The sequence below is a fragment of the Argentina anserina genome, chromosome 5 (assembly GCF_933775445.1).
Source record: "Argentina anserina chromosome 5, drPotAnse1.1, whole genome shotgun sequence".
NCBI classification, from domain to species: domain Eukaryota; kingdom Viridiplantae; phylum Streptophyta; class Magnoliopsida; order Rosales; family Rosaceae; genus Argentina; species Argentina anserina.
Genome location: NC_065876.1, coordinates 9,182,581 through 9,243,528, shown reverse-complemented (window position 1 = coordinate 9,243,528; position 60,948 = coordinate 9,182,581). Strand labels below are relative to the sequence as shown.

The following is a 60,948-nucleotide window of genomic DNA, read 5'->3' as shown; positions in this document are numbered from 1 at the left end:
CATACTACAATCTTCATAGACAAAGTATTGTAAAAAATCAAAAACTAACAAACCCATGGAGATGAGTTGCGAGAATCACACGTTGTAGGAACCTTGGAGGTGTGTCTTCAATGGTGATTTCGGTGGAGATGAAATTGGTATATGGTGTCTCATTCTTTATATATTTTCCTCATTTTCTTGACTTTTCCTCTATTTTTTTTTCCTTCATTGTAAAATTTGAAAATAATAAAAGACAAGATAATTCATATAAAAAGATCAAGTAAGTTACTAGAATATGAGAGTAAGATTAGGAAAGTTATGAAATAAAAGTTTAAGTTCAAGTAAGATTTTTCCAAATGGTACGTTTTCTTGTCTAAAAAAGATTCATAATGCAATGAAGACTCTCAAAATATCGCCAAAGCGACCAAAACGTAAAAAGATGAAGACTTATAATCCAACTAGGTTTCCTAGTCCTATAAGGATTCCTACTCAAACTAGGAATCTAGACTAATTATGCGTTTTTAACTCATGTAAGCACAAAAATATCTAATACCGCTCAAGATAAAGTACTCCTATCACTACTATCTCTTTCTCAAGTCTCGATCAAATGTTTGAATAACAACACGTACAGCAGTTACTTCGATCTATACTGGCCTCTACAAGGGTGATCGAAGGGTTTCGATCCACAGCTTATAAATGCAGGAAGAACAATACATACCAAATTATATTACAATTTCAGTGTTGCAACCAAAAGCCTCAGTGTTTGTTTTTGGCGGGGTGTTACAGTCGAAAAGTTATTGAGATCGATAAAAAAGATCTAACTACATGGAGATAGGGTTTCTTATCCCGTGCCATCCAGGCATCCAATTAGTTTGTTCATTCTGGTATGCTGCGATAATCTTCCCGTATATATATTGGTAATAATGCGATGTGATAAACACTCATACCTAGCTAGCACCAACGCAAGCCGATAGTGCAGCACGTCGATCTCCATCTGCATATCCAGTAAAATTAACTTTGAAATATCCCCAAAGACAGAGATAGTATGAAAAGCGATCCCTTTCACTTGAATGATCATTTGCTGGGCCAAAGGTTCTCATTTCGGTGATTATTATTATTCCTCAGTGGATGGCACCAGTGTAAGATCAGTACCACTGTCCTATGGAGGTGGTGACGAAGATGTGATGTGTTCAAATGATTCAGTGCGCGGACTCTTAGCATGGGAAAGTAGTACGTCGGCCTCTTTTTTTTTTCTGCTATAAAAAGTCGACCTGTTTTTCTAATGCTCTGTCAAGCTAACTAGCTAGCATGCATATATTCCTCAAATGAAAACCCTAAAGCTAACTCTTTTGCAAACTCTTAGGAAACCGATAATATACACCTTTGAGTATGGGCACCGACCATTAAAATATTCGGATCGACCATTCGCATAACTCTAACGTGTCAGTCAAATATGGGCAATGAGTCAACGTTAATGTTGTTAAAGATGCTACTTCCGACAAACAAAACCAGAGCATTTGCCCCAAATCCTCATCCATATCTTCTCTCTTCATATTGAGCGTTAGGAATCGAAAAAGTTTAGAGAGGGAAGAGAGTTTGAAGACAAAGAAGATAAACATAACCAGAAATGGAAAGAAAGAGGTTGCATCACCTACATGCTTCTGGTAACTTGAGCTTGTTTTTTGGTAAACCTCCTCGTATGATAATCAAATTGTTTGTTTGATGATGTGAGAAGAAGAGGAATTCAAAGGTTGTAATTTGTAAAAAAAAAGTCGGTGAACTTCTCTTGTTCTCCTCGCCCAGATTTGTAGAAGTTACAACTAACGTCTGTGTTTTAAACTAACGATGCACGTGACCACATGCTGCTGGTGCTGTGCTCGATGGTGTGCTGAATAGGCTCTCAAACTCTTAATATTATTCATGAATTCGGCTTCTTCTCAAAAGAGGGAAGCTGCTTAATTAAGTCCATTAATCAGTCATTCATTCTAGTAATTAATTAATTTTGATGGAACAACGTACCATTCTATATCATCATCATGTTCCCCTTCCGAATCATTATAGTGATGATTTGAACTCAAATGACCTTGTGCTTCTTGATTTTACTAGAAACGAGCGTGATAACCGTGATTCATGAGTGACACTTGGTCAATATTTGGATGCTTTATAACTTTTTTAGAAATGACTAACGTAATATATATATATATATATAGTCTCTATCTAGAGTGAAGCTTCACTATGAAATTACTGAGTGAAGTTCCAATTTTAGCACACTTTTCGGTCAAATTTTTTCACCTTAAGCAATTCAATATTGAGGTATGTTATTCAAGATTATCTCTATAAAGTTTCATCCAATTTGACAATGATTTGAGCTTTCAAAATTGAGATTTACACGAACGGTTCACGTTGAACAGTTTTAATTCATTCATTGATTTAATCCAATTTCAATACCTTAACGATGTCCGAATTAGATGAAATTTTGTATAGATGATCTTGAATAGCATATCTAAATATTGAATCACTTATGGTGAAAAAATTTGACCGAAAAGTGTGCCAAAATTGGAACTTCACTCTGAAACTTCAGAGTGAACATTCACTCTGGATAGAGACTATATATATATATATATATATATATATATATATATATATATATTCCGAACAACTCGAATCTCATACATGCATGATCGATATCATCGGTTCAATGTAGACATGTAGTGACTGATTAGTTTTAAGCAATAATAAACTTCTAGCATGCAAATCAGTTTTTCACTGCATGCATGGAGATGATCTACGTGGTACATACTGTTGATATTGTATATCTGCATGAAAGTGTAATATCTGTATATTTTTACATTTTGTGTTTACAGAACGATCGAGTAAGAATATTCTTGGCGACTGAAAGTGATACAAATCAATTAGTCAGATAATGTTCAAGCTATTATACATAGTTTTGACATGTGCAATGGGTCAAAATGCAGGCCTTCAGGCCTTAGAGAATTAAGGTGTTGTCGCCAACAAAATACAAAAATTCGAACCTCTTACAATTTGAGAACTCTTACCGTAGCTCTATTGACAACATTTCTGTTGCAACTTACAAGAGCCTTATTCATCATCTTTGTTTCAAACAGTAGAATAAAGCCATAAACAACAAACTTAGAAAAATATCATCACCTCTGAAGATCACAAATAGAGTAGCACATTATTGCTCCAAATTAGTATAAGCTAATAAAGGTGTAAACAATTATTATTAGGAAGTGAAAACTCACCTTATCAAAAGGGATTGATGAGTTTGGGGCCCCAAATTTTAAGATGAATGGATTGCTTGTTCACCCCTCAGTCCTCCACCAAAATCATTGTGATTGATTAAGGCAATATGGTAGATTGAGAGAGAAGAAGAAGAAGCGAAGGACGAAGAGCCGAAGAGCCAAAGAAGGGAAGAACGCAAAGCCAAATTAAGAAGTAGTGATAATGAATTAATGATTCAATGAATATCAAGATCCCTAGATTGAGATTCTATTTAACTTTTTTAGATATTTGATTATATATAAATATAAATAGATTTATATATAGAGAAAAACTCACCGACAAGCCCTGAAATTTTGTGGCATGATCAGTTTGATTTATGATCTTTAAAATTGATTAAAATGATCCATTAACTCTTGTTTTGCTATTAACTAGATCCATCTAACTAAATTTCATTACCGTTATATTAATTTCATAACGTGGATCATACGGGGACTCCATAAAAAAGGTAAATGAGACATTTTACTGAAAATAAAGGTTTTAACTCATTTCCACTCAAATATTCCTCATAATCCGGGTTCTCATTTTCTTAATTATAAACTCGTTTGGTCAACGCGGGAAGTTGATTTTGATTGAATATTTCAAAGAGTATGAATAGAGATTTTAGGTGTGTTAATAACAATCCCCTATATATATTAGACACTTAGACGGTCCTCAAGATTGATGGCCATGTGCGAGTGCCCACATTGCACACATCAAGAACCGGCCTGGCAAGATTGAGTGAAGTTAGTGGAGCTGAGAATAAGCTAGAAAACATGCTCGGGCTGGGGTTTAAGGAGTTCCTTCTTCACTTGCACAATAGAATGCCCAGTTCGGACAGACAATGCTGCTCCGAATTGTCTCTACCATTTGAGAGTATAAGTGGCAGCTGGTTTGAATATTAGAATCCTTACATATCACTGATATGACTGATATCAGATCATAAGGTGAAATCACTCATCTGGCAAGCCTAACGTTCACGAACTGTGTCGCAGATAAATTGGCGAGCTGGGCAATTCACTTGATTTTGGGCCGGGTTCTTCAGAGAGGGGTATATACCGAAGTCAGGCCCTTTTAGTGCTTCCTTAAAAGAGGGGTTTAATTTAATCAGTGCTTTGCCCCTTCGGTTTTCTAAAGCGTTGTAAACATGGATCGTGTCTTTGAATACTGGAGAAGCAGTCAGTCAACGTTTAATTTTAGCCTCAATGCTATTGGTGAATTTGGTCTGAATGGTGAATTTGTCTATTTCTGTGAATAATGTTTTGGTGCACATGTATGTAACCATATACACTTAACCTTAGATAAATGAATGTTTGATAAATTAATAACCTTAATTAAATAATAATTTTATCTGGTTCTGACTCATGACTATGTATATTACTAGAAATCTCGCTAAATACACAACATAATAATTTTTTTGAACTCTCTTAAAGTAATAATTAGTTTAATAAAATTTTTAAAAATTTGTTAAAATTATTAATAATTAATCAAATATTTAAAAAACTAGTGAATAAATTTCATAATACAAATTAATGAAAGTAATTATTTAAATTTATCATTAAAAATTACTTTTAGACATAAAATCATACCAAATTTAGAAAGTAAATAAATATATACTTCTAGTTAAAATAGATATAATAGTCAAACTAAACGATTATCAATAATTCAATTAGAATAACAACAAAACTCTCTATATAATAATAATTTATTATTTTATCAATAAATAAATAATATAATAATTTATCAATAATATAATAATTTCGCTAAATTAATAATTTATTCAAGTCCCGACATTATTCATTTATAGAAGTTTACCTGTACAACTTTAGAACATAATGCTAAGATATTAGCTGAATAAAATGACTCATTCTAATTAATTATAGCAGATGAGTTTGGTACCTTACAACATTGTAGCAGATGGGTTTGGTACTAACAATATGAAATTGGATACATTGCATCAACCGATCGCTCTAGAACTAACTTGTTAGCTTTATAATACAAAGATTAACAAGCCTTTAAACCATTTTTGCACAGCCATATTTCAACATCGTCACTGCACAAATTTTTAGTAAGATCGCTTATGAAATTCTTCAATCAAACAAATACCGAACTGGATCAAATTATCGGACGAAGTAAGGTTTTGTCCAACTTAAATGTGTCCCTAATAATTCAATAATGTCCTTACGTCCAACAACATTTTGTACCAATATCTTGCTGATTCAAGTCTCGTCATTAATATTTATCTTATAACGGAAATTAAATAAATTTACTTGTTTTACAGAAAGGAAATGATATAAATCGGAAGATCGTCGTCCCTTAACATCCATTCCTCCAATAAATACGAGCTCACTTGCGAGGAGACACCATCAGCATCCAAATCGTTTCATGTTTTTTTTTAACTCACCAGAATAGTAGAGGCACATCCCACATGGCCGCCCTTACGCGGCGAATCACAAAACCGACCACGATTAAAGTAGTGACGGTGACTTCGAAAGGCCAAAACAAAGAGTAAGAGGAAACAAAAGAAGAAGAGAAAAACAAACCAGAGAGAAGTAGCCAAGAAGGCATGATAGCACGAAGTTTCCTCTTACGCAAACGAACCACCAACTTCCCTTGTCTTCCACACAACCCAACACTCAAAATCAACCAATCTCCGAAAACCCGACCACACATCTCCTAAACTTGTACTTTTACATGTCAGAGAGGAGTCTCCGGCGACGATCTCAGGCGACGAGTGGTGGACGGAGGACCCGCCTCTCGAGCCCTTCACCGTCCCCGCACCGGAAAACTCCACAAACTAAGCGATCGCCCGTTAAGCGACGTTCCAAGCCTATAAAGATTCTCAAGCGATGCTCCTCCGAGCCGCTGCTCCGGAGTCCTGTAAGCGATTTCGGGGAGGAGGTGGTGGCGCCGCATGTTGGCCGGGAACTGAGGTCGGAGCCGGAGGGAGTTCTCTTCCGGCCTCAAACTTGTGTCGACGTGTTTGCTTCGTCTCCGACGTTGATGATGCCGTTCTCTCCCAATAATCACGAGGTTCGATCAGAGTTTGGAATTTTTTGTTTGTAAATTTTCAATCTTGGATGGTGTTGACTGTTTGGTGAATCGAACTAATTAGCTGAAGTGTGTTCTTTTATTTTGTTGTTGATATTTCAGATCAAGTGGGTAACTGGGTTTTTTTAGTTTATTTCTTTGCAGTTTTTCTGTTACCATTCGTTTTTGTCTGGTTTTGTTTCGTCTTCTAGTTATATTAATCAGAATCTAACCTTGAAACAAATAATATAAGGTGGTAACTGGTAACAGAAACTGATCGAGAATGTAAAATGTGACATCTCTGTTATATCGTTGCTCATCCGAGACGAATACGTGACAAGAATGCAAAAGAACTATCGTTGTAACTTCATATATTGGACAAGTTTTTCCTTCAAGCACTTGAGGTTTATAATCCACATTACGTGTGGTTAATGCATAACCAATGCATTGGCCCTTTGATGATTTTCATGTACTGTGGCGTATTGTGATATTGTACTCAGTCAAAGCATAATCAATTCAGTTTCTTATTCAATTGATTTTGGCATGACTATATTCAAAGTTCCAATAGATATATATATATATATATACGTTAAGGAGCTGATATGATTTGATAGTGTTTGAAATGCAGGCATACAAGAAAGATGCAAAGGTGGTGTTGAATGTTTCTGTTGAAGGAAGTCCAGGACCAGTAAGGGCCATGGTGAAGTTGGGATCTACAGTGGAAGAGACGATCAAGCTTGTTATAGACAAATATAGTAAAGAAGGGAGGACTCCGAAGCTTCTCAAGGATGACGCATCGTCCTTTGAGTTACACCACTCCTACTTCAGCCTTCAAAGTAAGTCAAAATTGTATAGTTTTCCAACTTCTATTAACACCTAGTTTTCCAGGTTCTGCTAGAGTGTAGAATTTGTAGGTTGTCATCACAGTTTCGCAAGTATATAATAATTTTAGAGAATTTCAAATGGTGAACAATTGATTCGGGATGGTGTGGATCAAACACTTCTGAGATCAAATAAGTGGATGTGAATGTAAGGATATGTTAAGAAGGATATTTTCTAACTAGCACCAATACATTTGAGATAAATCAATGCAAACTTATAAAGAACGACAAACTTATGCAGTTCTAAGAAGTTGTGAGCTCTAAAACTACTAGAAGACGAAGAATTAGAAATTGTGCACTGAACAACGCTTGATTTTCTTGGTTTCCAAGTAGAATTAGTTCTAAGTATAGAACTCTTGATTGAACAGGTTTGGATAAATCAGACTTGATAGGGGATGTTGGTAGCAGAAGCTTCTATCTTCGAAAAAGCAGCATTAAAAATGATGGAGGATCAACTGCTTCTTTGGAAGTCAATCTTGTGAGAGCGAACTCTCCTCCACCTCCTGCGTGTCCTGGATTACTACTTCCCAATTTTATTGCTCGTAGACTTAGTAAATGTGTTAGAAGAACTCATAGACTCTGGAAGGTAATTCTCTGTATGTGGTGAAGAGAAGATTATGTACAAAGAAAGGACCATAGATACAGACTTCAGAGTGACACAAAATGTTATTCCTGTTACTCTACAACAAGCCTCTCTATTGTGGATGTCCAACGGACCGCGATTGTGATTATCAACTTCCTCTTCTACCTTTAGAAAGAATTTGATTTATGCAAATTCTGTAAATATAACCTTATTGGAAGATCATTTGTATCGTTACCAAAATTAAAATAGAAATCACAATTTTTCTTACGTATTCTCTCAGTGATATAGAAGCATCAAATACTATTTGTGTGGCCTCATCCAAGAGGGTATTATTCCTAGAAGACTCACAATATTTATTATTGGAATGGCTCCTTATTATGTGATCCTTTGACTAATCCTGAGGCTTCAGAAACTAGTACCGATGCTGCTCGGTATAGGAGCTAAACCGACTTGTGGTCTTTTTTGGCAATCAATTCTGAATCCTTATGCAGATTTTGTATATCCTTATTGGATGATCATTTGTATCGTAACCGAAACTAAATTAGAAATCACAATTGTTCATACGTATTCTCTTACTGATATACAAGCAACATATACTATTTGTGTGGCCTCATCCAAGAGGGTATTATGCCGGGAAGACATGTAATTAGACTTCATATTTTAAGTCAATGAATTCTACTAATTGTTTGATGCAGCTGTTATGGACAACGAAGACTTGTGTTTTTTGATAGTTCCATTTATTGCTCAAGTGATGTCTTATGAACTCGGCATTTACATGTTATATTTGGTGTGTGAACAGCTGTCTTTGTTTTTCGTAATGAATGATGGCTAAGTTAATGTATTTATATTTACAATTGAGGATATAGTTAAGATAGGTGAAGATGAAAATTTGTGAGCTTGTCTACACCAGAAAGTGCAACAGACAACAGTTTAGTAAAAACGAATGAAAAATCTTCGTTGTGTCTTGATGAAAAGACATTCCACAACGAATATTACTATTTATTTGTTCTACAAAATTGTATAGGTGGTTAATTTTTATCTAGAAAATTATTGCACAATGATAAAAAATGACTTTTTGTCTGACGGGAAAAAAACTGCATTTCTCATTCCCTCAAGCTACTCAAATTTGGATACAACTAAAAAAATGATGATGTGCATGCTTTGTACTATATCACACAAATGTTTACTTATAATATGTATATATATCGTAAGTTTACATATTTCTTACATTCAGACAATGGTTTTAGTGATTATTGTCTAGCTAATCTATGTATGTTAATTCCCCATATACCTCAAACTGGCACTCATTATCCCCTAGTGAGTTACATTTGACCCAAAGTTTTATCATTTTGTGCATACTTTTGTAATACATTATACAACGAACACTTGTTTCTATTGTAAAATTAGAAAGCTTTCAAATTGGTTATGTGAAGTAACCATCACACAATAATGCTTCTTCATACAACCATTGTGCAAAGCTTCATTACACTATGGTGTTTTTTCCTCACTTGTTGTGCAATTAAAAATGACACAAGATTATTCTCCTGATTGTTATGCAAGGCTAAATCATACAATGGTGATTCTCAATGCGCTCGTTGTATAATTGAAAATCACACAATGGTAATTCCTTACACATGAGTTGTGTGAAGTGATTCAATTCTCAACCACACAATGGCAATTCCTCAAACAATAGTTGTGCAAAACTATGCAATTCCACATCATACAATGCTCATATAACTCACTCATTGTGCAGTTCAAAATCACACAATGCTCATATTACTCACATTCGTTATGCAATTCAAAATCACACAATGCTAATATTACTCAAACCCGTTGTGCAATTCAAAATCACACAATGATGATTCCTTGAACATTGGTTGTGCATAGCTCATACAATTCTCAATTAGACAATAGTGATTTCCCAAACATTCGTTGGGCGAAGCTATGCAGGTCTCAATTACACAATGACAATTGCATGCTCGTTGTGCCAATAGTAATCACACAATGATTATTCCTCAAACAATGATTGTGTATAGCTATAAAATTCTCAGTCAAACAATGGTGTTTCCCCAATCAAATATTAGTTGTGTGAAGCTATCCAAATCTTAGTTACACAAGGTAGTTTCTTACCTACTCGTTGTGCAAATTGTGCAAATTCTATGATGATTCTATAACTTCGTTGTGTCAATGTTGCGCATGACGCATGGCATGCCATGCATGTGCTGCGCATAGGCATGGTTTGACATCTGCTGAATTTTTTACAATGTTGTTTTCAAAACGTTAATTGTCTATCTAGTCACACAATAGTTTTTTCACCGTTATCTGATTATTTTCATCAGATAATGGTTTGATACACACCGGTAACTATTCATATCAGATAATTGTTTTGGACCTGTTGCATTTTCTGATGTAGTAATGAGTTGAGATTTCAAGTTCAAATCAATATCCTTGTATTTACTCAATTAGTTGAATATAAAATTATCTCAATCTGGCAATCTGCTTATATATGCTAATCAGCTATATTGAAATGTGTGGTTAATTGGGCTCTTGATGCTCGAAGAAAGAAGCAGCCTTCGTATTTTTCATGCAATCATGTACGTGCTCGTTAGTGACGTTTTATCGATCTCAATGAGATATTGCAGGCCTAGATTGACTTGACTCTCCTTAATGGACTTTCAGTTCCATAGAAGTAGACTGTTTTGCTAGCTTGTTTCTCTTTTGTAATCTATCCAATTCGGGGGCTCCCAAACAGCCCTTAGCTTCTGCGAAGCTTCGTGCTCGCTCATCTTCAATACATACTATGCAATATAGAACCTTGGACGTACGTTTCTAACTCTCTGAAACCCTCCACACTACTCGAAATTTCATCTCACAAAGCATCGAAACCTAATACAAACATCTCCACAAACACTTCGCATATGCACACATGGTTCTTAGTTCTTACTAGCCAGCTATATATGATCCATCCCCGGTCACAGTTTTAAGGGCGAAACATGTGTCCTCCGGCCGTTCCCGATAGGACACTTCAGACTTTCCCACCCGAGAGGCACACTAACCTCGTACGCCGACGGGGAGGCCTCATCTCCGTCCCCGGGAGGCTCTGGAAGGCTCCGGAGACCCGCCCGGGGTACTCACAGCACCGTTTGACGAAGCTGCTTCTGAATGTGACGATAGAGAGGAGCCTGGGGCCCGTGCAAGTGGTGATGTCGCCGGAGAACACGGTCAATGATTTGATAAAGTCAGCGGTAGATATTTACGTCGAGGAGAAGAGAAGGCCTTTGGTGAAGGACACGGATCCGCACAGATTCGAGCTTCACTACTCACAGTTCAGTCTGGAGAGTAAGTTATCATGTCACAAGAAATTAAGATTCATCGATCCTTCGTGAACATGAAAATTAGTTTTTAGCGATATTTCTTGAAAATTCTCATACGCATTTTGTTATTTGCTTTGAAAGTTTGGCCTTAATTTGATTTGTAGTGACAATTTTTAACGAGAGATGGATTTGGGTTACTACAGGCTTAAAGGCAGATGAGAAGTTGATAAAGTTGGGATCTAGAAATTTTTTCTTGTGCTCAAATTCATCAGGTTCAGCTGCCGTTTCATCCAACAGTGGCAGAACTCCTTCGAATTGCTCAGAGGATGCAAGGGAGAAACTCAATTCTCCACTTCCATTGATAATGTTAATGGATTTCTTGCTGTAATTTCTCTTTTGTACGTTAAGTTCATACATTTGATATATGTAGGTGCGCATGTGTATATGCATGTAAGTTTAAACCTCTTTGTTGTTGTGTTTCTGCCAAAGAAATGTAAGATCCAGTTGTCAAATGTTGATCGGGGTTAACTAACAAACAGAAACCCGATCCCAGCTAGGTAGTTCTTAAGGAGTGTCTTTAATTTCACCACCCTCTAATTTGTTATTTCCGTTTAATTATGTACTTCATCCATTGTTATTCAAGTAATTAAGTCATTATAGATAGAATCACTCAAAACCATCCCAACGTTGTACGCACCATGCTTACCCTCGCTAGCTAAGACATCTACACAAACAACTGAAACAAGCTCGATCTAAATGTGGCTTTCCTTGCTCGCATGGACATTCAAGCTTTAGTGGAATGATTTGTATCCGATACAATTGAACATTGATAAGTTGAGATGTATGATCAACTGATACCTAAGCAAGCCAAACTTCTTACCAAATTCAAATCCATCTCATGGTTTTCAACTTCCACGAACACAATGCGTCGACCTCACGTACGTAGCTGTTTACATTTAAAACTCGACTTGTTTTCTTCAACCGTTTGTTCGAGTTTGATGTATATCTTTGTATACATTATCGAGTTGACACACATGTAGTCTGCGTTGTACGAGCTTCATTTTATTTTCGATTAGGGGCGGGCTTGAGTTTACATCCCTAATTAATTAGGTTTTTGTTGGATGATTCGGTTGTTTGCTTCTTCATTGAGCAAGGCATCCATTCATAGTTTTTTATGGGCCTTTATTTCGTTTCGTATATATAATTTAGATCTTTTGCGCTTTGTTAATCCTCGGGCCACCGCGTTGGCTTGACTCTGCCGTCTTCGAGTCTCCTCCGACCTTCCCAAATCAAAAACAGGAACACTCTTCTCCGATCCCCTGCCACACGTAGCGGCGCGTGAACCTCTGTCTTCCCATCTCATTCGTTCTGCCATAAATTGGAACACAGACTGGGAAAGATTAGAGAAAACAGAAAGAGGGATATACATGGGGGATCTTTATGTTTGGCTCATCTCCTTCTTCCTCCTTATTGCCCTTCTCGCTCTTGTTGTTTTCCAGGTGGGTCAATCCCCTTTAACTCCTCATTCAAATCTCTGTCTCAATTTATTACCAGTTCATTGTTAATCACAGTTTGTATTCTATTCTTGAAGCTTAATCAGAAAAAGGAAATAGTTTCTTGCTTACTAGAACTAGTTTCAGTATAGAGAGGTGTGTATGTGCTAAAGTTTGATTTTTTTATTTATTTTTTGGTGATCAGAATTAACAAGTAGGTGTTAAGAATTACGTATTGTTTTATTTCAATGAGCTTGCTGTCATAAACATCATATGTGATATGTCATTCTTTGAAAGCTTCTGAGTTTGTTGTGTATGAGTGCTTGCGATCTCGCAATCAGTAATGGCAGATGTTTTCTTGGATATATAGATTGAAATTGATTACCAACTAGCACATTAGGTTGGAGCTGAAACCAATTACCACGGAGAAGGGAGGAGCTATTGAAAGAAGTTCCTAGAATCTAACAAAGCAGTAGCATTGTGAAAATAAAGTACTTTAGGTCAAAATAAGATGAAGGTGTCTTTGATACCAATTTGGCAGTTTGATTAGACTTAAATAGGCAAATTCCATGCTGTCAACTTGTAACATGCATGTTGAGGTGCTTAACACCATTTCAGCTTGTATTAGGTGATGGTAGTGGCAATGATAGAAATTGATTTATTGCTGCTGTGAAGATAATCTGATTATGTTAGGAATAGTGTAACTATAACGGCCATGGTTTGATTGAGTATATAGTATCTGTTTCTGCGTTTTGTTTGTGCCACTCTGGTACATGCCTTATATCAAAACTGAATCTTATACTTCTAAAATTGTTGCAGCTGATGTGCTTAGCAGATCTAGAGTTTGATTATATCAACCCTTATGACTCTTCAACACGGATTAACAGAGTGATTTTACCCGAGTACATCACAGAAGGAGTATTAGGTGCCATCTATCTTGTAACAGGGCATTGGATCATGGCATTATTTACTGGTCCATACCTCTATTATAACGTGACACTGTAAGTCTAGTTGCATTACATATGAATTGATGCTTTCTTATTTTGATTACTGTAAAGTTGTTAGAAAAACAGTAGGAAAAGATGAAGAAGAGTATTATAAAGAGTCCCCAAACCAACCAAGGTTTATCAGCACCAAGAATATGCAACAATAGTAGTAGACTAGAAATCATTGAAGGGGTAAATTAAATAAGAAGCAAATAATACTTAAATGCTAAAGGTAAGTGGTGAGCGAGTGAAGAATTATCATAGAGATGTCTAATAAATTTTAAACTATTTAAATTAATTCCTTTCTGCTTCCATTTTTGTGTTGGAATTGTCTTATTTTGGTGCCGTTGGTACTGACAACAGACTACAATTTAAACCTACATATGCAAGGACTGGCAGCAATTACAAAATAACTTGCTATATTTCTTTTAGGGGGCTGGGGCCTAGGTCTTGTTACAGTCTTACAGATGATTTACAATATGTGTCCATCTTACAACGCTGCTCCAAGCATGCTTACACTATCACTTGTTTTGTTGATGCACATCTGACACAAGCTGGTAGATAATTTTTTGACCCAAGTGGCATGGATAATACCTGATATTTCCATGAATCTTAGACTAGATGATGGTTTTGTAGTTTATCATGTCTTGGTGCTGTGAATTACTGAATGTGCTCTCATGACCTAAGGTTTGTTTTATCTCGAGTTTAGAATCTTACTAAATTTCTCCTCTTTCTGAGTAGGTATATGAGTAACAGGCACCTCGTTGATGTTACTGAGATATTCAATATGCTCCCCAAAGAGAAGAAGCAACGACTCTTCAAACTCTTCTATCTTGTTTTCCTTCTCTTTCTCTCGATATTCTGGTACTGTGGCTAAGAACGTCTTCCTTGAATTATTCATTGGATGTATGCTTAATACAGCTTACCCATATTTTTTTACCCACCCTTGCAGGATGATTCTAACTGCATTGGAAGACCACGAGTAACACGGACAATTGCTGCATCAACTGACTGGTTACAGGAACTCTTCAGTTTGTTGCCACTAAAGTTGCTCTTTACAACTTCTATTCCCATCACCACTGATGTAATTTATGCGACTTCCATTGATGTTGTATAATTATTGGATGGCAGTTTTCCTTAGTACAGCTCCGTGACATTCTTTTCAACCCCTTGTAGCTGTAGTTCAAGAATTCATGATTATGTAATCTTAGTATTCTTAGGTTGTCAGGTTGAAGCAATCTAGATTTGTTGAATAAATCTATTTATGCAGACGGTTCTTTTCTGTTTTCATTTTTGTATGTGTGATGAACAACTCTTTACTGCATGCATTTTAAGCTGATGCATACTCATGAAGTTTGTATGACATACAAGATTAACATGGTGATTAAGAATGATACGCATTTTCGCAGAACTAAAAGCTCTGACAGAAACAAAAAATCACCAGACCTTAAATCCACCAATCAATCATGGAAAATTTCAATTAATTGAAAAGATGCACAACCTCAGGTAAGTTAAAGAATCCGAAGATCACCTATTACAATTTACAAATTGTTACCCAAATGATGTGCCGATTTTAACAATGATTTTTTAACGGAAGTTACTGCACCTTACACCTTGATCAGAAAGAAGTCACAAAAGCCACCATCATATGATTCATATCAGGCTAAAGACCAATGGTGTATGCATCCATCTTTCATTTTTTGCTCAAATTATATGGATACCTTTGGTCCATAAGTGTGAAATTACCACGAAACGGAATCGTGGCCAAGGTAGAAAAGAAGCTAATGACAAACTACAGGAGCAAAAATGAAATTTACTCAAAGGTAAAAACTACAAGCTAAAAAGAAAAGGTACCGGTGAAATTTGCGCAAGGGTGTTTAATAGAAATTCACTGATTCGTAAGTACGCATAGTGTCACGTCCCGTTTTCGGGAGTGTCTACTGTGGGCATCGCTTGTTAAATGTGCTTCATGCATACGTGGGATTGCTCCAAGGCCAGAAGGTGTGGGAGATATATGGCTGCTCCTTCCGAGGAGTTCAGACAGACCGACCCGGTTCAATTTGGAGAGCTTGTCGCTAGTCGGGGACTTAACGTCGAAGAAGGGAGTTGGGCACCCTACACACTGGTCGGGGTCTGGAGCCGATCCCCTGATGAGCCCAAGGCAGGACAAAACCAGTGCATTGCCTCGTTGGATAAGGCTGGCTCCATGGGGATGGAGCGTTGCATGGGGATGGAGCACTGCATGGGGATGGAGCGCTGCATGGACCAAGTGTGGCAGCCGAATGGTTAGATCCGTGACAAGTGGTATCAGAGCTGCCTCAACATCGTTTTCGTTGTGTTCGCCAAGCGCTCACACGTGTTGCCGTGTCCCCAAGATATGGGGGGCTCCGCGGGGGAGTCGAGTAGGCAGGGTCGCCTCCAGGGGAGGACCGGACGAGAGGATCCGTGGCAAAGTCCAGGACAAGAGATCTGACGCGAAGTCATTGTTGGGCGATCTTTGGGAACTCGTTTTCATCGCTCTAGGCATCGCAGGCGTACAAGGGATACGTGGGCCGTAAGTGGGGATGCCGTGTACGAGAACATACACCAAGTTTGGTGGGGGAGGATGTCATGTCCCGTTTTCGGGAGTGTCTACTGTGGGTATCGCTGGTTAAATGTGCTTCATGCATACATGGGATTGCTTTAAGGCCAGAAGGTGTGGGAGATATATGGCTGCTCCTTCCGAGGGGTTTAGGCAGACCGACCCGGTTCAATTCGGAGAGCTTGTCGCTAGTCGGGGATTTAACGTCGTAGAAGGGAGTTGGCCGCCCTACACACTGGTCAGGGTCTGGAGCCGATCCCCTGATGAGCCAAAGGCAGGGCGAAACCAATGCATTGTCCCATTGGATAATGCTGGCTCCATGGGGATGGAGCGACGCATGAACCAAGTGTGGCAGCCGAATGGCTAGGTCCGTGACACATAGCATAGAGTTTTTTGTCACGGAAACTCCGGACGGCTCTACAACCGAGAGTCAGAGGTAGGTATTTCAACTTCAAGATTCAATCTTGTTTGGATCTCAAGTAATTTGTCTTCGACTTTATGGCTTTTGGGGACTTGGGTTTACCTGAAGAGCTGTTTGGTTGTGTAATTGAGTTTGATTATTGTGTGAAATGAGTTTGTTCTTCTGGGATGGAATTGGTTTAATAATATGCCCATGTTTTGTGTTGTATTTCTTAGCATCTGTAGAGATAAGAGACTGGTATTGATTATCTTTGCACTGAAGTCGTTGTGTTTGTCTCATTTTCTCAAAATTTTGGTTCTTAATTGTTCAATTCAGGTTCTTCATGTGTGGTGTAAAACTCTTTTTTATGGGTTATATTAAAATGGCTTTAGTTCTTCATGATTACTGGTCGAATGTGAACATGGGAGGAGAATCGGGTGCATTGTTGATGATGTCCTAATCTTATTCAGTAAATAACTACTATCCGTAGATTACAGGATGCTGTTTTGTGTTCTTCGGACCCATTCTCTTGTTGGAGTTGGTAACAACAAAGTATGCTGTTTTAGTAAGCAAAGTATGTTGTTCTCATCCATTGTTTTTGCTTTGCAGTTGAAGAATTTCAAGGTTGATGATCCATAATGGTGAATGCCACTAAGGGATTGTTTATCTCCCGGTAAGATGCATGTACCAATTTTGGGCTATTTATCTGTTGATCTATAATGGTCAATGACACGAAAAGTTTGATTGAACTCACGTAAATGAGAAATACAAGAAAATGCAATTATTAGGTCTTCAACTGATTGTCACTGTATGTCCTGAATCTTTTCTGGTCTGATATGATGGTTCTAAGGCAGAGTTGCCATTGTTCGAATTTCCCTGTTCAGGACTAGGATATCTTTCCCTTGATGTAACATAGGGTTTCAGCCTTTCAGGACCTATATGTGAGCCTTAAGAGTCTTGTTTCCTTGGCTACCTAGGGTGAAAAGGTAAGACTGATGCATAAGTCCACCAAAAAAACTATTTATCTCTTGTTAAGACACCATTTGTGTGTTCTGTGATTTTTCAAAACCAAAATTGCTATGAGGACATCAGGTTTTGATTGCTCCTGCTTCATATTGTGTGTGCATTTTTTTGTATTGCCTAAGAACTCATTGGGGCCGATAGTGATTTTGAGTTCAGCGTCTTTTATATTACCTAAAAACTATTTCTGTCACCAGAGTAGTGTTTTTGAGTTCAAAGTGAGGGTTTACTTTTGAACCGTCTGGAAATCACATTCCGATCCCATCTGGTTGCTGTTATATATCACATTAACATTTTAAGCCTCACATTAGGTTCGTTTTATCTCTATGCTACGGAAGCAATCGAGACTAGGTTATTTTTAGTGATATGTATTGTTTAAGCCTCACATTTAAGTTCATATAAACAGAGAATTCAAGCAGTAGAGTTATTTATAAAAGAGTAATTTGAGATGCCTAGTTTTCTTGGGCAAGCTATCTTCTGTCCCTGAAAGCATCTGAATTTCCCTTGTGGTAGTGACATACCAATGGCGCAATTCATCATCAATTTACAACAATTCACTGCCTACTTCACAAAAGTTCATATCCACATCTTGGATGGCACTCACCTGTTTGTGCAGCCCCATGCAGCAGAAATGATAAGAAGCGCCATTTCAGAGTTTAGAGACCAGAATTCATACGAGAAGCCTGCTTGATTATCTTACATAGACCAGATGTTTACCTTGTACCTTGATTCTGTTCATCCTTGTATTATGGATCTAGTTAATTGTGAGGCCTGCTCATTCTGCACTTGTATAATTATATTGGATTGCATGAAGGGAACATTGCTCTGGTCTTCTAATTCCAAGGTTTCCCATTCTATGGATTAGCGGTCTAGCAATTTCAATTACTGGTGGTGTTATCTTGCAACCTCGGATCAATTCGGCACCTATCTTTCCTGCGAGACTTTTAAGATGCGCTCTTTTCCGGGCATCTTCCAATCACATCTTTGTTGAAAGAATTATTTTTTGGCAGGCAATGACAGACATGAGAATGAAGTGAAGAAAGACTAGATGGACTTTGCCGAGGCTAAGAATGGACCAACTATCAAATCTTGGATGGAAATTTCTTTTACCGATCGTTCTCGGTAATCTATTATTAACAACTTCCCAACTCCACCGAGAAAGGTTCATTCCGAATCACAAGCAAATCTACGAACTCTCGAAAGAGCATGGGTCTTCAAGTTTCACAACTGAAACTCCGACTCAAATAAATACTTATATTCAAGTAGAGTTACAACTTACACTTTTTTTTTAACATAATATGATATCTTATTGAAGGGTGAATGACCCGTATCAGCTCTATGATATTGCTAATCAATGGTCTGATGGATCTTCAGTACACAACTGATATAATCAATCGTACTAGACCAACATAACACAATCATCCAGAATTGTTCAACTATTGAAAAAAGACCATTACAAGAACCATTTTGATAATCACTAACCCTATTTCCCTTAATTGTTCAAATCAATCTTCTGCACCTTGGTTTCTCAATCTGCAGTTGTTGGGCAGTCTAGCGCAGAATCAAGCCGTCTCAATGTTCTCTTCAAACAATCACATGCCTGAATAAAAGCTTCCAAATTTCCTTCAAGACACTGTAACTCAGCTCTCATATCATCTGTAAGGCTGGACATTTTTTCCAATATTGTCTTGATAGTGGAAACCTCTTGTGGGGGATAGAGACAAGCTCCAAGCTCGTCTATCTGTTCTCCTATTCCTTGACACATCTTTAACAATCTCTCTAGGGAATCCACAAAATTCTTGTCAATTGGACTTTCTCGTTTAAGCAAACTTGTGATGGTCCGAATTAGTTCCTTTATCACGCCAAGAGTCTCAGACACAGCATCAGTTGCTAGCTCAGCAGCTTTCATCTCTTCAGCTGACAGGTCGTTTCCCAGATCACTGTCGCTCGAAGTTTCATCATAATGAGGCTGAATCTCTGCTTCCATCTCATCTCCTGTTGAGTCGGTAGCTGGCTTAAGCTCCTTCATCTCACGAAGAACATCCTTCATGGTGACCGCAACCTGTGTCATTGCTCGCCCGATTGCCGTGACATTTGTGGAAGGAACTTTCTTAAGCGCAGAACAGGCTTCCCATACTGCACCAGCCAACTGTGGAATTGACATTTTCCAGTCTTTATTCACTGCTCCATACAAGGAGACAGATTCCTTCATCAGCTTAAAACTGGAGTCAACAACTTGCTTTACAGATGCGTGGACACAAGAAGAAAGAGTAGGCCCTGCACCAACCAAACTCCCATGTGAAAGAAGAAGGAAATTTTGTAGCATATTGAAGTAGGCGGTCATGTTTTCTTCAATCACTCTAGCTTCTACTCTATCTCCACTCCAAATCATTCCAACAATGGTAGCCTGTTTGGAGACTTGGTTACCCATCTGGACGACATCTTCCCAGCTCACCTTCTCAACTGTGGAAACTGGGTTTTGATCTATCACCTCTAAGATCTCGTGGACGGTGTTGAGGTGCTGGTTCAGAGTTCGGTTCAGTTTCTCTTTCTCGGCTCTACCCATTTCTGCGGAGGAAGCTCTCTCAGGGTTTGGGGTTTTACTAAGCCTACAACTTACACGACCCCTTAACTCTTTTTATCCAAAAAATCAAAATCAAATTAGAGATAAGCCCGATAATAAAGATATTCTTTAAAATTAGATCCACACTTATAATTTTTTTTAATCTATACTCAATATGAACCATAGATTGACTATGATGAGTATACAAATCTTCCTTGATTATAGTTGTTGATTGTAATTCAAATTCATCTTCATTCCCATAATTGATTACTCTATTAAATTCAAGTGATTACTCTATATATGTCAAAATATTCTCATTGAGTCATTTCAATAGTATCCATTTTTTATATAAAATCCAATTATGACTTCAAAATTTGGAGAGAAGATGTTTGTTTAGGCAAACACGCATACCATACTTCTTACTTGTGCTTATGAAAAACATTTGAGTTTTGAAAGAAAAGAATAGGGTATGTGATTACATCAAGAAATTCGCAAATTGTTTTTAATAATTTTGTTTTCACTTCTATACTCACATTTGATGTTTGTTTACTTATGCTAAAAATGTCTACTTATAAGGTATGTATTTTGTTTTTTGATTTCTTTCTTCTACCACATTCGTAGTTTTACCTACAAATATAGCTACGCAATTGAGGTTCGAGTGTAACATAAATGAAAGGTGTTATCTTCTTCAATTATAGGTATAACATAGTAAGTAACCTAACAAAGAGGAAAAAAAATCTATTATTCAGGTATCTTACAAAAAAAAGTCTGATAATCAGGTACCTTAACGAATAGTCATTGTATAAAGACTTTCAAGCTAATGTACTTAGTTAACTCGCATCATGTATATATATATACTTAAAAAATAGGTTGACGAGAAAAATAATCTTAATACATAGGTAAAGAAAAAGTAAAAATCAAATTAACTTTTACTTGGGAAAATAAGATAAAACATTCCCTCTAAAATAGAAAAGTTTAGATTATCCAAAAATAAAATTTATTAAAATATTTCAATTAAAAAAACTACATTAGTATGACCATCATGATAAATTTAATAAAAATTGTAAATAAAAAGGGACCAATTAAAAGATGGAAAAAATCTTTAATTAAGGTATTTAATTATCACGTTATATTTGGTAATTGACTTATAGTTAATAAATTTAAATTGTGGCATTATTTAATTTTTCTTAAAACAAAACCTAATAGTTTTGACTAAATGTCAAAATTGTGGGAGTGGGTTTAGATTAGAATGAGGTTAGAAATTTGGGTGTATAATGAAAGAGTTTTTTTCACCAACAGTCCCTCAACTCTGGTGTACCTACCAATGTGATACCTCAACTCTTAATCGTACCAATGTGATACCCAGACTCTAGTATTGCTATCATTGAAGTACTTCCGTTAGTTTTTTTTAACTTTTCCGTTATCTTGGTGACGTGGCAATTACGTGAGGCCCACAAAGAGGGTTAAAAGCTAAGCTGCATGGAATCGGGTACGGGTACGTGGAAGCGAAGCGTTTGGAAACGCGGAAGCGTTTTTTTTCGATTTAGTTTGGAAGCGGGTGCGTATTGGAAGCGTTTAAATAAAATAATATATATATAATATATATTTAACAAATATGAAATATCACAATAAATTCAAAGTTATTATGTCAATACTTTTATGTTCAAGATTGAAATAGTCTCATATACTCTCATACAACTTAAATGCAAATAATTTAATCTTAAACAACACAAATATAATTAAAGACAATTATACTCAAAAATTAGGGACATCATCTTCATTCTCATTGTCCTCAACACCAGCAAACAAAACGGCCTCCAACTCAGGTTCATCAAGAGATAGATCCTCAAACTCAAGCCTCCCAAGATTAGTCTCATCCAATGAATCAAATTGATCACCTCCAATATCCCACATTTGCTCTGGACCGTCTTTGTAAGATTGACTCTTTCGAGATAAGAGACGAAGATTGGTGTGTACAAACACCAAATCTTCCGCTCTTTGTGGAGCAATCTTATTTCTTGTTGCAGAATGTATGAATTTGTAGGTACTCCAATTCCTTTCGCAACATGAAGATGATGAAGGTTGTCCAAGTAATTTGAATGCTAAGACTTGAAGCTTTGGTGCTGACGCTCCATGAACTGCCCACCATGTCAAAGGTTGTAGGATGAACCTATCATGCATTGCATCAACATTTCCAAAATCTTCCATACATAAGGAGAAATTAGAATACTCGACATTGATTTCTCTCCGCTGATCTTGATCCTGAAAATACTTCATGATGCAATTTTTTCTTTCTCTAGTTATCTCAATATCTTGGTGCGGAGCTTTTCTAGTGTTATCTTCTACAAGCCATTCCGAACTATAATACCTTCAACCAGAAAAAAAAAAATGCAACAATGATGCTCATTAAATTATCCATGAACTGTGACCATCATTATGCACGAATGATCCATAATCATTAACAATTATAACATAACTTTAATAGCTACCACAAAACCAACAATTTCATTTCTTATGTCAATTTGTAAAATAATAAACCAAGAAAAATTAGAGTAGAGTGTGAGAAATTACTTGGGATTTAGAGAATGTGCCATACAATAGAGGGGTGTGTTGCTCTTGCTCCAACGAGATGTCAATACTTTATGCACAGCATTCCAAAAGGTTGACTCCTCATGAAGTTGCTTCCTTTCTTTGCGGAATATGGCCTTCTTCACGTTCTGAATCATACTTTCCCACCATTCATAAACTAAATGAAGAGATGGTCTATCGGTGTCAGCAGCTCTAATCATACTGTATATGGGCAAAGTGAAAGATAAAACATAATCAAGCTCATCCCAAAACATCTCATCCAATATCTTCTGCTTCACTGCAAATGCAGTCCCTACATTATCTTCTTTGTAATCATCCCATTTAGGACTAATTACCATTTGTTGCAAACCAACTTTTATTTTCTTAAATCGCTTGAGCATCACAACTGTAGAGGCAAACCTGTTTAAAGGAAGTGTAAGTAGCTTGTATTCCTACAATAAACAAAACAAGTGTGATCTAAGTCATGAGGCAAACCTGGTTGAAGCAATTGTAAGGAGCTTAAGGTCGCAATGCTCTGTGAACATCACCAGCCTCATTCCATGGTTCATAATGAAATTCTTGATCCATGTCACATCCTCAGCAATAGACTTTATCCATATACAAGCGTCATACACATCTTCATTATTTCTTGTTCTCTCCGATGGTGCACATATGTTCTTCACAGCAAGGTTCAAGGTATGAACTACACATGGTGTCCAAAAAATGGTAGGATACTTGGCTGAAATAAGTGCACCAGCCCTTACACAGTTGGAAGCATTGTCGGTGACTACTTGAACAACATTTTCATGCCCAACCTCCTTTATGCTTTCTATGATCAACTCAGCAATCATCTCACCAGTTTTTATTTCACCCTGACTGTTTATTGCTCTTAACATCATTGGACCACTCTCATTTGCAGCAATCATGTTAAATATGGGTCTCCTTTGCGGATCTGACCAACCGTCACTACATATACTAACACCTTTTTGCTTCCATGTGTCCTTCAAAGGCTGCAAATGAACTTCAATGTTCTTCCTTTCCTTTTGAAGAAGTGTAGTCCTCAATGCATTATACCCAGGTGGAACATATCCTGGAATGTTAGATGCACGTACATATGATTTGCGATAGTGAGGATTTCTTGCAAGGTTAAATGATAGACCACCGGTGTAGAACATTCTAGCTATCTCACCATCACATTGATCCCTAGCATCAATTTTATATACTTTTTCTAAAGCTGTACCCATTCCCTTTCTCTTCTTTGGATCAGATTCACTTGCACTTGGTACAGTATAACTCATATTATAATCAAGTGAAGAATGAGATGCTCTTCTCGATGATGAAGGCAATGGAACTACTCTAAGGGCTGCATTTTTTATTCTCTCCTTGCAATCATTCACCAACTTACTCATATGAGCTCTATGTTGAGGACTGACCTTAGAACAACTTTTAATTCCTTTTACACCCCCATTTAACAGATGAGTCACAACTCTACTATGAGACCCATAAAATATTATATTGCAAAATTTGCATTCAAACCTCCAGGTTCCTCCTCCAGGTAATTTCTCAATCTTATTAACATACATCCACAAAGGAGCTTTATCATCCACATTGGATGGTTCAGCCGCATTTACACTACCTTCAGAACTATGTAAAGGCGTAGTAGATTGACTCATATTTCTACAAAAAAAATGCATAAGCAATTAAATTCAATTCTCAACTAAATGCCTTAAAACACTTTAACCACCCAATTTTCAAGTAAATTTATTAAACTATTTAACCCAATGCTCAGTACTATAGAGTTTTTAACCTCTCATTTCAAACTAACAATATCAAAACAGACCAAAAAATCACTAGTACCTCAGTTTTTTGCACGTCAGTCAGCTTTCAAGCCTCAAAACATCTTGATCGGAGTCTCTAATCAAAAAACATTGTTCAGCAAACTTGTTCGCCCTTGTCTCGTCTAAAACATGTCAAAATATCAGCACAATCGCATCCGTATTGAAGTTTTTAGATCATTCTAAGCAGAAACTTCTCAGAAAACAACATTATGTGATTTTAAGAACTAAAAAGAGAAACAATGACTAGCTAAAACTGCTCAGCCTTATTTTGGGGGAAGCCATCTTAACTGGGTAATCTATTACTTTCTTACAACATAACTAAACCCACATTTCATCTTTATCAATACCTAATTAGTACTTAAACAGTTAAACATCACTAGAAAACAGACCAAAAAATCACTAGTACCTCAGTATTTTGCACGTCAGTCAGATTGCAAGCCTCAAAACACCCTGATCGGAGTCTCTAATTGAAAAACATTGTTCAGCAAACTTGTTCGCCCTTGTCTCGTCTAAAACATGTCAAAATATCAGCACAATCTCATCAGTATTGAAGTTTGTAGATCATTCTAAGCAGACACTTCCCAGAAAACAACATTATGTGAATTTAAGAACTAGAAAGAGAAACAATGACTAGCTAAAACTGCTCAGCCTTATTTTGGGAGAAGCCATCTTAACTAGGTAATCTATTACTTTCTTACAACATAACTAAACCCACATTTCATCTTTATCAATACCTAATTAGTACTTAAACAGTTAAACATCACTAGAAAATAGACCAAAAAATTACTAGTACCTCAGTTTTTTGCATGTCAGTCAGCTTGCAAGCCTCAAAACATCTTGATCGGGGTCTCTAATCGAAAAACATTGTTCAGCAAACTTGTTCGCCCTTGTCTCGTCTAAAACATGTCAAAATATCAGCACAATCGAATTAGTATTGAAGGTTTTAGATCATTCTAAGCAGAAACTTCTCAGAAAACAACATTATGTGAATTTAAGAACTAGAAAGAGAAACAATGACTAGCTAAAACTGCTCAGCCTTATTTTGGGGGAAGCCATCTTAACTGGGTAATCTATTGCTTTCTTACAACATAACTAAACCCATATTTCATCTTTATCAATACCTAATTAGTACTTAAACAATTAAACATCACTAGAAAACAGACCAAAAACATCACTAGTACCTCAGTCTTTTGCACGTCAGTCAGATTGCAAGCCTCCAAACACCTTGATCGGAGTCTCTAATCGAAAAACATTGTTTAGAAAACTTGTTCGCCCTTGTCTCGTCTAAAACATGTCAAAATATCAGCACAATCGCATCAGTATTGAAGTTTGTAGATCATTCTAAGCAGAAACTTCCCAGAAAACAACATTATGTGAATTTAAGAACTAGAAAGAGAAACAATGACTAGCTAAAACTGCTCAGCCTTATTTTGGGAGAAGCCATCTTAACTGGGTAATCTATTACTTTCTTACAACATAACTAAACCCACATTCATCTCTATCAATACAAAAACATACCAAAAAATCACTAGTATCTCAGTTTTTTGCACGTCAGTCAGCTTGAAAGCCTCAAAACATCTTGATCGGAGTCTCTAATCGAAAAACATTGTTCAGCAACCTTGTTCGCCCTTGTCTCGTCTAAAACATGTAAAAAAATCAGAAAAATCGCATCCGTATTGAAGTTTGTAGATCATTCTAAGCAGAAAGTGCCCAGAAAACAACATTATGAGAAACAATGACTAGCATACCTTCATAAAGAAATTCTTCAAGATTGATGGCAGATTGTTCTTCGATTTTGGTGGATCATTGATAGGATTTGGGTAAATTGGCTGACTATTCAGACTTGGGGACTAAAGGAGGCGTAAGAGAGTGAGAAAGAGAACTTCTCTCAGTTTTGTGGTTGAATTGTAGGGTTTGGAAATTAAGTGAGAAAAATTACTAAACTATCCTCACGCTTCCTCTTTAATTTCAATAACACGCTTCCAAATTGGAAACATGCGCTTCCGAGGCGCTTCCAAAAACAACTTTTCCGGAATCGCGCTTCCAACGCGCTTCCGTGCGCTTCCTCGCGCTTCCGCTTCCGATTCCGATTCCGGAGCGGGAATCGGAGGTCTGGTGAAGCTTCCGTGCTTCGTAGGTTAAAAGACAAAATTAACCTCATCTGAGAGGAGCAATGTTTTTCCCGCCCTTTACCTTGAGAAAGACACCCAACAATTCCAATTTTGGCGCCAATTTTCCCTCCATACTCCTTAATTTGTGTCTCTTATCTAAACTAAAGAACTACCGCCAACCAGACGACCACAATCTGATAAAACCTAGATCAATCTCATTTTCTATTTTTACCCTAGCACTTGTTAAACTAACAGAATAAATATAAAAATTTATATGGAACATCTCATTTCCACAATCTCATAAGAATATAAAAACACATAACTTAACGAAATTCAAATACATGTTTAAGTACCATTAGTTGCCACATTTTATGTTGATCTGCCATGATTTTTGCTTGTAAGAACTTTTAAGTACCATTAGTACAATGCTTTATCTGCTGGTATTATTCCCTCTGGCTTAACGAAATTCAACTACATGTACCATTAGTTCTTACAAGTAAAAATCATGGCAGATCAACATAAAAGGTGGCAACAAATGGTACTTAAACATGTATTTGAATTTCGTTAAGTTATGTGTTTTTATTCTTATGAGATTGTGGAAATGAGATGTTCCATATAAATTTCTATATTTATTCTGTTAGTTTAACAAGTGCTAGGGTAAAAATAGAAAATGAGATTGATCTAGGTTTTATCAGATTGTGGTCGACTGGTTGGCGGTAGTTCTTTAGTTTAGATAAGAGACACAAATTAAGGAGTAGGGAGGGAAAATTGGCGCCAAAATTGGAATTGTTGGGTGTCTTTCTCAAGGTAAAGGGCGGGAAAAACATTGCTCCTCTCAGATGAGGTTAATTTTGTCTTTTAACCCTCTTTGTGGGCCTCACGTAACTGCCACGTCACCAAGATAACGGAAAAGTTAAAAAAAACTAACGGAAGTACTTCAATGATAGCAATACTAGAGTCTGGGTATCACATTGGTACGATTAAGAGTTGAGGTATCACATTGGTAGGTACACCAGAGTTGAATGACTGTTGGTGAAAAAAACTCATAATGAAATACCCCAAGAATCAAAGTTATCAGGTTGTAAACAAAACAACTCGGACCTTACTTAAGGGTCGGGTCGGGTTGGGTCGGTCAGACCCATGACCCGGTTATCTTTGTCTCTCTTTCTAAAACCAGTTGAGAACTTTAGATTTGGTTTCTCTTCAACTCTGGCTCACGAAAATGGCAGTCTCTTTTGCCACCACGACGTACACTCCAAGCCTTCAACCCCAAGCTAGACTCTCTCCCAGGTCCTCTCACTCACTTGGGTTTCCATTCTTCTCTTCAATTTCCTCTGTTTTTAATCCAAAATACGTTCTTTATTGTGATCTGTAATTGGTGTTCCGCAGTTGCTCAATAAAGCATTTTTCTGGGTTAAAGCCTGAATCTTTGGGTAAGTTGGGTCCTCTTTACTTAATCCCATAAGCTCAATTGGGTCTTCTTTTCTGGGATGTAATTGATTTCTGAAGTTTGTTTGTTCTTCTTTATCTGATAAGGTACTTTTGGAGCTAAAAATCCAAACTTGACGGTTGAGTTCTACAGCAAAGTTAGTAAGAGCCTTTTACCCAGGTAAGTAATTGTGGGCTTGTAATTTATTTGCTTAATGCTTGTGCAATTTGGTGGCTCTAGTGACCAGACTAGGGTGATTTCAACTTCGTTGTTCATAGCATTATGCTGGACTTGGATTGTGTACTTTAGTGTAGGTATTGGAATCATGCTTCTTAAACAGCAAGAAGGGCTTGTACTAGGAAAATTTATGTGATCTGTGCAGTGTTTCCTAACATTTTAGTTAAAAGAAAAGGTCTTGAGAATATAATGTTCATGCATTCTTTTTTAGTGATGTTCGTGCATGTATGTGTAGTGTTTGAATGAGTAGAAGCATATTGATTGTCTTTTGGGTTTACTCTTTAATTAACTGCAGTAGAGATGTAAAGATGATAGTAATGTTTTAGGAGAAAATTTTGCTTTGAATGCTGGATTAGTGTCCTAGCCTTTTCTGTCAGGTTGAAGTATGTCTTTAGAAGTCTAATCGATTCACCATCATGGAGAAGCTGATTGTAGTGATTCATTTTTGTTACCAACTGACACTTTTATAGAGCATTTTTTTTATAAAGTTAACTGTTGATTTGGTTATGTTTTTCTTATAGTATAAAGAAGAATAGCTATACATTTGCAATGTATAGTCTTCTGCAGATTGTTTGAATTGCTATATCAGGTTGTTAAGGCATGGATGATGCAGCTTTATGTTTGTAATTTTCAGGAAAGGAAATCACAGATCATCATGTGCACAAGTTCGAATGATGCCAATTGGGACACCAAAGGTTCCCTATCAAACTCCTGGTGAGGGAGGTTGGCAATGGGTTGATCTGTGGAATGCCCTAGTAAGTCATTTCTTGAACATGTCTTGCTAGTGGTACTAAAGTGAGATTAACTTACCATGTCAAGAATGGTTGTGCATCTCTGTTGAATCTTTTTCTTTTTAAAAACATGTTCCTATACAAAATATATGAAAGTATCGTGGAATTTTCTTGGAACTTTCTTGGTATTGGAATGACAATAAACGTAACTGACCTTATATGTCAAGAACTGTGTTGATTTCAACTAATTAACCAGTTTTTACTGGAATCCCATTTTATTGTGCGTCTCTAAAATGTTTCTCATTTCCTGGGAATGTAGTACCGGGAACGTGTTATCTTCATTGGGCAAAATATAGATGAAGAGTTCAGCAATCAAATTCTGGCAACAATGCTATACCTAGACACTATTGATTCATCTAAAAGGCTTTATATGTATATCAATGGTCCTGGTGGAGATGTAAGCCTCCAATCTTTCATGATGAAATTCTTTACTTATTTCTTGAGCTTGTGGTTCCATGTGGCATATATCTAAAACTTGCACATTTACAGCTTACTCCGAGCATGGCTATCTATGATACAATGCAAAGCTTGAAGAGTCCTGTTGGCACTCACTGTGTGGGCTATGCCTATAATTTGGCAGCCTTTCTTCTTGCAGCTGGAGAAAAGGTAATTCTTCCCCTTTCTAAATCCAGGTTAAAACAAAAGCATCCCTTGTGGGGTATGTCAGTTTTTTTTCTTCTGGTTGCTTCGTTTTTATTTTGTTTTGCCTTAGAAGAGTGGAAGTCAGTACAGTTAGGAGTCTGACCCATTAAGGTTTTACAGAAAATGACTCCATTTCACAATACCTGAGCTATTCCTTCACATGGCCTGTACATTTATGATTTGATGGATGAGCATCATGTTTCCAGTAACTTATAAGAAGGAAAAAACAAGAGTAACACTTATCTGTTCTAAGTTCCTAAATGGTTGAACTTTGAATTTTGTCCTTTTTGTCATCTTCTGCTATGATTAGGGTAATCGGTTTGCAATGCCACTATCAAGAATTGCACTGCAGTCTCCTGCTGGGGCTGCTCGTGGTCAGGTACAACCTCATGCTTAATAGGCTGCGATTCATTAGTTTCACTTTTGCAGATTGTTGGTCTTTTATTAAAGTTCTCAAAATTTTGTGGCAGGCTGATGACATACGCAATGAAGCAAATGAGCTTCTCAGAATCAGAGATTACCTATTTAATGAGTTGGCAGAGAAGACAGGCCAGCCAATTGAAAAGGTTAGCTAGTTTGACAAGTAAATTTAGATTTGCGTCTGGTTGGGTCACTTAGGTGGTTTGATGACCTCATTGAATGTGATTACTGGCTTGCTTGAGTAAGTGCTGCAACTATTATAACATGAATCATAAATTTCTTTTTTATTTACATCTTTTAGTTTCTTATTTTGGAGTTCAGTGGCCACCTTTTTGTTTTTAGAATTGTTTGTTGGCCTACTTTAGACATGACATAAGCAGAAGCTGCCTATGTGACTCTTAGGTTGGAAATGGTTTATTCCTATTTGAATCTCGTTTTTCCTTTATAACACCTTTGCAATTTTGTTTAATTAAATATCTATCATTGTAGGATGAATGCTCATTCTGAAATATGTACATGCAGATTAACAAAGACCTAAGTCGGATGAAGCGCTTTAATGCACAGGAGGCTCTCGAGTATGGGCTCATTGATCGTGTAGTTAGGCCGCCTCGTATTAAGGCTGACTCACCTAGCAGAGATGCCGGAACGGGTCTTGGTTAGTACAGGTCTGGGCTTCTCACCAGCCAAATTGGCTAACTACAGTATTTAGATTGTTTCTGCTGTTACAGTTTTTCTGTTGTAGAATCTTCTACCTAGTCTGAATTGCTGCATAGAAATTTTTCATTGTCTTTCGAGGGCTTTATGATGCAACTATTTTCTGATAACAAGGTGTTGTGTCGTTCTTACACCCTCCCAGAGAACATTATCTTAATGAATACTTAATTCATCCACATGGAACAGTCCAGTGGTTCAAGACTATCAAGTGTTTAAGCTTGTGTTAGATAAAGAAAATTGAATAGTGATATAAGTTACAGGTTTCAGAACTAATCATGTCTGCTTATATTGTGTCACTAGTGTGCCACATTAATGATCTGATTCACATGTCAGCCTAACTATAGAGTACAAGAGTCTGAGATTAGCAAACCAGAGCAGTGTATTACTATATGATAACAATCTTATTTACAAAAGTTCTCAACGGATAAAAAGGAAAAGCTTAGATGACAAACAACATTATATATAGGAAGGTCTATTCTCGTTGAAAGGAGACTTTAAGAGGCAGAAACTTTTGTTTTGGTCTTTTACAGAGATAATTTGGTTTAAAGAAACAAGCTAATTTGCTCTACATATCTAATCTACCGTGTGGAGAAAATTTGAAGGTCCTGTTTTACTATAAATATTATAAGGGATTGGTGTAACCAAAAAATTGCAGGGGACTGTACAGACTATCCCTTAACCTCTCTTCCTGCCATCCCTTGTAAACCCTGTTGATGAAGTCTTCGACTCTCGTCTCCAAGTTATCATCAGATTCATCTGTGTTCCCCCAACCAATTTCATCGCTGCTACCATTGTCGTCGTCATCTTCATCGTAACCATCAGAATCATAATTTGTATTTTCTTCACTTTCATCAACATCATTGTCAACATTCTCACTGCTATTAACAAGACCAGCTATATTACAGTACTGCTTGCTGCTACCATCATCCTTACTATAGTAAGTTGCATCTTCTGCTGAACCGGATAGGAATGGTAAGATGCTGTCAACTTCCACACCAGATGGTCGATGATCACCAATAATGATGGCAACAATTATGATGTTACAAATCGAAAACACAAAAAGAGGATTCGATGAGAACTGAAGATTGTTTTGTTGTGAAATCGACTGAAATAAAAAGATTAGGACGAGAACAATGGCTAGGAACAACAGAAACACGGGCCTAGGCACCCAAACAAGCCTCATGCCCTGGTTTACAAAAGATAGTTGTTGACGGTTTAATTCTGAAGTCTCCGGCCTCTTCGAACATACAAATATATAGAGCTGATGATTGCTTCATCTATGCAAAATACAGAGATTTTCCGAGAAAGTTTGAAAGAGTATATTATAAGCATACCCCATTCCACATTAAAATGTAGCTGGTTTAGGGTTCACCCAAGTCAAAAGGGAAGAAAACTTGATCATCTCTTTGAAAACTTACGTAATAAAGCTTCCAAGCATATAACAACATTTCTGGGCTTATGAGTTCCTTGCTTAGAAGCTTAGAAGGGAGCTAAAACACAAGCAAGTCCACGTATGAATTGGGTGTTAATTTGGGCAATGATTAAACTAATGAAGCCAGTACACTTGGAATGTAGAGTATTATGGAAGTGAATCTGATCATAATTTGATATAGTTTAATATCTCAATGATTGTAAAGATTTTTTGTTAACCTTTGCAAGAAATTGCCCAGGATTTGTGTATCTGAATAAGCTTTTATGAACCCTGTGAGGTATTGAACAAGTGACTTGGGAATATTGGTAAGCAAGTAGTTTCTATTTTGGGGTTTTACACAAGGTTTCTGGGAAATTCAATGGGAAATGGGAGGCCTTCCCGTTTTTTCTTTAGTGTTCTATTTCTGCATGAGACATGAAACCACGTCGTTGACAAAAACAGCAGCAGATTTGGGCATGTTTTGAAGTTGACATATTGAATTGAATAAGTATTACACAGAAGTACAAATCAATTGCCCATGAAATCTGGGCGGCAAAATATTCTAAATAAATATTTTTTTGGCAAAACATATCAATCGAAATAAGATTACTTTAATCATTTTTTTAATGAAAACATAGCAAATAGACTAGAAGTTGTGTATTCGAGTTCGATTTGCAACAGACTAGTTTCTCAATTTGAGTTTTTTTTTTCAATAAAAAAATAAAATGAGCTCACTTGAGCAAAGAAAGTTCATTGCTTACCTTGTGAGTTCACTTGAGCTCAGAAATTTTATGTGCCAGGCATGTCCATTGTTTCCGTTGAAAACGACCTGTGCTTGAGTAGTTGAGTGGGCGATTCCCAGTGGCACAACTTTGTTGTTTAAGTTCACACACAATCTAAGGTCCCAAAGAGATGGGGATTATTCAAAGCTGACCGCTGGGTGCTGCTTCCATTATGATTTGTTTAACAAGATGTTAAGTAGTTTCTCTTGATGTTGATTGGCAGCTGACTTGAGCTGATCGACAGGGTTTGTTATGCTTTGTGGGTTCGGAAAGAGACTGGAAATCTTTAAAAACACGAACCTCAAAATCAATGTTTTGTTCTCGGCTATCAGAATCACAGGGTTGAAGCAACAGAATCAAACAAATGAGACAAGAGAGTGAGATTGTCACAAACCAACTTCTACATCACATTGCATCAATCCAAAGAGTCACATTCGGGTGGGGTGCTAATATTACATCACACTACAGCAGCAGTGCAACAAGAGCCTAAGTAAGCTACTAAAATTAAATGATACATCAATTGGGGGTAACCCGAGATGAAGCTAGATGACTCTAGTAGTCAACGAGTTTCCAGACAACAAACAAGGTGAATTAAGATCCAACAGTTGGAGACTGGGAGATGAATTGCCGTTGTGGTCAGTGAGAAACCTCATGTTGCAACAAATAAGCATGGACACGTCACATTACACCTCCGGGCACTGATACATTAATGTCAGTCTTACTTTTATGATCGGACGGATATGAAGACCAATTATCACCACGGAAGGAAGTCGTAGATGATAAGTTTGGTTTTGGCTCAGCACTTGAAACAGGAATAGCCATAGTTGGTGTTGCATTAGAAATGTATTCATGTTTCTGTTTCTTGGGTTTCTGCTCATGCTGGTTTCCAGCCAGAAAACTGCCAACTACAACCTATTACAAAACAAGAAAGAAATATTGAATAATGGTAGTATTAATTTTCATATTTTATAGGCAAGTAATAACCATCCTGCTTATTTGGTTCTTTAATCTTTCTGTCCATAAAATTAGGACCCCAGAGACATTACCATACCTGGACAGGACTTGCAGCAACTAATAGTCCAGCAACTCCACCACCTACAACACGCCCATCAGGACTTGCTAAAGAAACACTCATCCCACCTGATCTGCTTCTTGTCCCTCCAGTTTCATTTGGCATAAAGGAACCAGATAACGACAGTATCTCAAAGCGACCCTGCAAAGAAAAAGGCAAGGATGGAATGTCCGCCAATGATTAATAGAGAATGTTCAATAAACTGCAAGAAAATTGATATTAAAAATAGGAAGTTATAGAAACAGAAAACACGTCCCATGGTTAAGAAGTACCAGATGAAATCCAAGTCATTAAATTACTGGAGAATGCAGACAAAAGAAATCATAGAGCCGCATTTGGGGATAGGTGAAATGATTGCAACAAGCTGACAAGAGATATAATCAATGCATGGCCAACGTTAACCTAGTGAAAATCGTTAATGTAACGGTGATGCACAATTTTTGTCCTTTAGAAGGTCAATTCCAGAAAGACGAACAAAATTCTCACAGCTTTTTCCTATGGTGAAGTTTGCATAAAAGCACAACTATGCCTAGTCTCGATTTTAATTACGCACATTAAAGTACACCACAATTCTAATCTCGCCCAAGAATTTTGCCAGTCACTGGCACTCTGGCAGTATCAGCACCAAGAGTGCTAGACATTCAGCAGTCTTGTCCAGACTATCATGCACAAGTAACCCCACAAAAGAACAGTAATATCCGCCAAAGATGGGGGGTTCAACGACAAACTCGCTGGTTTTAAGCCTCCCCATGCATATCATGGCATCATTCCAATAACAGAGTTAAGGGAAAAGAGCTCTTGTTTTAAAGGAAAAGAAAACAGCTGTTATTATTTGCCTTCTGAAGGGATAATAATTTACTTTACGATTCCATAATGAACATGGAACAAGAAGTTTCAAACTATGCTTTAGATATTACGGAAAATGCACACTACTGAACAGTTAAAAACATACAGTAATAATATTTATATGCAAATCACTTTAGAAATTCCCCACTATCTCACTGAAGGACACCACCAACAAAATATGGATAAAATGATCACCTCATATGTCAATGTGCCACCAGAAGAATCAGGTTGACGTAGTGTAACACTCGATATCACACCATTTGCAGAGAGCACACATATAGCTCGAGGACCTTGTTGAGAAAATGATATAATCTTCATCATGACATCCTAAGACAACCAGAGTTGATACAGAAAAAGTCAACTTTAAGGGCTTAAGTACTCGGTGAAGTAAAAAAACAAAAAGACAATCTACTAAAGAAGTTACTGAAGATCTGAAATGTATATTGGTTATCAGTGGCATCTGCTGAGACTAATACTCATGATGGCATCTCCAGCTATTTAAACAATGTAACATACTCATTAACGTTAACTTTAATTTTCAAGTTAATTACCTCTCCAGAATTAACATTGATTATATGAGGAGTAAAATTAGCACCAACAGAGCAGGCAACCCATTCACCTACACAAATGAAAATCTCACATTAGCTCTCACTTTGCGATAGATTCTGTGATATTTGCACTATCAATTTATTCCAAATCAGAGTAAAGGAAAGTAATATAAACTGTCGAGTACTGATTCATAGATCATTAACAATCTTATAGGTCCCCTTAGAAAAGCTTTAATCTCATGTTTTACCAGAAACAAGTGTTGACTTATACTTCTGCCAATTGCATATCTAACTCAACAAAACAAACAACAACACTTTCAGGATCAACAATACATGATATATTAGGAAGTAACTGAAAATTTCAAGAAACTAGCTTAATGAGGATACATTATACATCAACATATTAAAGATTCCTTATAATTTCCGTGAGACAGTACATGGTGTGAGAGTTTTATTCAGATCCCATGTTCCCAGAAGACTTTATGCCTGGTTTATGTTCCCAGCAGACTTTATGTTTGGCAGTAGAAAGATAATCAGCCCTAGAAGTATAGTGGCAATCGTTAATGCTAAAACCAAATTGGTTCAATTCCTTACCTATTTGTTTCAAAAAAAAACTAATCATGCAAACAAAATTATATATGAAAAGAAGTATGAGTCTGTATATGCCAGATATCCAGTGCACAGAGCAACAGGAAAGACCTGAGATTCTTGTATCAGTGATAGGGTACCAAATTGAAAGATTATCAGAACGGACGATAAATATAAGCCGAGCTATTTATAATGCATCTGTAAAACGTATGCAGTGAGTGATTGGAACGTACACAGATGTATTTAAGATGACCGATCAATCTGAAAAGAAAACCAGCAACTGCATACAAACTTACAAAGACAAACTGACTCAAGTCATTAAAATTAACAGCCAAAACAATTAATCAAAACTCCATGTGGCACACTTCTGATGATCTATAGCTAAGATTAAAGATTCCACCATACATCTTGCAGAGAACAATTCAGAGAAACATAAATCAAGCTGACCCAAATGTAAAAGCTAGCAGCAGACGATATGACACAAAAACCCAAAGACCAATTCAGTCTTATTCTGAGAAACAAATAATGCAAGTCCCACAATACAACACACAATCAGAGCTGGGTATCTTCAAGAAGACCAAAACTGTATCAAAGAGTGTGAGAAGGGGAGGATATCCTTCTCTAGATTCATGTTAGCAAGTTTAAGACAGGTTTCAAGTCCAAGTAGACTGTTCACCATCACTTGCAGACTTTAGCAGGCACACAACTTGGCACCTGGCATAAATTTCATTGCTCAAAAGAGGTGAGAGAAATGCCAAAGGACAGCCAAAACAAGAAGATTCCATCATTCCCATACCAACCCACAAAACTCATCTTTACAGAACCACCACACAAACACCAAGATCTCTCTCCTCTCTCTCTCTCTCTCTCTCTCTCTCTCTCAATAACAGCATCCAATCACAGGTCCCACATCTACTAAATCAAGAATCCCATAAACCCCAAACCTCACACTCCCTCTTAAATTCTCAGACTCTCCCAACAAAAAGACTCAAATCTTTGCCCAATCCCCGCATAGAAACATCACTAAAAATCACAACTTTGAGCTCATAACCAACTATAAAACTGACTCAAAACTCAAAAAGGGTATGCATATATCTTTCATTACCTAAATTCTCCACCTCATACTTGGTCTTGCTCACTGAGCTGGCCGGCTTCACTTTCCCCCTTGGCTGCTTCTCCGCCGAGAAATCAATCACCGGAGGCGGCGCCGCTGACGATATCGGCTTCGGTGACAGCGCCATAGTAACACTCCCATCCGGCCCATACTTCCTCGGCCTCCCTCTCTTCTTCTTCACCGGCATCTCCCCGCCGGCCACCGCCGGTACCGCCGCCGCAACCGGCGGCGCAGGTGCTGATCCGGCGTTATTGGCCGGGTTTTCGACCCTCGGCGCCACGTGGTAGTCAGAAGGAGCATCTGATCCCACCACTGTAACCCCACTACTATTGACAGCTTCCCTTCCCTCCATTGATAGAGTTTACCTTAAACCCCAAAGTTTGTTTCTTTTTGAGAGTTTTTTTAACAGAAACCCATTTTTACTTACTGATCTAAACCCACCCAACTCAATGATGCACAACCAGAATGGAACAAAAATTCGACCTTTGAATGAAAAAAAAGGACTTGAAATTTGAGGAGTTTGAAAGCTTCCTAGAGCTTTTGACCTGAAAATTAAGCCAACAAAATTGGAATGGTTGTTTTACTGATAGCTGGAGAAACAAAGGTTCTGGGCAAAGAGATTGAATTTTATTTTCTGGAAAAAAAAGATTGGATTTTTATTTGTTTTGGGATGGGAAGAAGAAAAGATGAGTTTTTGAGCTTCTTTGAAATCTGATTTCAATTTGGTGAGATAATAATAAGAAAGCTTGTTTTTGTTTTTGAGCTTATTGGGTGCCTAACTTTCCTAAGACTGTCCGAATTGTGATTTAAAAAATGGAAATGAGAAATGAAAAGATGGAATTATTAAATGGGGGATTTTTTTTTGAATATGTGTAATGATTTATCTAACATCTTTGGTTAAAATACCAATTGTATGGTTTTGGTTGGTATCCGGTGAGAAATAACTATACTTTATATATAGTGGGTAGGGGGATTTTCTTAATCTTGCATTTCTAAAGTATATTGTTGCTTGAAATATGGGCAAAAGTGAAATGAAGTAATTATTGTTTTTATTATTTATATATGGTTTTGTAGGTGAATGGAAAAGTAAAATTAGGTTGCCAAGGCATGAAGAAAGAAATAGTCCAGAAAAGGGAAAAAGATGGGGTGGGTGTGGGCTTGGGTAGGCATCAACTTTTCTGAGTTACGGTACAAAATGATAAAGATATTTACAAGAAGGAAAAAAAAAAAGCAAAATCATACCAATTAAAAAATAAAATCATGGAAGGATAAGTCTCATATGCAATAGGAATCTCCACACAATAATAATTCCACATTTAGAGGTGCAACTCTCCTTTCACTTATAATTAGGGGAGTGAGCAATTAGACATCTGCTTCTCCTAAAATGAGAAGTGTTTGACCTTTGGTACATGGTAGGATAAGCATAATCATCACTAGACCAAAAACTGGTGGTTAAGAAATGAAGTAAAGCTAGCTAAAATAGCTTAGATGCAATAAGCGAACTTCTTTAGAATAAGTGAGTTCTGTTGCGTGATTTTTCTATGGTTGTTTTCATAGTTAAGCTTGCTTTAAGATAAGTGAGTTTCGTTGTATAATGAGTGATGCTAGCATACAGTGTTTGTGTTAATTACAGAAGAATGTATGTACTATATAGGTTTACGTGCTACCTAAAATTCTCAGTCTGTGATGTATTGTTACTTAAAATGAAATTGCTTGAGTTCTGGAAATTCAGATAACGATAAGCATATATATACCCGAACAATAACAACTCAAAGTCTTAGACCGTAGACTAGTGCACTGATCTCACAAGGCAAGTAATCAGTACTTGAAGAGGATTTGAGTTACTACTGAATTGCAATTTTAGACCAACAAAATCAAGTTGCAATCTAAGCTTTTATTTTTATTTTTATTTAAGTCGAACGTTTTATTTGACTATCACCTGAGATAATAACATGAAACTCAACTAAAGATATGTACTCTAACAAGCACTGGCTAACGAAAAGTGTGTAACAAGTATCGTCTAACACATTAATATTTATCATACAATAAGTTATAAGAAATCAAGTGGCACAAAAACTATCCAATCTTTTTCATGTGAATGGGACGATGTCTTAAAATAAAATCATACTCATAGCAATTGCGTTAATGGGGTTCAAATTAAGAGGTAAAGAATTAAAAGAAAAGTGCTTCAAGTTTATAGCGTGCTTATAAATATGGAACATGTTCAGTGGCTGCACATGTTGAAGGCTTATCTCATATATTTAGGTCTTATCGGTTTAGAGATAATAGTTATTTTTTATCATAGTGGAATCGTATGTACTTAGAACCATATTAACTACCATTTGGCATTTGACGCCCGGCAAACAGCTTTGGACTTTTTTAAACTTGTCTTCATTTGGATTTTGGACAAGATTATGACATCGTCCACCTTAAAGTGACTGAGGTTTGATAAATCTCCGTATGTCTTTAATCTTTCCTACATCTAAGTTAAGAATTAAAATTGTTCATTCTATATCGTGTTTGGATGTCTAAATTGAAAACTTTTCATCCAATTGAACTTCATGCATGATTCAGATAATTTTCCAATAAATACCTTATAATAAGGATTTAGTAAAAACTTTTAAATAAATGATTGAATGACATGCATATTGAACTTAGAAATATCAATCGAACTCTAAAACTATACATTTAAAAGTTGTCACGTACTTGGTCCTCGATCATTATATAAGGTCCTCATTGCGAAACTTTACTTCAGACACCAATATATATGAACTTGTCGGGGAAAAAAACCAATATACACGAACCCTACTCGTTACCAGCAATATGCAGAATTTATGTGTTCTTCCTTTTCTATTCATGGCCCATTAACAGTTTGAGAGGAGCAATGTTGCTCACGACGTAATCCTCTATTTGTTCATTGTCTTCCTCGTTGCTGTTAAATATCAACACTCTTGATTTCTTCACAATAACAAGAATGGAAATTGTTAAAACTGTTCATACAATATCGCATTTGGATGTATAATTAGTTAGAATTGTGTATAAACTGAAAACTTTTCAGCCATTTGAACTTCAAGCATAATTTAGAATTTCAGATCGTTGAATTGTACTTTATCATGGATGATCAAATTAAGATATTCCTATAGGCGGTTGGTGGGCATTCGTCATCAAGGTGTAGTGGCCAAGGTTATGAGCCATTGTTAAATGTGCGATCAATGAGTGATATTTAGATCTCGTGGTTTGATCGAGTCAAGTTATATATGATTTTTACGATCAGATAGATTTCCTCATGAAGTAGATTTTGTCAATTTTTTAAAAACGAAGCTATATGTGATTTGATTCTTAGATAGAACTCTAGTCCTCTTGTTCGCAAACCCAATGGCGCGCGCCATCACCCAATTCCACTCTAGATCGTCATTTCCCTTCTCACATCATCAGAAACCAAAATATGTCATTCCACTTATTTGGATATACTTGCCGCCATGTGATCACCAATTCACCATTGATGTACACAACCTCTTTGTTCTTCCTTCCCTCTTATTCATAACCTAAACTCTATCATGAGTCACGACTCACGACCATAAAATGGTAGAAAAATCTACTGTTTTTGTCCTTTATTTTGAGAAAATTTTAAGATTCGTTTTCCTTTTTTTCAAAACTTGTGTAAACAAAGTGAATAAAGATGGTCTCACCAAAAAAATGATCAAGGATGGTAGAAATTTTGGAAGTGATCACACATGGGAGCACATAAGAAAAATCAACACGAATAAAGGACCACAAACATTGACCAAAGAAAATGCCATGGATTATGAGTAAAATATTCAAAAGACTAAATGCATATCCTTTTCAAATTAACAGATACGTTACCAAAACACCAGAAAAATTGAAGCGTAGATAAGAACAACTAATTATTAAATTGTGTGAGCAATTGAAAAATATGTGGTGATGAAGTCGATGCACATTAGCTTCCACAAGTTTGTGTTTATTTTTATTTCTTTCCCAGTATTATTGGCCTGCAAGTTTTGGCATCATTTTTCATCTCCTTTTCATTGTTTAATCATAATGGAAATGCGACTTTTATAATTAGCTTATTTTACATTGGTTGAATGAAACCCTATTTTCAGATGCTAGCCTGACTGTAACAGAAACAAAGTTATTTCAGCAGACAATGAAACACGAAAGTAAACTAATTGTAGAAAATTTTCTTGAAACGACTAATAAATAATTAGAACAAGATAACATTTATATTATAGTTGAATTAAGATCCACTTTGTCCTATAAGATTTTGCCACTTCAAGCTGAGATTATGAAATGCATGCACCATGCCCGTATATATCAAATTTAAATACGAGAGTATGAAATGACTCCTTGAATTTATTTTCGGAATTAATAGGGATGACTACGTACGTATGTGAATTACTATACGTATCAGGTACGAATTTATATATAGAATAATAGTTGTATATAGCTCAATACGTACAACACGCGGATGTATGAGAATTTAGGCGGGGGCGGAGACCAGTTGGAGTATCAGTCAAACCGACTGTTGACTACTACTACACTCCCATGTTCAGATCGATCGATGATCTTAATTAAGTATCAACGTCGAAGACCCGTCAAGATTAGTTGGTCAAGTCTCTTCTCATCTCTGTGTCTCATCCAAGCCCCTATTATATATATATGTTTTTCCTCTATCTGTATGTTACTGGTTTTTTCCGGTTCTAATCATCTTTGAATCTCTATGGACTATATATATGACAAGGACTTTATTTCACAAATCTCTTCCAGGGATGCAATGAATAGGAAATATGTGTTTCCTACTTTCCTATTCAACTTGGATCTAGATCTACACTTACTGTCCAGCAGTTCACACCATGAAAACTGTATGTACACGAACCCTCTTTCACTCTCTAAAGCTATAGATATATAGCTCCATCAGCCCCGAAAACCCAATCCGCCTAGCATCTGCCTAACTCTCGCCTAGTATTCGCCTAGCTCCTCCATATCACCTGCCTAACATCGCCTAGAGGGAAATATTTGCTCTGCTATAGATATAAGAGAGATGTCTCTTATCTTGGTCTTTGTGTGACCATGTCCCAACCATGGTCTATACTAAGGGGTGCATGTAAGAGCAAGATCTTTGAATTGCATCAAGACTTACATGTTACTGATGTTAGTTAGTGTTTCCTATGGTGATTGATTAAGGGACAATATTAGTGTGATGAGAGAATTCAATCCTTGATGGATCAATATCTAAGAGCTATGATTTAGTTGGTCAGCCACGTACAGTTTGGGTTTAAGCAGCTATGTTTGAAAATTGATATAATTGATTCAAGTGGGCCTCTCAGCTCTTTCTTGCTTACCAAGGCTAACTTTGTCATGATCAAGTTAATTTAGCCCAAATATTAAGCATAATACAGGCCATGATTCAGATACATTCTCATTTGGGCTACTGTATTTGAAGTTTTCTACTTATAGTTGATCAGAACTTAAGAGGCTGCCAGTTCTGGCAATGACCCTCATTCATTTTGGTGGTCTCTCTGCTCTCCCAATCAATTAAGTTCAAATTTTGGCGACTCACGCGGGCTCAAGTTACTTTACAGTAGCTAACACAAGGCTGCAGCCTTTGTCATGTTGGAATGGGATCGATGCTTCGGCTATTCGCTTCATGATCGATAATGAGGATAGTTTCGAGTTTTGGGAGCACTTGGCCGGATTTCTTGCGCTTTTGTTTTGTGATGTCGCTGCTAATGGTACCTGATGCGGCAAATGTGTATGAACAAAACCCTAATCCAAGCAACTGGCCTGCTGCTTAAATAAAGAAGACAACTTCAAGCTATTGGTGGTTTTGGTCAGTCACTAATAAATCCCATCATTGTTTTGAGGACTTGTCATACCAAGAATTGGGACCAAGATTGTCATCAGTATTTATCATATATACATATAAAATGTTGCACATCATTTTTTTTTTTGGTAGACAAAATGTTTCTCATGGATAACAAGGAATCTTGTAATACTAAAATGCTCCTTATTAATCAAGCAACCATTTGTGATTACTCATGACTAATTAACTGATGGAAATGTACCTAGCTTGTAATTGTATATTTTTGGTCAACCAGAAATCAATTTCAACGGTTGGTTCATCCTAAATTTTACTCCAAAGCACAAAATGCATGCCAAATGCTGCCATTGCTTTGATTACTTACAAACAGGAACAGACCCTCTATAGCATCCAAGATTCATACTAGCTAGAGCAAATTAGATTAGATCTCTCTTTGGTGAAAACTAACGCCGACTTTGTTTCTTCAAACTGATTAAGACGTTAAACCAATGATAAAGGTTCTTCGAGGAGGTTCATTATGACTTATGAGATTTCCAATGAATTAGCCATCCTATACAATTCAAGTTGTCAGTTCCAATTAGGTAGGATTAACAAGAAAAACAATGTTTCCTGCAACTGTGACATTGTATTACTCCCCAATAATATGGCCTTATATGTTTGGTGCCATCTGGGTATCTCAAGAGTCAAACTGTTCTTCTTTTGCCAATCACCACTTCCAGGCGTCGATATTCTTCACGCAGCTTTTTCCTATTGAATAGTCTCGGCAGTGTGAGAAAATCTCGATCTATTGGTAAAAACTGTAAGCGAAAATAGTGGTTGAGGCGTTACAATGTCAGCCGATATAGCTTCAAAGTTATTTAGATGTAGCATACAGGAATTTTTTGAGGAAGATAGCTAGTAGGTTGTCCATAATAGCCTTGGTAGTGTAAGAATATTGGAAGCTTCTTGGTGGGAACTTCTGCCTGTACGGAATTTATGGAGAAAATGTCTCCTGATAGCTAGGAAGTTTCCAACATTGTATTTTGTTGGAGATGAGAGATCTCACATCTAAGAAGTGACAAAGAAAATAAAACTTATAAGTGGGTGAATAATAACCAATTGTACGGAGACCTTTTTGATCAAAACCCAACACCTGTGAGGTGGCTAAGTTGGGACAGTATCGGTACAGTTGGTCCACGAGCCACGCTTGTCGCTGTTTAATATGATATTAGAGTGGGGTCCCTCTCCAGTCGCGCCTCCAATCTTTCGTGGACCCGAGTAGGGTGCCACTTTGTCATGCCATCGGAGGATTTCCGATTGGATGACTACTAAGTGTCGTTGGTTATTGGACCTTAGTTTCTTTCATCCCAGTATGTGGGATGTTAATCTGTCACGTGTAACCTAATTTAATCTGTCACGTGCATACCTAAAAATTAGGTTACACGTGAGAGGGCGTGTTGGAGAGGAGAGATCCCACATCTAAGAAGTGACAAAGAAAATAAAGCTTATAAGTGGGTGGATAATAACCAATTGTACCGAGGCCTTTTATGATCAAAACCCAACACTTGTGAGGTGGCTAAGTTGAGACAATATCAGTACAGTTGGTCCACGAACCACGTTTGTCGCTGTTTAACATATTTCACTTGAAAGAGAAAACCTAAGATGATGTTCATGTAGTTGCAACTTTACAACTACTGGCTTGCTACGTACTCTATTTTTGAATATGATCGAGAATCTTCCAGGGAGGAATGACTAGGAAAAGGAGGTAGCTTAAGGAGAAAGGGATAGGCTTTGTGAACTTTCTGAAATGCTGAGATAGAAACCGGATAAAACAGGCAAGCATGCACCGACTTATTACAAAGCTATGTGAACAACTGAAAAGGGAAAGGCTAATTAAGACAAGAATAAAGAGAGAGAGATTCTATGCATAAAGATTGCGGCTCATTGCAGCAAACAAACAAGTCTCATTTGGAAGCACAAAGTTTTCAGGTTCTTCATATAAACTTACCTAGCAAGGGATGGTTAATTTAAAGAAGCTAAAAGCTAGTAATCAACTCTGCATTCTTCCGATCTAGGAATTATGATAATTAAAGATTTGCGATCTCTGCATTTTGTTTGACGTAAATTTGACTGATGGAAGGTTCGAGTTCTATCTCCTTGACAATGGCGGACAATGTTAATTGTTGCTAGAATGCATGAGCTTAATTAGCACTCATAAATCTACACTGAATGTCAACTTAATACCATGAGGAATATTAGCTTGTTGGAAGACATCTTTAGCTGTTAAGTCACATTCAGTATAATCTGCTTATTTCAATTCACTTTAAACTGTTTAAGCAATTAATGGAACAAATGCTTTGTTCCTTATTCACATGATTGAGATTCATCAAGTAAATAATTACTATCACTATCATCTGGATTCATGCTGGTTTGGTACATTATTACATTATATACAGGCCACTTGGCGTGATTAGTTCCATCACTGTCTTAAGAGCAATAGTCTATTCATGAGTGAAGTGTTTCATGCATCCAAATTAACATGTCAATTTGTGTATAACTGTATATATGATTCCAGATTATAAGACAAAAGTGCCTGATGCATTCCTGAAGCATATATTCATTATATTGAAACCAGAATTAGATCATCATATGCTCTTTCAATTGCATCAGCATAATTATTGGAAACATCAACAACTTGTTGAACTACAACTATAAAATTCCAAGAAGACATTTGGATATATACAGATTCCAAATTCCAAATAGAAAAGGAATTGGAATTAGCAGCCAGATTAGGATGGGACAGAAAGCCCTGTTATTTTATATAGCAATTGATTAATTTGTAGTCACCGCAAAGGGACAGATTAAGAGAAAAATACCCATTTTCACTAGAACTTAGGATGCACAAAAAGAGTAGTAAATTGCAAGTTATTAGTATCATATATAGTATATGATACCTATAGCATAGTTGGCTGGGAATCTCTAAGTGGTTTAGCTAGCTAGCTATTAGATAATTTAACTAGGTTATGCTTTGCATTACTTATATACTAATAGGACTAACTTTCCACGCATGGATATATAAATGAAGCGATGCAAACTTGCAAAGCTGTATGAATGTGAGAGGTAGAATTTGCCAGAAAGATAGAGAAGCATATAAAAGAAGTTCCACTAACTAAAGAAATTGTGCAGCTTAATTACAATAAACCAAAGACCACTTTGTTAATTGGAATCTCCGATCAAACATATGTTTGATATGGAACACCAACAAAAGATTACTGTACTTGGATTATATATGTATTGGATAGCTGGTTATACGATTGGAATGAAAGGACAATCACACAGAGAGTACTAGCTTCTATACACTATTAGATTAATAGGTCTTTTCTCCTATCAGAATGCTAATCAATCCTCTTGGCTTATGTTTTATCATTTCTGAAAGAATCATTGAGGTGATAATTAGCAAAGTAGGTATAGATGTTATGAAGAAAATGCCAAGATAGATAGTTGAGTTGTTTGGAACTTTGGATTGATGTTTGTCCTTATAACTGAGAGAAATAGGATGCAGAAATATCAGGACAACAAATAAGACGGTATTTTAAGATCTGAAATGAGTGTAAAACATACGCATATGGTTACACCCGATGATCCGTTTAAGCCAATTTAAATGTGAAGAGAGCCATAACTAAATAATAAAGAGTTGAACTTAAGACCTCTTACTACATTGGATCAACCTCCGAACATATTAATTCTACTTGACCAAACATTACCATATGTGTGAGGAGATTAAGTGTATGCTAGATTCTTAAACCTCTACGCTAGCTGCTTTAAGAAGTTGGATATGCCATAGTTCGTACGTCTTAACTATCGCACCAACTCATCAATGGTATGTCGCACTCATGAATCATGACACTCCACAAATAAAGCATACATGTTTTATGCTCTCCAGTCTCCACCAATAAATGGCATTTTCAAAGTTGTCATTGTGGAACAAATACTAAACCAAACCGATACTCGATTAGATAATACTCAAATTGTCAACGAAAGTTTTCTATGATTGGGATATATCACATGCACAATAAAATGAAATTGAAACTGGGGAGGAGGCATGGGGATTGCCTTCTACAAGCTAGTCGCAAGTCGCAACAGCCATTTTCGTAATGCCTTGAGAAATGTTCAAAATCATATATAAGCACATTGGTAGCTCCATTGCCATTAGCTATAGGTCAAAGAAAGAAAACCCAGTTACCATATATCGATAACCAATACATGTGTGAGTTGATCTGAGCAGCAATATCAGCTTTTTGAGCCCCCAAAAAACCAAGAACTAAAAAACAAGTATCATATATATCCATCAAAGCTAACAAACAAGTTTATGTAAAGAAGAGCTGATTAATCTAAGGGCATGCATGCATGTGGTTAAGCTGCAGATTCAAACTGAGCTATAAAACATGCATAGATTATATCGAGGGCATACGAACACGTTCAGCCAGCTATGGCGGAGCTTTGCGTTTTAACCGGCGTAGTTAAAGGCTAGGTAGGCGATGCAGGGGTTTTAGTTGTAAACAAACAACCAGATGCCAAAAACAATAACCTTGGACCACCATGATGATATATACTTCACCTTCCTAGGGTTGGTAAGAGAGGTTGTCCAAAAAACAAAAAACAAAAAAGTTCCAAGTTGAACTATACGAACCTTTCTAATTTATTGTGAGAATGACCTATCAATTTCCAAACTAGCTCCTTTATCTTGGTATATTGATAATGCATAGTTTGCGTAGAGATTTTTGATCCAAGATAGGTACAAGTTCAGTTGACCCAAAAAAAAAAGATAGGTATAAGTTATTATATCTTACCGGAACATGTACACTGGTGAATTTTGGCTTGATGGTAATACTCTTGTCTCCTTCAAATTGTGAATGAAATGCTAGATAAAAAACCTTTGTAATTTCTATTAAATTATGTATGGTATCGACCGAAAAAATCTCATACGGCCAAATATAACTGAGTCTTTAGAGAGTAAACTCTAACATTAACACTTAAAGAGTTCAACGCAACTACAAATAAAAATAAGACTAAAATACGGCGTCTAAAATATATATTTGTATGTATGCAATTACTTAAAAATTTGTTTTAACGCCATAATATATCGCCAGATTTGGCGCTGCAATCCCACGTGTCATGCTAATTCATCTTGCCATGTTAGCAATTATAATAATCACAAAATATCATTTTTGAATGAAAAGACAATCTTATTCTTGTTAATCCAACGATTCTAGATTATTATAAAAAAATTGTAATTTTTTTATATATTATTTATTTTTTCAAAAATGTAATAAAAATACGATATATACAAAGTATGCTTGAAATATATAGATATATGTGTGTGTGCGCGCATGCGATATATATTCATATATATATATATATGTGTGTGTGTGTGTGTGGTACCTATATGGTAATTGTATTAATTAATTATAGCCATTAATTGATCATGAATGTAAATTAATTAAATAAGAAAATCATGAATCTTGACATATTTGTCACTAGAAAGATTACCATTGACATAATTGTATTAAATATGATATTAATTAAGATATGTATACTCTAGGAAAACTAACATTTGTTACCTTACATATCTCCTTAAATCGATTATACCATAATAAATAAATATTTCATTTACAAAAACTAAAGAATGTTATAAAAAGTTTTCATCTAAATATAAATATTGTAGTTACCTTACATCGTTTGAAATGTGAAAATAAGTATATTTTGTGCATATAATATTTCACGCATGCACACACATATTTAAAAGCATATTTTCGTAAATTTTACTTTTTAAAATTGTATTTTATAAGCATTATTGTGATGAAAAAGAAGAAATGATAAAAAGAAAAAACAATTATAATAATTTAGAACTGTTGGATTAACAAATATATAATTATCTTCATTTAAAATTAAATTTTTATATAATTTTAATTGTTGATGCGGCAATGTGACATGACATACTACATAGGATTGCGGCGCCGGATTTGAAGTCATATTATGATGCCTATGTTGCACGGACACGCCCCTGAAGTGGCGTATTGCGTGTCCGACATGGACACACCCCAATACGCGTCAAACACGCGAACTGGAATTGGACACGGCTCAGACACGCTTCAATACGAAAGTGTGAGATTGCTAAACGCGCGTGTCCAGTATTTTTGCCATCAAATTGTTTTGGACCTAAACTGCGAGATTGCTCATGTAGTCCTACCTCCTTGCCTCATTGCTCTCAGTCCCTCTCACACAGCCAACGAAACTCCAACCCCAACCACTTCGTCGCCGCCGTCAAGGCTCTTCCTCATGTCGCCACCACCGCCAGCGACGATCTCTTCAGTAAGGTAAGTCCAAACTCTCTCCTTTCTTTTCTTCTTATTCTACTTATGTTGATTGAATGAAGAACTAAAGAATTTTTTGATTTGTGATGAATTGAGTTATGGGTGTAATCAATTATGGATTTATGTGTGGTGATTGAATAGAGTTGGAGTTCGGGGTTTCAAATCAGTTTCTTCACTTTCTTTTAATCAATTATGGATTTTATGGGTGATGATTGAATAGTGATTCATAGTAGTGAACTAGTGATACATGTTCTTCTACACATACGCAAAGCTAAAACGAATTTAAGCTCAGGTTGAGATCATTTCACAACTAATTTGATCCAACTTGTTTCGGGGGTTGAGAAGTGTTAGGCTCGGTGGAGTTAATATCACAAAACTTAGTTGTGCATTGAGCTATAATGCTACTGAGGACTCCAGTAGTTTGGCTTATAATGGAAATGTATAGGCGAATTAGTGTTCGCATATAAGGATCAGAAGATAACTTCAAGCAAAATATTAAAGCATAGTTGATTAATTGCACAATAAGTCAATAACAGAAGGACATGAAATTTTCTATAAACCCTCGGTTTTTGTTTGGTCTAATTTCAATGCATGAGCACAATTATAATGTACAAGTACAATGACCAGTAAATTAGGCCAACTATATTTTAAGCACCTAGGAATCAGCTTTGCTTGCAACACCCTCATCATCATTGGAGACATATTCATCTTGACTCAGCTCTTCATCACTGGATTTCTCTTCTTGAGCAGCCCCTATATTTTTTTTCTTAATTAGGTATATATATTTAAAATAATATTTAATTAACGTGTCTAAAAAATATTTGTGTCCGTGTCTAACAAAAATTTCATTTGGCGTGTCCGCATATCAAATCAGGGGCGGAACCACATGGAAGGCTAGTGGGGCTATAGCCCTACCGAAAAACAACCACAAATATTAACTAGTATATGTGTTAAAATAACAAATGTCTATGTTGGTTGAATTGGCTAACTACAATTTTCAATTCTAGTCCTACCCAATGACTCTTGGTTCGATTCCCCACTCCCCCCACTTTTTGTATTTTTCATTCTATTTTTTTTTCTTCTTTCTCTTCTTTCTTAGTTCTTTTTCCTTTTTAAAAACTTTTCTATATCCTTCTACTTTACAATTTTGAGAAAATCTAAACTCTATATTAATTATTTATATTCTCTATCCATTTTTTTCATTCCTTTTTTCTCCTTTCCAGTTTTTTTCCCTTTCAAATTTTTTTCTATATTCTTATACTTTACAACTTTGTCTACCTATTTTCTATCTCTAAAATCTATTTTAATTTATTTATATTTTCTCCCTATTTTTTTTCTCATTATCTTTCTTTAGCCACGATCGATACAATACCAATGTCACTTGCGATTGAAATGCGAGAGGCAAAATCTCTTTATTCAGCAGCAATTAGCGCTTGATTGTTGAAGGGACTTCTTTTTTACTTAGGCTTATGCTTAGATTTCATATTGCGCTCAACTGAAAACCTCAAATTTATTGGTACGCATGTTTTTATGTACTTGAATGTGATTCAAAACACTTCATCACATGGATGGTTGGTTTACTTGGTTATATGATCTCATCTGAAGATAAGGATTATGAACTAAGTGGTGCAAAGTAGAAGAAAGAACTTGAAGTCCAATAGTCTCAAATTATGTTTTCATATGTATGTTACTACAAAAAACTTCATTGAAGCATAATAAAAATGTGGTTGGTAATGGTTTATACGTTGAGGACATACACTTGAAATGAGACATTTTCAAATTTAATTCATCTAATTTTTTACATGTAATTAACATATTATTTATATATTTTTTAGGTATTTAATTTTCTAAAAAAAAATTGGACAAAAATCAGCCCTACCCATTTTTCAATCCTGGTTCCGCCCCTGTATCAAATCATGTTCAATACGAACACTCGTGTCCGTATCCGTGTAAGTTAGTATGGCGCCCTCGCAATCCTCTTATTTAAACTCCTCAAAAGGAAAGTAACGTTGTTGATTCAGGGTTAGGGTTTAAGATTAGAGTCAGGTTAGGTTTTTCGGGGAACTTTAAGTGAATGTACGATTAGTTTAATTGAATATCAAAGAAGCAAATTAGAGGGCAAATCAGACAAAGCTGCAACTATAGAAATTGTTCGACAAATTGTCGGGAGTCGTGGTGTTTAGCCCCTTGGACACATAAACAACATTATTAGCCGCTTTCTATTTCTTATAGACAAAACCAAATCTTAATTTGTTGGATTATCCATTTCCTTTTTTTTTTCTTATCCTTTTGCTTGCCTTTGACTACTTTCAATCCAATATATCCCAATCAGTTGATGTATAATACAAATCCCTGATTTGTTTCGTTTTTCTTTAGTATACAAATTCCCTAATTTGATGGCTATTCCATCCCGTCGCTATCGGACTCAAAGTTCCATGAACTTGTTACAATTATCATGTATACTCGTTTTTCTTACAAATTCCCTAATTTGAATTATCATGTATTAAGATAATAATCACACTAAAGTGTATTAACTCTTTCTCGTCAGGAGAGACTTTTCCGGCGAATTTCTCCGACTTCCGACCGTTTCTTGGAGAGAATTGAGAGAGGAACCTAATCCCACCATTGCCACCTCCAAGAATTGGTGGTCGGCGACCCTTAGTTCCATCACCAGCGCTGGCCACGACTCTACAAAGTGGGTTTCCTACAGCGGCCAAGCCACTGTTTACCGCTACAATCTCCCACATCAATATGTGAGAAAATATGCACACTTCCCAAAGCCTATAAAAGGGATTAGAACCTTCTAAAATAAGTAATGAACTTCTATATAAGTCCTTAACATTTTGCTTAAGAGTCTAATACTCGTTAATTTAAGCATTTGAGAGTCATAGGGCTGGCATCCCACGGGTCTTGACCTATGACCCAGTTTTGTCTTGCAGAAAGTATAGATGACATACAAATAACTTGATCTCAACTAGTAAGTGTTGATTATAATCAAGGAGGTAACTGATATTCGTCACAAGAAACTGGAAGTTAGCATGAATGATATAAAATCATATGATTTAGATAAGTAATCACAAAACAAGTAGTGTTTAATTCATTCAATGCTTCAAATATTATTATGTACCCAAAATTAAGTGACCATTTGTGATTTTTCGGCCAACTTTTTTTTAGACCGGATGAGTTAAAACACTCGTAGACCAAATAATTACAGATTTACTCTATTTTTCCTTGTCAAAAAGTAATTTAACCACGGATTGTGGTATAGTAGTTTCTGACCGCGACAATTTTTTAATCAGGATTTAAACGTGACATTGGTCAGGGGTTTGATCGTTGGCGGAGGCATTACACCTCTTTGTTTCTAACTGGGCCACAATGGGCCTGAGTTGGGGCATTGAGAACATTACTGTGGCCTAGGCACCCGGTTTCTGGACTACCAGGTTGAAACCATTTCACATGGCCCCGTCAGAGATTAGTCACATGCCGGAAGAATTACATTCGGCCGTGGGGATACCCTAATACCCGGTTTTTGGACTACCCGTTTCGGTATGCAGGTGTACCACCGTAGAACATTGAGGGGTTTTCCTCCGCTAAATTTACGGACCCCACATAGAAAATATCTTGAAACATGGAAATAAAAAAGTTAAAAAAAATAAAAATTAAAAAAGTAGTTTGAAACCAAGATATGGCCGTGTTCTCTTCCCGCCGGTTCGGATAAGTCACGCTGTCACGGGTCTGAAGCTGATTTGACATCAAAAACATGTCTTGGAGAAGTAGAGAACATGGTTTCTCTAACAAACTTACTAAGAAAACTGGAGAACATGGATTCAATAAAGTCATCCAAATGACCAACTCTCCTTATTTAATCTAAGATCTTCTTGCCCTACAAATCTAGATAATTTCCTTGTCAAACTTTATCAGTTTTTCTCCATGTTGATGACATTTTCACACCGAGCTTATAGGTCCTGGTGCAGTCATTATATACTAAACTACTAATTAAGGGGGATCAGATTCTTCCCACATTGCACACAAAGTAAAAACCTTCTGGATTGACACAAAGTAGCTAGACACATTGAATTAAAAAATATCACGTCAACCATTAAAACTAATAATAATCCCTTAAACATGAGAGTTGCTATGTACAAATCTAGCTGTGGTGCTTAAATTCCTATTCCTCTTTTACCTAACATTCTCTTATTTTCCTTCCAGCAATAAACCAATATAATTCACTACTCACCCAACACCCTTTTTTACATTCCCATCTGTTCTTTCCCTCTACTAATTTTCAAACAAAAGCATTTAAATTGGTGGAGTGGCCAATCTCTATCAATTTTCCTCCAACCAAACCAAACCCACCTATAACAGCAACTACTATCACCAAATTTCCACCTCCCTTCTTCCTTTTCTCTTTATGTACAATGCCAAATCACCAAGCAAAGAATAATATACCATCCAATGCCAAATGCCAGCTACTGAAATAACCAAATCTTCCACAACATCCTCAAGAAAAGGACCTTATGAGTCCCAAATTGAACAGATTCCTCCTTACTAAGCTCCCAAGTGATAACAGCACTGCCCCACCAACCCCAACAGCTTGATCTTCTCTTTCACCCTTTGGATGGCAAATCAGTGGCAGTTCCTTTACTTTCAAGTCACTCAGCCCCACTCTCTGCCTCACTGCATCGATGGTTTCTCGATCAGCAGGGTTTCCGATTGCATCGGTGACATAGAAAACGTTTTGAGCCTTGTCTGTTGAGGTGGATATCTCAGCCCTTGTCACATTGAGGCCGGCCTCGCGGAATGTTCTAGTGACATTAGCTAGAAGACCTGCTCTATCCTCAGTGCACAATTCAAGTCTCACACCCTGCAATGGCATATCCCAAATAGTAATTAGCATAATGCACTCGAAACCAGATAAAATAACTAAAACCATTCAAATTTAAGTAAGCAATACCTCAGATGCTCTTCTTTCAATAGCAGCTTGCAGGCATAGGATTACACGATGTCGTTCAGGTTCAGAGCTGATTGGAGTTCCATCAGTATGCCTAATGTAAAATTCCTGAAACATAATTCAACAACAAACTACAGTTAGTTGATTAAATCGAACCCAATGCTTAACAGTTTGCACAAGTAAAAACAGAGCAGGACATAGACCAACTATGAGGAAATGAATATATATACCATGTGTCCTCTATCCCCTGCGGTGTTAATGGTGGCATGGAAAACCACATAGCCCATATCTGTCATCGTGCAAACAACATCAAACAAAAGCTTTGCCCGATCCTTGCACTGAATGTTCACTACAGAATAACTCCTTTCAGCCCAATTCTGCACCGTTACGATCGGAGAATCAGAACTAAGCTGTAGGATAGGCTTCCTTTCGTAATCGCGATCTGCAAACATCATCTGATGGAGTCTTCTTTCGGTGTGCGTGACGGCCATGGACACTGAGGTTTTCGCGCTCCGAATATCATTGTCTCCCTTGAGCACAGTCCTCAACCTCGCCTCAATTGAATCAATTTTATGCGAGTCTTCAATTGGAGAACCTGAACCACAGTCCTTGACATAAATCAGTGAAGCAATTCGGCCGTTGTGTGTCCAGACCTTAGACTCAACCACATTGCATTGCATCTCGGCCAGCACCGCAAAGAGCTCGGAAAGAAGACCAACTCGGTCCGTTCCGGTCAGCTCCAGGGCTGTTAGGCCGTTAGAACAGTTGGAAGTTCCAAAGTGAATTGTTCCAAGCGACTGTCGAATACAAATAATTAATCAAACTTTCATTTTCAACTCTAAACTGATCTCAACATAAATTTGGGTGGTAAAAATTGAGATAAACACTGCATTTATTGATGAAACTACCTGCTCAATGTAGTTGATAACGCTCTCGTCCGTTAATTTGTTCCCATTTTGATCAGTAACATGGAAAACTGTACCAAAAACATAACCCAATTTAGAAATAACATCCTTTGAATAAAATTAATTAAAAGAAATTAAAGCGTTGAAATTTCTTACCATCCATGAACCACCGTCCATCAGAAGAAATATAAGCTTTTTTAATGGTGAGGTTTAGGTCTGTGAGGACCTGAACAGCCTCCAGAAGAATTCCATGCCTTCTAGCACTGTCGACCTGTAGAACAAACCAGAAACTCGATCAGTCAAATTTTTTGACGAAATCAAATCTTCTTTTTGAGTTTCCATATTGTGTTTCGTAGAAGCAAACCTTGACTAAAGTCGCATTGGAGCAGACGGCATTGTCAATCACGACCCTATAATGTAAAATCAACCGAAAGGTCAGGTCCATCAAGAAAAGTCGGAATTTTGGAACACGAGTTTCTGAGTACTTAAATAAAATTTTAAAAACAAATTTTGGGTGAGTCGGTGAGATCGTTTAATCTTCAAAATTATTACTTGATGTAAAGCAAAGTAATCCAAGAAAGAGATCTGAGTCTCTGAATAAAGTTCTCAAAAAATGAAAGGAAAGTTCCGAGTTGCCGGAGAAATCTTCAGAAACACAAACACGAAGAAATCTTGCTTCTTGAAAGAGGGACATACCTAGGAGTGTTCATCCGGAAAACAAGCTTCTCATACTCATCGAGACAAGCAGTCCACTCCATCCTTTCAATTCGAGCAGACGAACACGACGTTTGGTAGAGCCAAGAAATGAAAACGTTCTTCTCTTCGAGTTTTAAAACAAAAGCACCCAACAAACTCTGAGCGACGAGACAATCAAAGAATGAAAAGGAAACTTCGCCGCCGTATCAAACAAAGCCAGCAATGCCACAGAACAGAAGAGAGATGCTTCCGGACTCTCGGCTACTTAGATCAAATCGCTACCAACACAAACACCAACCTTCTTCTCTGTTTCTCTCTTTCTCTAGAAAAGAGTTACTGTTACTCTCTCTCTCTCTCTCTCTCTCTCTCTCTCTCTCAATTTCAAAAGCGCAAAGCATGCCTTGTTCTTAACACACTGGGGTGTGCCTCTTTGCCCATCTCGGTGGTCTCCCCTTTATATATTTTCATAATTTCTTTGATTAATTTAATAAAATTCAGCAATAAAGATATTTTAATATTTTATTTAAATTGTTTATTTTTTACTCCCAGAGTTTAGGGCGGGCAGATTAGTGAAAAATACTACACTTAAATCACATGGCATGAGTATTGTTGTCCCCTCCGATAACCCTGCCCGCCTTGACCGACCTCTCCCTCACTCCCTTCCACTTAAAACGTCAACTCGTGATTTACACGTGGCGCTTGATCCCTTGTTTGTAAGTTGTTCATTGCCACCAACTCGGACGCGTGTTCCACCTTTGCTTGCGTTCAACTCTACAACGAAGTAATCGTTTAAGTATATCGAGTTGGATCCAAACTTAGCTTCGAAATTATGGTCGGATTGCCGACCGGAATCATGACGTTGCAACACAGGCTTAGTTTCGGCTTTTCCTCTGTCTGCGTTTTGGGCCGGTTAGGCTTTGTACTATTTGCCGCCATTAGTGGCAGGTTAGTAAATTAATCTCGTCGTTTTAATGATCCCTCTCGAATATTCGGACAATTAGGTATCACACAATCAAGTTGTATTCATGACGGAGTCCGTTATGTTCATTAACGATCCGAAAAGGCTGCAATTCGGTCAAAACGGGGATGAGTTGGCGGGTTCTGATTGGTTGAGGTGACGCACGACTTGCGGGCGTGATCCAAGACGTAGTCGTGGGAGAGCCTGTTTGAAATCTCTAACACGTCAACACGTGTCGCGCTCAGGGAGTACCTACCCACCGACTCAACCGGCCACCCGGCCCTAGGTAAGGTAGCGGACTTGATATAAGTTAAGGGGAGCTGAATCCAGGAAATCGAGTTTCTTGTAGGGCCGTAAACGGTTTCAAAACAGTTAAAAATAGGTGGAACCGTAAACTGAATCGTGTTATTTAAACGGTTCGGTTCTTGTATTTTTCAGAATAGCAACTGTTTGGTTCGGTTCCTAACGGTTCCGGTCTCAAAACGGTTCCAAACGGTTCTAAAAAACATTGTCTTAAATTCAAGACTGATGTTAGTTTGAGCATATCATACTTATATCTGGTGACAAGAAATGAGGGAAGATTGATAATTCGAGACAAGATAATTCCAAACCAGGGCATAATCTTTGTCTCCACCAAATAGAGTATAACTAGTACTTTAGTTTAAAGCAATTTCTCCCTTTTGCAAACGGTTTCGGTCCCAAAACGGTTCCAAACGGTTCATATGCATTTTTAGATTTTAGAACCGAACCGAACTGAACTGTTTTAAAAACGGTTCGGTTCTACTATATAACTTCATTTTTTTCTAGGAACCGAACCGAACTGCTGTTAAACGGTTCGGTTCCAACAGTTCCTTCTGGAACCGGAACCGATTAACAGTCCTAGTTTCTTGTAGCTTTGTATCATGGTGTGTCAGTTTAGTGGGACTTGCATACAACACAAATTAAAGTCAAAAGAACAGCGGTGCGCCGGCCTTTGGCCTTTCGAAACTTGAGTTAGTACTGATACGGAATAAGTTCGAGAATTAAGGACTTGTGAATATGTTACCTCTTTTAGGTGGTTAAACATCTATAAATAAGGTGCATTGGAGAATGTGACTGACCTAGGCTTCATCATGGGCTGGTACGGGCCAAGTCCTACCCTAAATTTTAGAGCTTATGGTAGGGTCGGGCCGGCCATATGAATAGGGCTAAATAAGGCTAAAATGGGCTGAATATAGTCTTTTTTTTATTGAACAAAAAAAATTTAATATGATTTTTACCTCATGATTTAGTTTATATTGGTTGAAACATTGAGTACAAGACTGTTTTTTATTTATATGTATATTTTGCATATATATAGACATTAAATTCAACTTTATACTTTTATAAATATATGTTTAAATAGTTATATTTATATATCAACTTTATAAATCACTTAAAATCAATTATTGTTTTTCACACCAAAAAGACATAGAAGAAATAAAGCATATAAAATCAATTACAAAACATAATAAGGTGTATTGTATATAAAATATGAGAAATATATTTAAAAATTTAATTATTAAGAGGCCTAAAAAGGCCGAATAGGGCGGGTTTTTAGGACCGGGCCGGGCTTTGGCCCTAGCGGGTGGGGCGGTCTAGGGCCCATGGCTATTTGATGAGGCCTAGACTGACCCTTCTCTCTATGTGGGAATGTGTGCCAAAACATTGCATATATCTCTGAAGGTGAGCCACCATGAGTGGCTGGCGATACCCGAGTAGGCAGAAGGGTTATCAGACCAACTTATCTGCTTGTTGAGTCTTTTAGGTCTCCGGTCATCAGTCCGGTGACCGAAAGAGGAAGATATTAAGTCGGAGATCACGTCATTCAAGGGTGATGTTAACAAGGTCTTTCGTTCTCTGACAATCGGGTGCCGAGGAGCACGAAAACACGTTCCTGCTTTTGCTGATGGTCTCCCGGCACCGACCGTATAAAACGAGGAGGAAAAAAAAAGGTTACGGCGGCCCGTTAAAATTTCAAACGGCAGTTGGAACCCACGTCCCTGAGGGAAGACGAAGAGGCGCCGGTTTATAAAAGCGACAGGTGTGTGGGGGCGGCAGTTATGTGGATCACTCAAAAACGCGCCGCTTCATTTATAAACCGATAGGCGGGAAACACCGCCGTGTTTCGCGCCAAAATTGGGTGCTGGGGACTGGGTAGTGGCGGGAAGTGGTTGAGGTGGGGTCCACGACACGAGAGAAAGTTCGATGGTAAAAGTGAAAAGGGCCGTGTGATAATTTCCGTTGTGCTCGTTACCTTTTGCAGGTAGGGTTGGGTTGGTCGACTGGGACATGTAAGAGGACTAGAGAGTGGCCAGTGACAGCTATGACAATTGTCTGGGAATTCCCGCTCTTTTTCTTTGTGGGTTGGGTCTCGGGTGTGATCTTTTTGACCGTTAGGTTGCCGGCGGCAGAATCGAGAAGCACGTACAATACAGCGGCGCCGCAGATGACTCCGGGAGCAGCGGAGGCATGTTTCAAGTTCGACGAGGTAAGATATGCCGGAGGCTACAGAGTTAATTTAATTATTACTCTATTAGAATTAGATCTTTGTTGGTTTTATTAATTAGTTAATTAACTGCATGAATCTGGATGTGTTGCGACTTACGCAGAGTACATTGCATGTACGAGCTTGACCTAATAAGAAGGCACGCAATTTCCCTCCGCATCTTAGAGATCTTTGGTAGGTTAGAATAGGGACTTTAATATTAAAATCAAAATAACGTAGTTGTCTTATTATGAAATAATTGTGTATTATTGAACGATAAAATTGCCTATATATAGGCATTACAAAACCACAATCATGTATGATTCAGAGTCCTAATCTATTACGGAAATGCTAATCTATCTCATAACAGGAAACCTATTAAGCTAAGACACACATAAGGGTATAATAATAATTCACCTGGAACACTCTCCCTTATGTCGCATGCCTAGGTTGCATGGTGCACACATCGTTGCCTCGGTAAAAACCTTGTCAAGCAAAATAAAAACTTCTTGGGTAAAAACAAAATCTTGATCGAAGGGAAAAAGAGCACAACGCACCGTCTACATTTGATAGCATCATGTGAGGTAGACTCCACCTGAAGTCTACGAAACAACTACCCCTGATTAGTGCCGTAATCATGGAGTACAAAGAACAACGTATACAACGTTCATTACATGCTTCTCAAACGTAGTCTTGGGCTAATGATTAATCATTAATCTAGCCACACATCCTTAGATCATTCATGCTATACTTAGCCAAACTTAGATCTTAGGAAATATGATTGCATAACAATTCAAAACAAGAGTTTGCAATGAAAATCATATTTTCGGGTAGAATGACTTTCACTCACTTAAACGGTCATAACTTCTTCGTCAAAATAGGTATCAGTGAACTGTAAAATGTTCTGGAAAGAGTAGACACCCGTGGCTTTCCAATGACATAAAGCTCACAACCTAATGATAGGAGCACTTTGTGCTACGTTCTTAATATGTTTTTACCTCCATTTGTACTTTGCTTAACCCTTATTGTTGTAATATCGAGTCATTGAGTCACAATAGGAGTCTTGGATGGTTATGGATGTGTTTTTGTGCTTAAACGAGTTTAAAACGAAGAATTGGTCTAGAGTCCTAGTTTGAGTAGGAATCCTTATAGGACTAGGAAACCTAGTTGAATTAGGAGTCTTCATCTTTCTACGTTTTGGTCGCATTGGCGATATCTTGAGAGTCATGTTTGCATTAGGAATCCTTGTTAGACTAGGAAACGTACCATTTTGGAAAGTCCTACTTGAACTCAAACTCTTATTACGAAACTTTCCTAAATGAACTTCCTTGTTCTAGTAACTTACTTATTCTAGTAAGTTTCCTTTTTGCAAATTAGAAACTTTCCTAATCTAGTTGAGCTCATCTATTACATGTGTCTTTTTAAGACAACTAATGTCTAGATTAGGACATGATTTTCGAAATACATTATCTCTTACTATTGATTTTCTTTTCTTAATTTCAGAATTGAAGAGATAATTC

General features: G+C 37.0%; 11 protein-coding genes across 11 annotated transcripts; 5 read left to right on the top strand and 6 right to left on the bottom strand.

The window, feature by feature from the left end:
* Positions 1–5,850: 5,850 nt before the first annotated feature.
* On the top strand, positions 5,851–8,019 carry LOC126794899 (uncharacterized protein At4g22758). The gene is made up of 3 exons (XM_050521695.1): positions 5,851–6,291; positions 6,917–7,124; positions 7,538–8,019. Exons 1-3 carry the CDS (start codon positions 5,953–5,955, stop codon positions 7,774–7,776), a joined length of 786 nt encoding a protein of 261 aa, XP_050377652.1. The 5' UTR covers positions 5,851–5,952; the 3' UTR covers positions 7,777–8,019.
* Positions 8,020–10,615: 2,596 nt separating this feature from the next.
* LOC126795976 (uncharacterized) lies at positions 10,616–11,564 on the top strand. The gene is made up of 2 exons (XM_050522709.1): positions 10,616–11,091; positions 11,270–11,564. The coding sequence occupies exons 1-2, from the start codon at positions 10,746–10,748 to the stop codon at positions 11,452–11,454; spliced, it is 531 nt and encodes a 176-aa protein (XP_050378666.1). The 5' UTR covers positions 10,616–10,745; the 3' UTR covers positions 11,455–11,564.
* Positions 11,565–12,113: 549 nt separating this feature from the next.
* On the top strand, positions 12,114–14,835 carry LOC126794471 (protein cornichon homolog 4). Its single transcript, XM_050521201.1, has 4 exons — positions 12,114–12,565; positions 13,379–13,560; positions 14,287–14,409; positions 14,498–14,835. Exons 1-4 carry the CDS (start codon positions 12,494–12,496, stop codon positions 14,529–14,531), a joined length of 411 nt encoding a protein of 136 aa, XP_050377158.1. The 5' UTR covers positions 12,114–12,493; the 3' UTR covers positions 14,532–14,835.
* A 3,233-nt stretch (positions 14,836–18,068) lies between these two features.
* On the top strand, positions 18,069–18,410 carry LOC126795210 (general transcription and DNA repair factor IIH subunit TFB5). The gene has a single exon (XM_050522056.1). The coding sequence runs from the start codon at positions 18,070–18,072 to the stop codon at positions 18,235–18,237; it is 168 nt and encodes a 55-aa protein (XP_050378013.1). The 5' UTR covers position 18,069; the 3' UTR covers positions 18,238–18,410.
* A 440-nt stretch (positions 18,411–18,850) lies between these two features.
* Positions 18,851–20,130, bottom strand: LOC126794897 (uncharacterized). The gene has a single exon (XM_050521693.1). It carries the CDS (start codon positions 20,110–20,112, stop codon positions 19,075–19,077), a length of 1,038 nt encoding a protein of 345 aa, XP_050377650.1. The 5' UTR covers positions 20,113–20,130; the 3' UTR covers positions 18,851–19,074.
* A 1,625-nt stretch (positions 20,131–21,755) lies between these two features.
* Positions 21,756–22,776, bottom strand: LOC126794957 (uncharacterized). The gene is made up of 2 exons (XM_050521758.1): positions 22,681–22,776; positions 21,756–22,279 (listed from the first exon to the last, which is right to left on the bottom strand). Exons 1-2 carry the CDS (start codon positions 22,701–22,703, stop codon positions 21,865–21,867), a joined length of 438 nt encoding a protein of 145 aa, XP_050377715.1. The 5' UTR covers positions 22,704–22,776; the 3' UTR covers positions 21,756–21,864.
* On the bottom strand, positions 22,769–23,887 carry LOC126794956 (uncharacterized). Its single transcript, XM_050521757.1, has one exon. The coding sequence runs from the start codon at positions 23,850–23,852 to the stop codon at positions 23,160–23,162; it is 693 nt and encodes a 230-aa protein (XP_050377714.1). The 5' UTR covers positions 23,853–23,887; the 3' UTR covers positions 22,769–23,159.
* Positions 23,888–27,828: 3,941 nt separating this feature from the next.
* LOC126794432 (ATP-dependent Clp protease proteolytic subunit-related protein 2, chloroplastic) lies at positions 27,829–31,061 on the top strand. Its single transcript, XM_050521147.1, has 9 exons — positions 27,829–27,916; positions 28,016–28,059; positions 28,163–28,235; positions 28,927–29,047; positions 29,343–29,480; positions 29,573–29,689; positions 30,036–30,104; positions 30,196–30,291; positions 30,668–31,061. Exons 1-9 carry the CDS (start codon positions 27,849–27,851, stop codon positions 30,803–30,805), a joined length of 864 nt encoding a protein of 287 aa, XP_050377104.1. The 5' UTR covers positions 27,829–27,848; the 3' UTR covers positions 30,806–31,061.
* A 270-nt stretch (positions 31,062–31,331) lies between these two features.
* LOC126795452 (uncharacterized) lies at positions 31,332–32,042 on the bottom strand. Its single transcript, XM_050522291.1, has one exon. The coding sequence runs from the start codon at positions 32,040–32,042 to the stop codon at positions 31,482–31,484; it is 561 nt and encodes a 186-aa protein (XP_050378248.1). The 3' UTR covers positions 31,332–31,481.
* A 1,393-nt stretch (positions 32,043–33,435) lies between these two features.
* Positions 33,436–37,967, bottom strand: LOC126794166 (AT-hook motif nuclear-localized protein 1). The gene is made up of 5 exons (XM_050520826.1): positions 37,212–37,967; positions 35,522–35,589; positions 35,166–35,297; positions 34,104–34,265; positions 33,436–33,964 (listed from the first exon to the last, which is right to left on the bottom strand). The coding sequence occupies exons 1-5, from the start codon at positions 37,570–37,572 to the stop codon at positions 33,731–33,733; spliced, it is 957 nt and encodes a 318-aa protein (XP_050376783.1). The 5' UTR covers positions 37,573–37,967; the 3' UTR covers positions 33,436–33,730.
* Positions 37,968–53,463: 15,496 nt separating this feature from the next.
* On the bottom strand, positions 53,464–56,359 carry LOC126793436 (ACT domain-containing protein ACR8). Its single transcript, XM_050519957.1, has 7 exons — positions 55,965–56,359; positions 55,633–55,678; positions 55,425–55,539; positions 55,272–55,339; positions 54,594–55,160; positions 54,367–54,471; positions 53,464–54,276 (listed from the first exon to the last, which is right to left on the bottom strand). Exons 1-7 carry the CDS (start codon positions 56,024–56,026, stop codon positions 53,914–53,916), a joined length of 1,326 nt encoding a protein of 441 aa, XP_050375914.1. The 5' UTR covers positions 56,027–56,359; the 3' UTR covers positions 53,464–53,913.
* Between the last annotated feature and the right edge of the window lie 4,589 nt (positions 56,360–60,948).

Excerpts from the sequence above, each read along its gene's own strand:
- LOC126794432 (XM_050521147.1), top strand. The coding sequence starts at position 27,849 with ATGGCAGTCTCTTTTGCCACCACGACGTACACTCCAAGCCTTCAACCC. Across the intron at positions 29,690-30,035 it reads TTCTTGCAGCTGGAGAAAAG|GGTAATCGGTTTGCAATGCC; the intron begins GTAATTCTTCCC and ends TGCTATGATTAG. Across the intron at positions 30,292-30,667 it reads CAGGCCAGCCAATTGAAAAG|ATTAACAAAGACCTAAGTCG; the intron begins GTTAGCTAGTTT and ends ATGTACATGCAG.
- LOC126795210 (XM_050522056.1), top strand. The coding sequence starts at position 18,070 with ATGGCGCAATTCATCATCAATTTACAACAATTCACTGCCTACTTCACA.
- LOC126794897 (XM_050521693.1), bottom strand. The coding sequence starts at position 20,112 with ATGGGTAGAGCCGAGAAAGAGAAACTGAACCGAACTCTGAACCAGCAC.
- LOC126794166 (XM_050520826.1), bottom strand. The coding sequence starts at position 37,572 with ATGGAGGGAAGGGAAGCTGTCAATAGTAGTGGGGTTACAGTGGTGGGA. Across the intron at positions 35,298-35,521 it reads TCAATGTTAATTCTGGAGAG|GATGTCATGATGAAGATTAT; the intron begins GTAATTAACTTG and ends TGGTTGTCTTAG. Across the intron at positions 33,965-34,103 it reads TTGCTGCAAGTCCTGTCCAG|GTTGTAGTTGGCAGTTTTCT; the intron begins GTATGGTAATGT and ends GTTTTGTAATAG.
- LOC126794956 (XM_050521757.1), bottom strand. The coding sequence starts at position 23,852 with ATGTTCTACACCGGTGGTCTATCATTTAACCTTGCAAGAAATCCTCAC.
- LOC126794957 (XM_050521758.1), bottom strand. The coding sequence starts at position 22,703 with ATGGCACATTCTCTAAATCCCAA. Across the intron at positions 22,280-22,680 it reads GCACATTCTCTAAATCCCAA|GTTCATCCTACAACCTTTGA; the intron begins GTAATTTCTCAC and ends AATGCATGATAG.
- LOC126794471 (XM_050521201.1), top strand. The coding sequence starts at position 12,494 with ATGGGGGATCTTTATGTTTGGCTCATCTCCTTCTTCCTCCTTATTGCC. Across the intron at positions 13,561-14,286 it reads CTCTATTATAACGTGACACT|GTATATGAGTAACAGGCACC; the intron begins GTAAGTCTAGTT and ends CTTTCTGAGTAG. Across the intron at positions 14,410-14,497 it reads CTCTTTCTCTCGATATTCTG|GATGATTCTAACTGCATTGG; the intron begins GTACTGTGGCTA and ends CCACCCTTGCAG.
- LOC126795452 (XM_050522291.1), bottom strand. The coding sequence starts at position 32,042 with ATGAGGCTTGTTTGGGTGCCTAGGCCCGTGTTTCTGTTGTTCCTAGCC.
- LOC126795976 (XM_050522709.1), top strand. The coding sequence starts at position 10,746 with ATGTGTCCTCCGGCCGTTCCCGATAGGACACTTCAGACTTTCCCACCC. Across the intron at positions 11,092-11,269 it reads CTCACAGTTCAGTCTGGAGA|GCTTAAAGGCAGATGAGAAG; the intron begins GTAAGTTATCAT and ends GGGTTACTACAG.
- LOC126794899 (XM_050521695.1), top strand. The coding sequence starts at position 5,953 with ATGTCAGAGAGGAGTCTCCGGCGACGATCTCAGGCGACGAGTGGTGGA. Across the intron at positions 6,292-6,916 it reads TCTCTCCCAATAATCACGAG|GCATACAAGAAAGATGCAAA; the intron begins GTTCGATCAGAG and ends TTTGAAATGCAG. Across the intron at positions 7,125-7,537 it reads CTCCTACTTCAGCCTTCAAA|GTTTGGATAAATCAGACTTG; the intron begins GTAAGTCAAAAT and ends TTGATTGAACAG.
- LOC126793436 (XM_050519957.1), bottom strand. The coding sequence starts at position 56,026 with ATGGAGTGGACTGCTTGTCTCGATGAGTATGAGAAGCTTGTTTTCCGG. Across the intron at positions 55,340-55,424 it reads TGGACGGTGGTTCATGGATG|TTTTCCATGTTACTGATCAA; the intron begins GTAAGAAATTTC and ends TTTTTGGTACAG. Across the intron at positions 55,161-55,271 it reads TTATCAACTACATTGAGCAG|TCGCTTGGAACAATTCACTT; the intron begins GTAGTTTCATCA and ends TGTATTCGACAG.